Here is a 72089-nt window from a genome sequence, read left to right on the forward strand (position 1 = left end):
TCTGTACAATGAGGATAAAAATAACCACCTGGGGGTGTTAATGTGTGCATGAAAAGAACCTGTCACAGTGCTGGGCATAGGGCAGGAAATCAATGAATATTATCATTCTGTTCTGCCACCTTCCAACCTTTCCCTCCTTTCCACCTCACAGACTTTCTATTCTGCTCCTGTCATGAAGAGTTAACAAGAACATTAGTGCTAAGCCGTGCCACTGCTGGCCTTGAATGTTGTGAAAGAGCGTAGATGGATTGTTGCAAAACTTATTGCACTAAAAGAAAAACAATACAGGCATCTGTTTTTCTGGTGGAAGGATTAGTAGCAACAAACCCTCTGTGTAAAGGACAGGACTTGGTGATTTATTAAACCCAGAGGCAATTCAAAAAGTTGGTAAGTGTAAGGGTTTGTGGTGGAACAAGACTTGGTTTTGTCCCACATGTTTGCCATTCTAATCAGGCAAGTTACTTAACATTTTGCACTTAGGTTTCCACCTCTGTGGCATGCCTACTTGCATTCATTCATTCATTCATTCATTCACTCCTGAGTACCTCCGCAGTATGTGCAGGGTGCAGGAAACACAACCGCGATGCAGACATACAGTTAGCATGGTGTGTGGAAAGCACACTAATGTGTGGGGAGCTAGCCATGAAGCCTGAATAGGAGCCAGCCATTGCGTGAAGGGTTGAAGAAAGATTGTTCAAAATAGGGGGTGAAAGAAGGCCAACAGGCAGGTTTCAGGAGCTGAGCATGTTAGTGCTGCTGAGGCATAGAGCTGTAGGGGTGAGGAATGAGGGTTAAGCCCCAGGGGAGGGAGAGCTGGGTTGATTAGGAAGGGCCTTGAAAACCACATTAAGGAATTCAGAGTTTATCGTTAGGGTGACAATAGCACTTACCAAGCGATGCTTCCCAGTGGGACCCAGTCCAGTGGGGCCCACTGAGCATTTTCTCCCTGCCAGAAGATTCACAGGGCACATGAGTATCTATTAATATTCTTTGGTGAAGAATTCTGTTTAATATTTGTTTAACAGTTTTCCCAAACCTAATTGATATTTAAAAAATTAACCTCTTCTGAACTGAGGCCTCTGAGAATCTCCTTGGGGAAAATGATGAGTAAAGGGAAGCCATTTTATGGTTGTAACTTGGGGCCCAACATAACCTTATTTGCATTTTATAAAGAAATGATCATTTCTACCACAAATGATACACCAGGTACTCTTCAAAGCACTGAATTAACTTAATTTCATAACAAGCCCACGAGGTGGGTATTATTCTTTTATGCACTGTTGAAATGAGAAAACCAAGGCATAAAAGATTTCAGTAATTTCCTAAGGTTACGAAACTAGTTGTAAGTGGAGGATCTTGGCTATGAACTTGGCCAGTCTGGTCTTGGAGCTTATACTTAGATCAGTCTGACTGCAAGATGTATGGAACGATTCTCCCTCATGGCCCGCAGAAGGAACCAACCCTGCCAACACCTTGTTTTTGAACTTCTAGTCTCCAGACTGTAAAAAAAATTATTGTTTAATCCACCCAGTTCATGGTCCTTTGTTTCAGCTGTCCTTACACCCAGCAGTAGATACATGGGTGTTTATTTTATATTATAGTTTACGACTTCTAAATGTGTCACAAGTTACTTTTTATGTACCAAATGTTTACATAATAAAAATAAAAAGACAAAAGGAGTTATTATTTTCATTACTACCAAACCAAACATTAATAGCATGTTTCCGCTATTAATCTTTATGGCGAATTCAGGCAAAGCTTTTCTTGACATTTTTATTAAAACTATAAAAATCAACTTCCAACAGTCCCTTTGATTTTTATATGGTTCTTATTTCAACCTTAGTGTCACATCTTCTGAGCAAAGCGTCCTATATCTCCTGAAGGAGGGTGATTGCCACGCACACACCCGTCATGGTATGCTATCTTCTTGGATAGCATAGGAATCCTGGACATATGCAATCACATGGAAATTTTGAGCATGCATGCATGCCCCAAGTTAAGGGCCTTCCTCTGGCCCAGAAGCCATGCAGAGCTGGGGCTAGTATGCTTTGTTCACACAGCTGTACCCCTGCCTCCTAGAAACAGTGCCTGACACAACGTAGGTGCTCAAGAAATTGGAAAGTATAAATGAATAGCTCAATGTGAGTGTCCACTTCTCAGAAGTAACAATACCAACTACTGCTTTTCAGAAGACTTTATCAGCCTTCTCCCAACATCTATTCACTACTGACCTGTTTATTTCCCTCATTTGCTGATTCACTAGCTCTTCTCCCTAACCTGAGCACTTGTGTGTGTGTGTGTATATGTGTGTGTGTGTGTGTGTATTTTTCTTTTAAGAATATTTAGTTGTTTAATTTCCCATATTACTACTAATGGTAACATATTCTTTCTATATTGAGGAGAAGAGGTGTAAGTGCTTTAGAATCTTTTACTGATATTCAGATTAAATGTATCTTGACTAAGGAATGGATTCTAAAAGTGGAACTCCAAGAATACATGCAAAATAAATATCCATTTTTTTAAAAATAGGATTTATCTAGTACTTTAAAAACCAAATCAATATTTTAAGTATATTACATAATGAATGTTATGATTTGACATTGCCCGAATAATATTTTTTTCTTTTTTACTCAGGAGATAGAGCCTCTGATGTTAGTGAAGTGTCCCAGAGAGAGATATTGAACTATAATACTGGAATGCTGATTGTAACATTGATGAATTCAAACAACATTTGATAAGTGGCCAAGCATAGTCCTAGGTGAGGATGGAGAGAGGAATAAGATCTCTGCAGAAATTTGGTTCAGTGGGGGAGACAAAGTAAACAGATAATTGCAATGTAAAATGATTAAGTGCTATTAATCATTAAAAGAAAGAATAGTGCTCTATGCCATTCACATTTTTTACTGTGGTTTATTACATAGTCTTTTCTTTTTTGGATACTAGCCATCTAGATATAATATTTCTCTACTAACCAAAATATTTGATTAATCAAATTGTCTAATTCCCTGACCATACACAAGGAATGATTTATTTTACAAGTTATAATCATATCATTAAAAAAACCCACACCTCAATATCTATCACAGAGGAGAACTGTGCGGTTGTTCTTTTATACAGTTAATGGCTAATTTATGTTATTTTGCATAAGCATTTTATAATCCTTTTCGATTTCCAGGAATTTAGAGGCCCCTTCTGGTTTTAGAATGGAGAAAAGAGGGTTTATTTCCATTTGGCACTGGTTTTTGCTGTAGGTGGTGGCAAAACTGTACTAAAATAAAATGAGCAAAGGTCAGTGATAGATGCCCACAGTGTTTAGCTGGAAAATGCTGCCTAGTTAACAGGTATGGGTCAAAATGATATTAGCAAAAGGCAGTTATAGAATTAAAATGGCTCCAATTGTAATTTCTAATGAAGTAGTGGATATTTCTTTACTTGATCATAAAATGATCCCCACAATATTTGCTAGGTTCACATCTCTTTGGGTAAACATATCACTAGAAATTATTTTTAAATAATTAACATGTTACTAATCCCTTATCTGCAGGTGCCCTTTAAGAATACCTCGCACCCCTTCCTCTTCTCACATTACTTAGTAGCTTGAAAGGCAGTCCAGCCTTCTAAGTGACAGTGAACCTAAGCAGTGACTGTTTCCATTCACAACATGTGGCTTGAATCCCTCCTGTTTTTAACTCCCTGAGGCTATCAGCCACAAAGCCCTTCCTCAAATACACCATCACCGTCTCCATCTTTCTACCTGGTTTCTTTACCCTATCCGAGCTGGATGTGGGATGAGTTCCGTCTGCCAACTACAAGCTGACAGTCCAACACGCTGCCATGACAGCTGTTGGTAAGCTGTGTTCACCTCTCCCGATTCCTAGTTTGCAGCCTTAGCGATGGCGCCTGGAGCTTGAAAATGAGTTTGTAACTAAACTTTTCGCCAAGCGGTCAGGCAACGAGAGAGCAGCTCTGATGCTGCGGGAGTGGTGGTGGTGGGGGGCAGAGCACCCGAGCGCGATGCCCTCATCTCCGTCTCTCTTAGTCGGTCTCTGGGCTCACGGAAAAGGGGCGGAGAGGAGAGAGAAGAGAAAGGGGCGGAGGTCACCCTCTTCCTCCATCCCTCCCAGGCTGCGAGCGCCGCTAGGTGCTGAGGATCCCAGGAAACGAGCACCACCGGCAGGTTCCGCCCAGGGGGAGCGGACGGCGGGGCCAGCAGGGAGACTTAGCCCGAGCCCGAGCCCGAGCCGGGAGCGAGCGGGAGCGCAGTGCTGCGCCCGGGAACCCGTGGCGAAGGGCGGCGGGCGCGCGATGGCGCACGGAGCGGTGCGCTCTTCTGCTCCGCCGTGAGCCCTGCCGGCGACCGGGATGCAAGGTAACCACCCTCCAGCCCCTGGATTCCCAAGCGTTGGCATCCGGATGCTCAGCGCGACTGAGGTTTAGCCACCCCACGCCCGGGCGCCCAGGAGGGCACCTCAGCCTGCGCGTGGCAACAAGTTTGGACCAGATGCCCAAGGTGGGGAGACCCCTAGAGAGAAAGGTGCTCGGGCCGATCTGTCCCAATTCTCAGCTGCGGCTTGAGGACTAGGTAGACAAGATCTCAGAAGAGGGAAAAGGGCAAGAAAGAGGTCCCCTTCGCGCCTGTGTTTCCCTGCCCCCGGCACTGAGTCCGGCACCCCGGCCAGCGCGGGCCTTTGGTGCCCCTAGCCCCTCGGGGTGGGAGGAAACCCGGCCTTTGGCGCCTCCCGGGAATAGGAGGAAAACCGGCCCGCCGGTATTTGAGCAATTGCAAAAAGTTTCTGCAGTTAGGAGGTTTGGGAAGGATGTTGCAAACAGACACATGGGGGCGGCGGGGTGGTAATGTGAGAAAGGCGGGCGGTGAGTAAGATTTGAAGGAGGCGGCCGTCCGCGGGCAGCCTGGGCAGACCACTCGGGCGGGTCCCCGGGAAGGCTGGTTCCAGCATTCTCAGCCTCCGGGAAAGCTGCTCGCGAAAGGCCAATCGGACTACCCTGGGGCGGGGTGGGTCTGGTCGTGGGTGGGTATCGGGGGTCTGTGACTCAGGCCTCAAGTCAATGAGCAGAGAGCGACAATAAATCGCATTGGATGTTGCTACTCTTCAGCTGTAGCTTAATCAACATCATCTGGGCAGATGTGCTCATAGCACAACTCGCCTCCCTTCCTAGGATTTCTGCACAGGTGGTAGCTGGACCAGAAAGCCTTCCTAGAGACTCACTGCTCTGCCTTCCTTGGCTCGCTGATGCGTGTGGTGAGCTGTTATTTGATCTCAATCAAATAGTTTTAGAACATACTGAGGAAAGCCCCATGTAACACCAGTGACCTTGCTGCCTCCTCCCAAGGTTTGGAGAAGCTTGTTTTGTCTACCTGACAAACAGGTAGGTTATCTAAGGAATAATCTGCAGTTTGGGGACAAAGCCCATTTGGGCAAAAAAAGCAGAAACTTTAAAAGGTCATCTAGCTATTTGCATAGACTCTTAGGCCTTTTACCACTTGATTGGGTTTAAACCTCATCTTGTTAGTGACTTTGCAAACCCATAAAGAGGTTAATCAAGGGAGCTCACTTTCGGCAGCTTCTTTTCCTTGAAAATGAAAACATGGGACCCCAGACCTTCAGGATGACGCAACCTCGCTTATGATAGGTCAGATGCATCTGATTCCTACCCCAAGATTGGGGCCCTTCGGACTTAAATGTCGGAGGAGCAGTTCTGCAGGGCGATCATTCCTCTGTCTTTATGCTACAGATGCCGGGACTACAAGCCTGCACTCTTCTCAGAGGGAGATGACTTGAGCAGCCCGCGTTTATCTCCACAACAATGTCCATGAACAATTCCAAACAGCCAGTGTCTCCTGCAGCTGGGCTCCTTTCAAATACAACTTGCCAGACGGAAAACAGGCTTTCTGTCTTTTTTTCAATAATCTTCATGACGGTGGGGATCTTATCCAACAGCCTTGCCATTGCTATACTCATGAAGGCCTATCAGAGGTTTAGACAGAAGTCCAAGGCATCGTTTCTGCTCTTGGCTAGTGGCCTGGTGATCACAGACTTCTTCGGCCACCTCGTCAACGGAACGATAGCAGTGTTTGTTTATGCTTCTGATAAAGACTGGATCCGCTTTGACCAATCAAACATCCTGTGCAGTATTTTTGGTATCTCCATGGTATTTTCTGGCCTGTGCCCGCTTTTTCTGGGCAGTGTGATGGCCATTGAGCGATGTATCGGAGTCACCAAGCCAATATTTCATTCCACAAAAATCACATCCAAGCACGTGAAAGTGATGCTGAGCGGGGTGTGCTTGTTTGCCGTTTTCATAGCTTTGCTGCCCATCCTTGGGCATCGAGACTATCAAATTCAAGCATCGAGGACCTGGTGTTTCTACAAAACAGAACATATCCAAGACTGGGAAGATAGGTTTTACCTTCTCCTTTTTTCTTTTCTGGGGCTCTTAGCCCTTGGGGTTTCATTCTTGTGCAACGCCATCACAGGAGTTACACTTTTAAGAGTGAAATTTAAAAGTCAGCAGCACAGACAAGGCAGGTCTCATCATTTTGAAATGATCATCCAGCTGCTGGCCATCATGTGTGTCTCCTGCATCTGCTGGAGCCCGTTTCTGGTAAGAGCCGAAGCTGAACCTTTTGACAAGTTTTGCTCTCTTCTGTTTTTCCATGTTCAAAACAAGATTTGCTGCCTTTTGCAAAATTATTAGTCTTGGTGGGTAGCGCTATTCAGTCTTTTAAATGCTGGGGTTTGTGCCTACTTAAAACGTATGTCAGCACTCGGCGCTGGCTGTGAATGGAGCTGTTTATGAAACACGTGCTCAGTTCCCCACAAGTCCTGAGTTGAAAGCAATGTCTTGTTAAGTAATTCTAAGTGTATACTTGCAGGGCAGTATAAAGTCATTTGAACAGAAGTAACGCAGTTTTAATGTACTGAATATGATTAGTTTCTAAAATGTGAAAAAAATGACCAACTATAAAATACAATACTGGAGTGGACTCTAGTAAGTCTTGGTGGGAAATCACACAGAATTTTAATTTATAGAAAAGGCATATTAGCTACTGGGTTCTTCTAAACATGCAATGACCAGCTCTCAGCTTGCCAGTAGTGGTGATGAGTTGAGATAGTTGGATAGTTCAGGTGAACTATAAGCATAGATCAGGTGAAGAAATCACTAGTTCATAAAGCCAGTAGTGCAGGGAGAGATATGATTGGCAGGAGAGCTAGGGATTCCTCCCTTAGCATTCATTCTTTAAAAAAAAAAAAATTAGCCAAAAGCTGTGTTTAACAGCTTGATGTTTTTAGAAATGAAGGCTAAGATTAAGGAGTGGGCAACACATATAAGTCATTTATATTATTTTGCAAGTAGAAGAAAACATAAATATGTTTGATAAGTGCGACCTTAATGTCCTTCAACATTTTCTTTTACGAGAGGAAGAGTTACATGCCATGAAAGAAAAAAATCCACCTGTACGTAGCTACTGATGGCAGCAAAGATTGTTTACATTCGTTTTTCTGTACCAGCGGGGAAATAGGCTAGTATCCAGAGACAGTGATACAGGTGATATACAGGTAGAGGTGAGGCAAAGGATAAGACAAAGGTAGACATAACACAAAGGGCATGGTCATACCTTGCATGGTAGTATGAAGGTGTTTGTTACTCATGCAGTTTTCCTAAGGCTCCAGCAGGTCCATTGCCCAAGAACTGTTGCCAGTGTTGTTTAATAAACAATCCCTGATGCACAGAAAAGTTTGTGAGAGCTGCTGACACAGACAGATCCTGTGACACCTAACTTTGTTTTACAGAAGGATTTCAACTTTTTGAATATTTTTTATTTCTATTCACATTATTTTCTCATAATTTGAATTTAGCCTGTTGAATAGTATTTTTTTTTTATGATGTTCCTGAATCTGTCCTAGGAAACCAGCCAAGGTGAGGCTAAACTGGGTCTGTCAGTGGTAAGTCAAAATTTTGAGGCCTGCTTGTTGTCAATTTCGGAGGCCTTAAGGGAACCCAAGCAGGGATCTGATCTGTGCTCATGGTCATGGTATAGTTACTTGAATCTTAGCAGCAGAGAACAGTTCTGTCAACCCTTGGAATCACTGCAGTGTTCATTCCTGAAGAGCTTAATTTATGCTATTTGACCAAGGAAATTTCCTTAGAATAATGCTTTTTTCCCCTTAATTTTGAAATACAGTGTGCTTTTCAAAATAAAAAGTGAGTTTGAGTAGAACTGAAATTGATTTGGGGGTTGGAAAGGGAATACCAAGAAGGTGAGAAAAGAGGTAGTTAAAAATATTTAAAGACTTTTTTTTTTTTTTTAAAGTAAGGTCCTAATTCTGGAGAAAACCTTAAAAAGTGAAATAGTGAACTCAGAGAGAGACAGATAATATGGACACCTGAGGTAATCATTGATATTTTAGTTTTTATTTGTTCTGTGTCACCTTTAAAATTATGCTTAGTTCTGGCTCTGATTTTGATAAAGCGGAGTGATAGGTTAACTATTGTAAGACTATGGAAGGTAGCAAATTTCATTTTTGCCATGGATAGTTTGAATTTATGTTCTTCTCTCATGTCTTTTCCTGAATTCTTGGTTTCCTTCACTATTAACATGGATATTACTATTTAACTCGTATTTTGAATATATTTCCTAGTGGAAACAATTTTCATGAAACATTTTCTGAGGTCAACATTGTATTTAACTATGAATTATTGACACACCTGTGACACCAAGGTATCAATACTTCTAAAATGCTTTGTATTATGGAAGTTATTTCTGTGTTAGATGCCCAGTAGGTATACCACAGAAACTGCTTGGTGGATTGATATTGTATTTCAAGCATTCTTTGCATTCCTCGTTTCTCTTGTGCAGATTTGGGTCTTCCTGGCAAGCTCAGGCTAAAGGGCTTATACATTTAGTGGTTTTGGATATAAGTGCTTTGGGCATTAGGTTAAGGCCATTCAGGCAGCTCTAAATCGAACCCTAACAAAAACTCAGGCTTGGGAATGCCAAAATAACACCCAACATGAATATCTCTCAGTTGAAACATTTCTCTTTATTTTTTTCTTTAAATGCCTAGGAGGAGTTGCATAGCTGTTAATGACTGAGCCATCATTCCCCACCCTGTATTTTAAAAGCTTCTTAAGTTTTACAAATACCTCTGAAACCAGATTCCCATACATGTACTATAATGATACCTTCTAGGCCAGTGCTCTAATTTACAACACTGCCTTCTGTCTTAATGGATAAGTAGGAATTGTGGGATTTGTAATTTGAATGAATATCTCTACACACTCCTCCACCTCTGTTCACTGACACTTTCAAGCTGGAAACTGGACTGAAGGTACAGGTACACACACCAAGAGGAGCAATGTAGGTGATAGAATCCTTGTTTAATAGGACTTCTTGCATCAAAACATATCAATAGTGGCATGATTTTTAAAATGATTTAAATTTGTAACTGATGACAAAGGGGATACTTTATTAATTTTGATGACTGAGTTTAACCAATACAAAGGCAAGACGGTCATGATGTTTGTTTGAATTCTCTCTCTCTCTCTCTCTCTCTCTCTTGAAAAGGCTTTATTTTTCTTGATTAGTTTTAGGTTTACTGTAAAATAAGTGGAAAGAGTTCACATTTACCTTCTAACCCCCAGTCATCCTTATTATTAACATCTTGCATTGGTGACATACACTTGTTACCATTGATGAGTCAGTACTGAATACATTGTATTGATTTAAGTCTCTAGTTTACATTAGGGTTTTCTGTTAATATTTTACATTGTGTGGCTTTTGAAAAATATATTTTAACCTATTTCCACCATTATGTGCCCTAAAAATCCCCTGTGGTGTTTTTCTTTTTAATTTAATGTGTCACTTTTCCTAAGGGAAAAATATATGTGTGTGTTTTGTCAGGATTGAGATCAGTAGTACAATCATAATATTAGTTTAAAATATAAATTGTTAATGACTTTTTAATTTTTATAATATCTGGGTTTTATAATTTTAAACATGGTTAACACATATGAATTATCTTAATTATAATCCCAACTGAAAAATACAGGAAAGCACAATAAGCATTTATTAGCTGATAATTCCATTTAGTAATACGTTGATACAAAAATCTTTCAGAGTCAAATGGTAATGATAAAATTGTGTTGTGTGCATACTAGGTGAATCATTTTCCCTAATAAATAACTCTTGAAGACATTTTTCAATGTTTCTTAAGTGAGGGGAAAAAGACATTTACTACTGCTATCAAGTAACATTTCCTTAATATTCTTTGTTTCTGTTTTTATACAGGTAATGATTCTTTTAAAAGTTTTGTTTCTAGAATATATAACTCTAAAAGGAATTTATTATTATTGCTATGTTTATTTCACCAGTTTGGTAGAGCAATAAATACTTGTTGACTGGCTGACTGTAACCTAAGTAGTACGAATGTCAAGAGATTGCAAATGATTGACCAGAATGTGGATTCTGAGTTTTGTAGGTAGCAGTTAATAAAGCAAATACTGAAACCAAATGGTAGTTTTTCATCTGTTCCCTAAGTTAGCAACTATAGACTTCTGACACTATTAAACTTCTTTTACCTTCTTTTCTGGGATAAAGGGTCATTTTGAATTGGGTAAAGAGGTATAAAGTGTATGAAGAACCAAATGGTTTCTCTTGTAGGTGAGTTTACCTAAGAAATATGTTCTCCTGCATATGTAGAGTTTGAATATGATTTTTCCAAGAGTTTATGTTAGTATTTCTAGTCAATGTAGTCAAACATTTGGTCACTAAGATGTTTGTCAATACAAATCAAAGACTTGGGCGGTTAATTGAACTTTGACTGAATTACTAAAGGCATTGGCCACATAATGACCAGGTCTGAGAGGGGTAATGGCAAATGATGGAGCCAAGCAACGTCATAGCACATCTTGACTCAGAGTGAAGATTGTTTTCTTTGAAAGGCAGGCCCTCATTTTCGTATTTAAGAACTGTGTCATGGAAATCTGTGTAGTGTCTGTGCATTTGCCACTACATCAAAAGAGATGATGAATTGATGTACACATTTAAGTATAAAGCCAATGTGAAAATGTATACATATGCACATACATAACATGTACATGTACAAGTTATTTACCCAGTTAAAAAAATTAATTGACCAATCAACCCACCATTGGATCTAAATGTCCCCAAAGAAAGGACTGCTAATGGATTTCATTCTGAAGTTAAAAACAAAATGGATTCTTTCGTACTTTTATGTCAGAACTTGGAAAGTATGTCTTTTTGATTTATTCTTCGACTGCTGCTGATTTTAGAGGCAGTACTGTCATACCTTGTTTCAGTGGGTTTCCTTTGGAAGTGGCATGTGCTCCCATGCTTGGAATTTGGAAGCAGCCATGATGTTGTCTGGATAAAGGACTGATGATGCCATTTGGGTTCTATTCTAGAAAATTCTTAAACAACCTAGACCCTTAGAACTCAAAATACATATCAAGAAGAAAAAGTCTATTTTAGAACTATATTAGCATAGTTTACATGATGGGAATTCAGGCTGCTTTTGTGTTTGGGTGGGGCATGGAGTAAGTGGCATGAGGCCAATGACAGTCACTGGCAGAGGACTAGCTCTAGGCCATTTGGGAGCACATTCCTGTCCCTGAGCTTTGGTGTCCTCTTCCTTACTCCTCTCTTAAATGCCATCTGCTCTAGCTAGGCTATCTTAAAGTGTACCCTCTCTCTCCTCTCTTCCCTTCCTCTGCTTTATGTCTCTCATAGCACTTAGCAGTTTCTGATAACATAGGCTACCTTTCTTTGACTTCTGCCTATAGGGTTGGAAGCTCCTTGAGGGGAGGGACCTTGTTTATTGCTATATCCTCAGTTCCTGGACCAATGCTCGGCACATCCTTGGGGTCAGTGAGGATTTGTTACATGAATCTCGTGTAAAGGAGGGCTCACTCAGTCCTTGACAGTACTCATCTCCACTTGGGAGCCACTCGCCGATGAGGTCAGGACTTAGTTGGTCAGCCTCGGGGACACTTCTCCTACTTCCAGTTGGAATTCACACTGGAAAGGTCAGAGACGGGCAAATGGGTTCCGAGGTCCCCAGGAGTATTAGCTGGAAATGGAGTTCTGGAGAATCCTGAACATTCAACTGTTTGAATTTGGTGCTGGAATCTAGGAATTTTGCCAGCACCCAGAGGAATTTCATGGATTAACTATGATCATATTATTCTATCATGATAATACTAGAGGCCCGGTGCAGGGATTTGTGCACACTGAAAGGAAATTAATTAGAAGGATTATTTTAGAGACTGGGGAGGGACCGTGCAAGGGTGGCCAGCCTGGGAGGGACCACGGGAGGGCTCCAGAGTGTGTCCAGCCTGTCTCACCCAGTCCCGGTCAGCTGGATCCCAGCAGCAAGCTAACCTACCGGTTGGAGTGTCTGCCCCCTGATGGTCAGTGCACGTCATAGCGACCAGTCGAATGGTCAAATGGTTGGACACTTAGCATATTAGGCTTTTATATATATAGATTACAAGTATTTGTTTACATGTGAATTCCCTCTGTTAGTCTCGGTCCTTGGTGGCTAGGTTCTGCATTAGTGGTTTGTATTCTGGTTTCTACAAACAGTAGGCCATAAACCAATGTTTGTTGCTCTGACTGGTTTGGCTCAGTGGATAGAGCGTCGGCCTGCAGACTGAAGGGTCCCAGGTTCGATTCTGGGCAAGGGCATGTACCTTGGTTGCGGGCATATCCCCAGTAGGGAGTGTGCAGGAGGCAGCTGTTCGATGTTTCTCTCTCATCGAAGTTTCTACTTCTCTAACCCTCTCCCTTCCTCTCTGTAAAAAATCAATAAAATATATTTAAAATAAAACAAGAAAAAAAACACCCAACGTTTGTTGAATGAATAAACTAGGAATCCAGTATCGAATGAGAAGTATTAGACTAGGTTATATGACTTATTCTAAGTTATTTTTGTCCCATCATCTTTAGCACTGCTTTTCTCTGTACATGCACACATTTCTCCTCACAAATGTATTTATTTTTTTATTGGTGTTTTATCTTTGAGGGGATCCTGTCAGGAGACAAAAGGAGAAAATTCCTTTGAGTAAAGATCTACAAATACTGCTCGTTCATTGTCATAAATACAATCTCTATAGAAAGTGTTGATTGTTTTCTATAAAACAGGTTTGCTTACCTCAAGTCTCTACCAGCTGACTCAGTGAACCTATGGCTCATTTGGTATTGCTAATGGTAGGTTTTATATTCACAGAGGATTAATGCTCAGAAAACCCCAACAGGCCTATTGAGTGGACACTGTGGTGCCCCACCCAGACACCCTTTTGGGTGAGTCTTGCTCTTGGACAAAGTGCCCTCCACCAGGGGGAGCTGCCTTCCCCATGGGTGCGCTCTCTTCTCTTTGGTCACTCCGTGTGCAGTAACAGGTGGATATGGGGATACAGAGAACGTACCCCCTTGCCTCGTTTGGGACATTTCAGAGGGTCCTCTCCATGCTTCAGAGCTTGCTGGGGCCTTTTTTGCACCTGCATTGCAGTTTTGCTTCTCTCTCTGCCAAATCCTGCCCCCCTCACTGCTTCACACTCCCCAGAGAACTTTCTACATGAGATCTCTTTTTCAGAGTCTATTTCCTGCAGATTCTTGCTCAGGACAATCTCCCAGAAGTCCACTGTTCACACAGTATCTAAATATGAAGTATAGACTTTATTGCACATAGGTTTACAGTGTGACTTAATAAATTTATTGAGGTACGGATGGGCTTTTGGAATTAAACTCATTTGAGTATATTATTCCCCTTCATGGAGGTATATGGTGTAAGAGTGGCTTCAGCAAAGGCCAATCTATTAAAACAAGACAGTCCTAGGTTGAGAATTTACCCCAAAATCTGTTGCTCCTAATATGCATGGTGGTCTAGAATATTTTGGTATTTAAATTCATTTAATCTTGGAAAAGCATGACTTCCTGTTTTTACGGAGAAAGACTTACAAAAATGCCCAAAGAGGTTGTAGACATTGAGACAGCACTTACAAAACATTACTTGAATGATTCAAGTGTAAATAAAACAGAAACATGTGGATCAAGTTTATACCCTCCTGGATATAAAAATCTTGTCGCTAAATGAGTTTCAGGGTTTTTATTAGTCTCCCAAACATTTGAAGAACAATTCAAGATATTGATATGCCTAAAATTTATTTGCATTACTGGTTTTAACTTTATTTGCTTAGTCTTATCCTTACAGGAGGTATATAAAATGCATTCCATTTATGTTTGCTTTGCAAGGCATTTATAATCACACCCAATTTTACCTGGTATATCAGTGCCATTTATCTATATTTAGAGGGGACTTTTATCTAATAGGAGAAATGTGTCTGTTCTGTGTGCAAATATTACCTTTAAAAACTCGTGTAAATTTGTCATTCCGTCTGTCCTCTCTCCTGGGAATAAGGATGCTGCCACAGAGGAGTGGATACAGCTGTGGCTTTATGCGGAGAGGGAGGTGGCTCTTCTCACTTCTCCTGCTATTGAATCCCCAGATACAATTCAGACTGTAGTGTGGCTGTGGTGTGATGGTGAAGGAGGCAGAGACAGGTTATGTAAGACAATTTATTTTAGCTTTTAGTGCATGGTCTCAATTGAGCCTTCCCTTTAGAATACTACAGTAACTCAAGGGAAGACAAAGGACAGGGTCCCAGCCCCATCACCTCTTTGTTGTGACCTGGAGTCACTCTCAGGCAATTTTGTATATCTGTGAACTTATTATAAGGATAGTACTTTAAAGTAATAACCAAAATAATAATAATTTGACCTTCCTAAAATCTCATAACACAGCCATTGGCACATAGTAAATGCTCAACAAAATCTAAAAATCCTCAAAAAGTCTATTGTTATTGTTGCCACCCACCATCTCAATTAGAAATAGTTATCTGTGTTAGTTTAGATGTTTTCTATTTTTCTCCTCTATTAGGAAGGGTTGGTTGCAGTGGAAAGGAACAGAGGGAGCCCATAGCTTCAGAAAACTTTCTTGGACCTTTTCACTTGAAGTTACTTCACTATCTCACCAGAAGTGAAAATGTCATCCACTCATCTTTCACATGTTATTCAAACTTAAATATACTAATAATTTATGATTATAATAACTTATAAGGTATTTATTTATACATTATTGGAATCCACTTAAAATGAGCAAAAAAAAATGAGATTTATGTATAAGACACTACTCTTGGAGTCATATTTGCAGGGATTTAAATATAAGGTTCTTTCCTCAAAGAACTTATAATTTATTTGGAGTAAAAAACATACCCATTCTAAGAGTTAAGATATTAGCTCATGGAGAGGCAATATAATGTAGTAGTTAAGAGTCTGGGTTCTTCCAGCCAGTGTGGCTCAGTTGATTGAGCATCATCCCATGCCCCAGGAGGTCCAATTCCCTGTCAGGGCACATATCTGGGTTTCAGGCTTGATCCCCAGTAGGGGATATGCAGAAGGCAGCCAATCAACGTTTCTCTCTCATCAATGTTTCTGTCCCTCCCTCTCCCTTCCTCTCTCTGAAATCAGTAAAAACATTTTTTTTTTTTTTTTAAAAAAGAGTTTGGGTTCAAGTCCCATTTCTTCCACTTCCTGGCAACATGACTGTAACCATTCTGTGCCTCAGTCTCCTCATTTGTAAAATAGGTATAGTAATAGTACCTGCCTCACTGGGTTGTTGTGAGGACTAAATGAGTTAATATACGTAATTTGAATAGTACCTGACCTAGAAAGTACCATATGATTCAGTTATTATACTATTACTAGAGGCCCAGTGCATGGATTCGTGCACTGGTAGGGTCTCTTGGCCTGGCCTGCAGGGACTGGGTCAAAACCGGTTCTCCGACATCCCCTGAGGGGTCCCAGATTGTGAGAGGGCGGTTCTCAGGTGACACACCCTGGAATCGGGATCCCTCTTCTCTGGTTCTGGGTGCATCACCTGAGAACCGCTGCTGCCAAGTCACTGCAGCTCAGCAGCTCCTGTGTTTAGCGTCTACCCCCCTGGTGGTTGTTGCGTGTCATAGCTACCAGTCGAACGGTCAGACGGTTGCTTAGGCTTTTATATATATACTAGAGGCCCGGTGCACAAAAATTTGTGCACTCGGTGGGGAGGGGGGGTCCCTCAGCCCGGCCTGTGCCCTCTCGCAGTCTGGAACCCCTCGGGAGATAACGACCTGCTGTCTTAGGCCTGCTCCCAGGTGGCAAAGGGCAGGCCCAATCCCTATGTGCAGCCCCTGGTCGGGCTCAGAGCAGGGCCGATTGGGGAGTTGGGGTGCCACCCCCTGTCATGCACAGAGCAGGGAAGATCGGGAGCTTGTGATGCCACCCTCAGTCACACTCAGGGTAGGGCCGATTGGGGGGTTGGGGCACCATCCCCTGTCACACTCAAGTCAGGGTCGATGGGGAGGTTGAGGCGCCACCCCCTGTCACGCACAGAGCAGGGCCAATCAGGGGGTTGGGGCACTGCCCCCTGTCACTCACAGAGCAGGGCCCATCAGGGGGGTTGGGGCGCCGCCACTGTCACACTCAGGGCAGGGCCGATGGGGAGGTTGTGGCTCTACCCCGTCACACACAGAGCAGGGCCGATCAGGGGGTTGGGGAGCTCCCCCCTATCAGGCACAGAGCAGGGCTGATCAGGGGGTTGGGGCACCTCCGCCTGTCACGAACAGAGCAGGGTGGATAGGGAGGTTGTGGCCCCACCCCCTGTCACACACAGAGCCGCAGGGCGATCAGGGGGTTTGGGCGCTGCCCCTTGTCACGCTGATCCCGGTGCCAGGAGCCCTTGCGGCGGTGCTGGGAGGCATATTACCCTTTTACTACATAGGGTAGAGGCCTGGTGCATGGGTGGGTGCTGGCTGGTTTTCCCTGAAGGGTGTCCTGGATCAGGGTGGGGGTCCCCACTGGGGTGCCTGGCCAGCCTGGGTGAGGGGCTGAGGGCTGTTTGCAGCTGGTCACACATCCTTCAGGGTGGGGGTCCCCACTGGGGTGCCTGGCCAGCCTGGGTGAGGGGATGATGGCTGTTTGCAGCTGGTCACACATCCTTCAGGGTGGGGGTCCCCACTGGGGTGCCTGGCCAGTCTGGGTGAGGGGCTGAGGGCTGTTTTCAGGCTTGGGGTGACTGAAGCTCCCAACTGCTCCTTTTTTTGTTTTTTCTTTTTTATTCTGGGCCAGCTTTAGCTTTGAGGCTTGGCTCCAGCTCTTAGGCCTCTGCTGCTGAAAGTAGGTTTCTGGCCTTTGCTTACAATGTTGTGATCCTGCTGGCTGAAGCCCGGCGGACTAAAGCAGGTTTCTGGGTTTTGTTTAGCTTCTATATTTGTTACATAGTTGCTTAGAGTTGCAGCTCAGAGGCCTGCAGCAGCAGGCAGGGAACGTTGGAATCCTCCGTCACTAAAGCAAGCAAGCCTCATGTTAGTTTCAAGCTGCCTGGCTGCCAGCCGCCATCTTTTCTGGCAGTTAATTTGCATATTGCCCTGATTAGCCAATGGGAAGGGTAGCGGTCGTACACCAATTACCATGTTTCTCTTTTATTAGATAAGATATATATATATATATATATATATATATATATATATATAATTATTGTTGCTGTGACTATTAAATGTTGATGCTGCCAGCCAATAATTTTGTCAACAAGATAATCAAAAGCACTTTTAAATTAGTTATTAAATGAATAATGGGTGCTCTAGTAGGGAGCTTTCACATCCAATTTGGTGCTCCACAAGTAAGTATATGTTTATTTATTTGACAAATATTTATTGAGGACCTACCATGTGCTAGGCAGTGTTTTAGATACTAGAATAACCATCTCTGTGATTTAACTGTTCACAATACCTAGGGCTTTAAATAGCAGTACTTCTAGAAAATGAAAAGAGAGGACATGTGTAGGAAATTGAAATATGAAAATGTTCAATTATATTTTCTGTTAGAATAGCAGGTATTCTGTTGTGAATGTATATGGATGAGATTATTTTTGATTACTTATAAAAGGGAAAACATTCTATAGTACATCATTTAGAAGGAAAAATTACTGGAAATAAATTTGATCCTAAGTTAAATAATGTAAACTGTAAAAACCAAAAAGAAAAGAGATGTTTTATACATTTCCTAGAGATATAAAAATCAATGAATAAGAAACTCTTTAGTATTTGAGACAGGCTTGAACAAGATTAGAATACAGTAGGTTGTAATAAGTTAATATTAAAGACTAGGAGAATTTTCTAATAAAATGAAACATGAGCTTCATTAAATCATATCATGAAAAATTAATAATTCAAATTAGTATTTTATACAGCCGTTTGATAACTAAAGTGACTCTGGATTAGAAGAGAAATAAATGGTGAAATGGAACATTACAAAAATCACCAACTCTTTCTAAGAATTTAGGTTAGGAAAGTGTTAGAGAGGGCTGAATATAAGGAAGAAAATCATTGTGAACATTAATAATACTGTATCAATGAATAAAATTTAAAAATTATGTATGCTTTAATTTACTTGTTCATTTAATTTATTCTTTCAGCAGACCTTTGCTGACAAAAAGCTGGGTGTCTCTCCAGGTGAAATTAAATCAGAGAGACAGAAACCTGACCTGGGAAAATAATCCTGAGGCAAATTCTAACAATAATACTTTCTAGCTCCTTTATTTTACCCACCATCTTTGAACTCTTTGCTCCAACCACCAACTCTTACACATACCCTTCTTTTCTTTCTTTCCACTTTTAATATAGAATAAAAATAACTATTGTATTTTTCTGTCCTTGCCTGGGAGCAAGGCAGAGGGTTAATTGCTTTAGTGATAGTGGAGGAATCTTTGGGCCCAAAGGTACATCGATAAATCTTAAATAATAGTGTTGCTGTAGCAGCAGCAGCAACAGTAGTTATTGTTATTACCTTGATTAGATATTCCCTTATTTTGCTTCTTGCATTTATATTCATGGCGGCAGAAGACCAGAAAGCAAGGAAAATAAAAACCACATGAATGATAGTGAGACAATGCAGGAGAGGAGGGAGAAGCAGGGAGCAGGCTATGCAGGCAGCAGAAAGCTGGCCTACAGGTGGAAGCGGGGAGAGAGGCACTTGCATGTTTTCAGAAACCCATTGGAAAGATTAGCCATCCCTTTTTTCCCCATAGACCTATTCTCTTTATTGAGGAATATTAAATTCTGTGTATTATATTTCCTCAAACTACTTTTAACAACACAATGTTTTCTTTATAACATCTTATAGTAAAAATAAAATACAGTGAACTATAAATTAAAATTTAAAAAATCTTTCAAAGCACACTAGCAACAGATAACCACTATTAGCATTCTGGGTGCATCCTTTTCCTCATTCAAGAAGGAAAAATTATTAGTTTAATTTCTTTGATTACTAGAGTAGTTAAACTTTCTATTCTTTTATTACTGGGTATTATCTTCTTCTGTGAAAGTGTGGGAATATGTAATTGATTTTCAAGTACTGCCTGGGTAACAATGAACAGATAATATCCTATATAATAAAACCCTAATATGCAAATTGACTGAACAGCAGAACGACTGGTCATTATGATGCACACTGACCACTAGGGGGCAGATGCTCAACGCAGGAGCTGCCCCTTGGTGGTCAGTGTGCTCCCACAGGGGGAGTGCCGCTTAGGCAGAAGCCGGGCTCACAGCTGGAGAGCGCAGTGGCAGTGGCAGGAGCCTCTCCCGCCTCTGCTTCAGGCGGGCGGGCGGTAAGGAGTGAGGGGTCCTGGACTGCAAGAGCTCCAGACTTCACAGTGAGCCCGGCTTCTGGCTGAGCTGCATTCCCCCGAGGGGTCCTGGACTGCAAAAGAGCACAGGCTGGGATGAGGGGCACCCCCTTCCCCTCGCCGAGTGCATAAATTTTGTGCATCAAGTCTCTACTTCAAATATAAAAGCAATTGTTTCCCTAGGCTCAAGGTTAGCCTTTTCATTTAGTATTTTAATTTATAAAAGTAGTGAATTTAATCAATAATTTCTTTTGTGGTTACTGCTTTCTGTTTCATGTTAAGAGATACTTTTCTCAGGCTAAGGTGATACCAGTATTCATCTTTTTTATCTTATAGCACTTTTGCCCTTTCGTTTTTTGTGTTCATGGTGTTAATACATTTATAGTTTATTTTGGTTTAGTTTGCAAGTTAACAATATGAATTTTCTTTTGAATGGTTAACTAGTTGTCTCAAAATTACTTATTGAATGATCTTTCTGCAACTGTTTTAAATGTCTACCTTTATTATATCTGAAATTCTTAAATGTGTTTGGATCTTTCTGGACCTTGTATTACATCTTATTGAGCTATCTTTATGTACAACTGCCATCTTCTTCAGATTTTATTGAGACTTGTGGTCAGTGTATCAATTACAATGTAGAGTGTTCCCATTTGTTATCATTATCTAACTGCCCTATTATCAAAGTCATGCTTTGAATAATAATTCAGCAGTTTTTTCATAACAGTGTATAAAAAAGCATTGACTTGCCACCTTTATTTTATTTATTTTTATTGTGACAAAATTCACATTACAATTTTACTATTTTAACCACTTTAAAGGGTATGATTCAGTTTCAATTAGCATATTCACAATGTTGTGCAACCATCACCACTATCTTCTCCAGAATATTTTTATCTCCCCAGAAGAAAATCCCGTACCCATTAAACAGTCATTCTCCATTTCCCACTCTCTACTAACATTTTGTATAACATTTTGCATTTACAGAGCATTGTATAGTTTAATAATTTAATGATTTCTTATACTAACTTATAAATCTTACTGTTTTCAAATTAGTTAACTTCTTATCAGATTTTGTAAATATTTTATGGGATTTTGAAAAGAATCCACATTCTCTCTTTTTTTTAAAGTTACAAAGTTCAAACCATAGCTATTAAACCAAGAATATTTTATAGGGTCCCATTTCCTTATTTTTAACTATCGTGTCAAATAATGAGGACTTAGAATTTCATTCCATTTGTGTTTTCTCAGTTTATATATTTATTTCTAATAGGTTTCAATGGTTTTGGATTTCAATGTAATGTCATCAGAGGTAAAAAATTCATGTCTGTTCTATCTTTGTTGTGAATGTACTCCTTTTATAAATATCAGGTAACCTTCCCTCTCCACTTTAAAACATTTTGCCTTGAATTCTTCTTTATCTTACACTGAAGGTAAGTATTATTATTGCAATAATAGCATAGACTTTTTGAGTATTTTGCATTTTCTTGTGCATTTACTGTTATTGGTATTGCCTAAGAAAGTTCTAATGCCATTTCTTTTGTTGTTGTTAATCCTCACCCAAGGATATTTTCCCATTGATTTCTAGGGAGAGTGGGAGAGAGAGGGAAAGACAGGGAACGACATTAATATGAGAGAAACACATCGATTGGTTGTCTCCTGCATGAGCCCTGACCAGGGCCCCGGGCAGGGAGGAGCCTGCAACTAAGATATGACAGTAATCGAACCCTGACCCTTTGGTCTGAAGGTTGATGCTCTATCCACTGAGCCAAACTGGCTAGGGCTCTAATGCCATTCTTATTAATACAATACAGGATCATGATAATATTCAAACTGAATAAGTAGAGCTTTTCTTTGCCACTGTCATGCCCTCAATACCCCTGGGCTTGGTCCCAGATTTCTGATAGTAAAAAAAAATACCATCAGGAGTAAATGTCCTCTATTCTGTTGCCTGCTCTGGTAGCTGCGCATTAGTTCACTAGGGAAATATGAAGTTAAACCAGTAGGGAGTCAGAGAATTGAAGACCATGGCTATATTTTTAGTTTAGAAAGCAGGTCAGTTCTGCCTCAACCCAGGAAAATTCCAGTGCAGACACCAGCAGACCTCCCCACCTGTGATTGGACTGTCCCTTTCCCAGTTCTGTTCAGGGTTTTAGTTTGGAATTGCCCAAGGCTAGGAAGGAACTTCTGAGAACATTTCTCCGACCTAGCATTTCCTTTGGATCTGCTTCAGTTAGAAATGCGCTTTTGGGGAAAACTGGACTAGAACTGCATATAGGAAGAAAAATGAGAGAATGCCTTCTGACTCTGCATTTCCAAATTGCAGCACAGCAGTAGCAACAGGGATCTCTATCAGCATTCCTGTGCTCATTGCAGCGAACAGAGGATCAGTTCCTGATACAGTTTAACCTCTGCGTGCTTTGTTAATGGCATTTTGTGACTGACAATGCCAATATTTCGCTCATGTACTATTTCCGAACCAAAAAAACGACCTGATATACCAAAGAATTTTTAAAAAATTCGATAGTCTTTATAAACGTTGATGGTATCATGTGGTTTTAAAGCTGTTATATAGTGTGTGGTGATTCTTTTCTCCACTGAAAGTCTAAACACACAGTTAAGGCAGACTGTACCTTATTTCAAGGGAATATAGAGAATTGCTGTTTTCAATCAATAAAATATAGCAAGCAGTTCTAAATGCTTGGCATTTAGAGGAGATCTTTGCCTTTCTCCTTCATCTCTCTAAGCTCATAGCAGGCTGATCTGTGGATACAGATGCTGAAGCCAGCTTGCGAAAAGCTTTCCTGGATGGTGGGAAAGACAGCAGTTTGTCTAGGATTGATTTCCATTGTGTGCTGTTTACCTTCTCCCAATTGCCCACTTTAGGTTTGTGTGTCTAAGGCAAACAGTAGTAATATAAAAGCCAGTCTGCTTACTTAGACAGTTTTAGATTGATGTGGATTTCTACATTGTCTATTTAGCAAGCCATTTTATATTGGGTCGTAAAGATGAATGGATAACCTATTTTACCCATATTGCTGCCCTTGTCTCTAATAACCCCCTTAAGTATGAATTGACAGTAATATGTGACTGCAGCACTGATGCCATCTTTCTCTTGGACTTCTTGGTTTGTATTACACGGTTGCCTAACTCACGTTGAAATCCATTCAACTCACTCAGAGATTATTTATCTAGTAAGCAGCATTAAAGAGACAAAGAAGCTATGAATTAAGAATCGTGCTTCAGGGTGATTTCTGAATGATGCACTGTGTAATCAGGCACCCATCAAAGCCTAGAAACTGATGAGTCCTGAGCTATTTCTCTGTTACCTCCTGTCTCCACATGAACCCAACAATAAGGCCAAAACACTAAAAAAATATTTCAGCTTTAAGGATAAAGGTCAAAATATATATATATTCCTCACCCAAGGATATGTTTCTATTGATTTTTAGAGAGAGAGAGGAAGGGAGCAGGAGAGAAACATTGATGTGAGAAACATTGATCGGTTGCCACCTGTACATGCCTAACTGGGGATTGAATCACAACCCTTCTGTGTCTGGGAGTGACGCTTCAACCAACTGAGCCATACTGGCCAGGAATGGTCAGTATTTTGGAAGACCAGCTGGATTGGTGGGAAACAGTCAGGATCCTTCTTTGTGGTGGGTAGAGGGAGAAACTCAGTCGTAGACCTCCCTACTCAGTGACAGATCTACCCAGCCAGAAGTGGGAAGGGAAGGATGGATGTGCTATCATGACTCTAAGAACAGGTAAAAGTAGTTCCTTAAATAATGCTTTTATAATTAAAATTAGTAAAACAGAACACTCATATATGAATGCTTGTTAAGGTACCATGTATTTTTTTCTTCTAAAATTGCTAGAAGAAAGTCCATTGTTTCATAAGTATAATGCCAATATTGCATGGTTTAGCATGTAGTGTAGTCAAATGTATATGTGACTGGTGGCTAAAAATCATGACTCTAAGAAGAGTACGTTATTGCAGCACATCACACTGATCCAAATTTGACTTTATTAGTTCAGAAAATCTTGATTTGTTTTTATTTAATTTATAATAATTTTACTTAGGACACCTGCTTTGATTATTTTAGTGCACATTTTTATCTCTCTTGATATGGATAAATATATCTACTCTACATATGTAAATGGCTAATATACAAAATGTCCCCTTGGGAGTTCAATTGCTTGCTATTATGTCGCTGACCACCAGGGGGAAGCACAGAACTAAGGAAGGCCTCAGCCAGCAGCCAGAAGGCCCTGATTGGCCCTGATCGCTGGCCAGGCCTAGGGACCCTACTTTTACAGAATTTCATGCATTGGGCTTCTAGTTCTATATAATTATGACAGAGTAAAAGTCACATTCTTCTACTCTATTTCCTGCAGTGCCTGGTATACTACTTGGAAGGTTCAAGGAATATGCAGCTCATTTGTTAGAATCCTTTAATCATAAATGAAATTAGTAATTTAAACAACATTCTCATAGCTATGATATATAAATTGCATATGATATCACATAAGAATTTTATTTTTAAAACTAGAGGCCCAGTGCATGAAAATTCATGCACTGGAGGGGTGTCCCTCAGCCCAGCCTGCCCCCTCTCACAGTCTGGGAGCCCTCAGGGGTGGGAGGCGACCTGGCAATCAGGGGAAGGTAATGCCCCATCATACCTCTGCTGCTGCCACTGCTGGCAGCGCAAGCCTCAGCTGGTCCTGGTTACCTGTGCCTCGGGTGGCCCAGGATGGCTGGGCAGCCGACATCGAGGTTTGCCTGCACCTCGGGCTGGCCCTGGGCGGCTGGGGGGCTGAAGGGACTGGGGGACTCCAGAGGCAGGCCTTGCCACGCGCCTGACACCTCAGCATGGCTGAGGGGACTGGGCACTGCCATCTTGTGGCTGTGGGCACCACCATCTTTGTGATTGTGTGAGGGTCAATTAGCATATTCCATCTTTATTAGATAGGATGTTCTTTTTGAAAGAAAAGAGTAAAGTTTTTGAAATATTACTATAACACTATAATTGAGATGATCATTTTAAATGTGAAGTTCTTGCTTAAAATGTGATTTTAGAGTGTAAGAATCAATCAATTAGTTAAAATTCCCCATCGTCTCCCCCTTCCATTCTCTCTAAAAATCAATGGAAACAATATCCTCAGGTGAGGATTAACAACAAAAGAATTTGCTTCACTTCTTCCTTCCAGAACGTTGACAATGCACTTGGTCACCTACCTTTCTCTGTCCCCTACCTAACTGGGTCCCAATTAATCTGGGCAAAATAAAAAAAAAAAATCAAATTAAAAATAACATGGCAGCTTTGTTAGTTGGTTTTGAGTATTAAAACTAACCTAGATTTTGTGTAGAATTTTTTTTACTCTCTGAAACATGTTTTTTCTCTCCTCTTTGGTCATTAAAAGGTTAAAGCCCCATCTAGGGGAGAAAAGTCCTTGCTGAATGTTGTGCAGGATCAGCGAGGCTTTGATTAAAACCAGAGAGTGACACGAGGAACCAGTTTCAGAATTTTGATTACAACAAAACAAAGTTTTATCTTGAAAATGTGTTCATCTCTCACTGAACAGCTTGTTTATTTTAAACGTCTTGCAAAATCTGATAGTTTTGCCATCAAGACACTACTGTTTGCAGTCAGACCCAGGCATGTTGGCAGCTGGAAGATGCCATTGCCCTTGACTTTTTTAAAACATATATTTTGTTGATTTTTTTACAGAGAGGAGGGGAGAGGGGTATAGAGTTAGAAACATCGATGAGAGAGAAACATCGATCAGCTGCCTCCTGCACACTCCATACTGAGGATGTGCCTGCAACCCAGGTACATGCCCTTGACCGGAATCGAACCTGGGACCCTTCAGTCTGCAGGCCGATGCTCTATCCACTGAGCAAAACTGGTTAGGGCTGCCCTTGACTTTTAAAGAGAGCTGAAGATGTGACCTTAGTGAGAAGTCACTACAAAAAAATAATTAAATCCATAAATATAATATGTTCAGAAATGCTCATTCATTTATTCATTAAATGTTTTTCTCAGTGCCCTCTATGTATCAGATACTGTTCCAGGTGCTAAAACTATGGTGCTGGATGAGACAAGCAGCATACCCTCTTCCAAAGAGGTTACATTCTTCCAGGGGTGGGGCATGGAGGGGGGTTGCCAGGGGTTGGAGCTCTTTGGAGAGAGAGAGATAATAAACAACAGGATGTTTTCAAATAGTGGAAAGTCCTGTTACTGAGGTTGGATGGTCAAGGAAGGCCTCCTCATGAAGATAGCCCTGGATGACAAAAGGAGCCGGCTATGGGAAGATATGTGGGCAGGGTGGGGAGGCAGAGGGAACAACCAGCACAAAAACCAGTGCTGGGGCCCTGGCCAGGTAGCTCAGTGGTTTAGAGCATCATCCTGATATGCCAATGTTTTGGGTTTGATCTCCAGTTAGGGCACATATAAGAATCAAAAATGAATGCATTAATAAGTGAACAACAAATTGATCTCTCTCTCTCTCTCAAATAAATTTTTAAAGATCTTGTAGTGAGGGACAAAAGAAAGGCTGTTTACTAGAACAAGGGGATCTTAGGTGAAGGTGGTAGGACTTGAGGATAGAGAGGAAGGGAGGGAGGGTCAGATTGTCTAGAACTTTGTAGGCCTTGGTGAATTTGGGTTAAAATTTGATTGGAAACCATTCGAGGGTTTCTTAACAAGGGAAATATATGATCTGATGCATGGTTTAAGAAGAGCTCATTGGCTGCTGGACAGAAAATGGGTTACAATGGGGCAGAAATATAGCAGAAGGTTGTTCGCTTGAAGTTTCATTTGACACATGAGCAATGAATTAATTACTTTGCTAGAACTTATATTGGGAAGCAAGGCAAATAATAAATCATTGTTAAGTTAAGATTAGCTTGTGGGTAACAAGGAAAATACTTTCAAAATGATTCTCCTTTAGTTGTGAAATAAAATTCTACTTTGTGGCAAAAATTTTAAAGAGAACATATTTAGTTATACCTTATTCTCCTTGCTAGATAATCAGTATATATTTCTGCTGGTTTAGCAAAGGGCATTTTGATTATCATTCATTTAGTTAAGAATATGAAATTAGCCATTTGCATCTTGCTTTTGAGATGGAGTTATTTGGCTCCCTTTTAATCACCCACATGTGTGAAAACATACAAATTAGATAATTCCATGTTTTAGTTATAAATGATTTGTTTCTTGACCCTAGAGAAATGCACTAATAATTATTTACTACAAAAGAGAAATTTTCAGCCATTGCTGCACTTGTGATTATAGTATGAGGATGTACATGCACACACTCTTATAGGAGAGTGTATCTTACATGTCAGATGGGCTACGGGCGTGGAGTTTCCATGTCCCTTAGTTGGAGTTTATTTAGGCTTTGACTCTGGAATTAAAAAAAAATACCATTTGGCTTTAATGTCATAGTTCTCACTGTTTAAACAGCGTAAAACATGAACGCAGCATACCAATTTATTTTGCAGAACTTTTCTCTAGGACCTTGAAATATTCTAAAGTTTCCCCACAGAAGTGAATCTTCCTGGGCATAGCAAGAGAAATGGCCCCACCTAATGAGCCTCAGCAAATCTGACTAAGAAGAGGCTGTGCTTCTGAGTCAGGGTGCTTAACTATTCTCCAGTTTCTGTTATTGGAAAGAAAGGACCAGTGGTCATTTCATTTTAGGACCTTCGTAGGTGTGACTTGGAAAAGGAATTGAATTTCCCACTTCAGTTCTGCATTCACTTACCAAATATTTAACAGGCACTGGCTATATGCAAAGATATATCAATTTATGTTGTCTGTATCAATGGGCATCTTCACATCTTCATCAGTGTTGGCTCTACATCATATGACGATACTGAATTGCCTAAGCTTATACTTGAATCTCTACTTCTAATTAGGTGAGCTTCTAGAACCTATTGTAGGCGCAGAAACTTTTCAGCACCCGAGTTTGGACATACTGGCCACATGTACTTTGGAAAATTATTAAGGATCTTTGTGAGCTTCAATTTTAACTTTTTAAAGCTATGGATAATAATCCCGACTATATCACTGATTTAATCACATAACGTGAGTTTTCACATGATGCCTACTTGGTAAGCGTCCAGTGAGAGATGCTGTGTGATGGTTGTTATTACTATTCTAGCCATTACTCCATTTGGTACTGAGTTTCACTAAACGCAGTGGTAATTTGAAAAGCATTCATTCAGTGACTACCATGGACATTTGCACATGTGTTACATGGGCATATAAACATGACTAAAGTGGGATACTAACTTCAAAGGAATTTGTAGTTTATTTGAGGAGGCATGAGAAGAACTACTCTATTACAAAAGAACCCCTTGGGCAAGTGCGCACGGCCTTCGAAGGAACAGCTTTGCTGAGAAACTTCGTCTGTGTTTAGTCTATGCCAAACGACTAAGGGTAGAGAGTTCTTGACCAAAGTTTCCTTGAGTTCAGGTTCATTGTTGTCTCTGGTGGTCTTCGGGCTTAGTGAAGTACTGAGTTCTCTTCTAGAAATGCAATTCTTGTCTTTTGATTTACACATTGATTTATAAGCTTTCTTTTCTTTTCTTCCATGGGTGAAATTACCTCCTCTTTTCTTCACACCGATTTCTTTTCCATAAACTTGTAGCAAATGTCATAGGTGAGTACCACCTTTTTTCTTTTCATGGTGTGCTTCTTAATATAAATGTTTTTAATAAATTCAATTCTTCTCTAAGAAGTCAACCATAAACCATTTTAAATTTTGGGATTTGGGGCCTCTGCAATTTGAGATAAGGGTAGTTTTGATTCTTGTATCTTTTTCTATTTAACCCTTCTGGGAAAATCTGAAGGCTAGTTCAGCCCACCTTCTCTAGCAAATCTTTTACCTGAATGCAAAGCCTAATTTCTTGTGAATTACATATGTTTATCTCCTCTTGTTTATTATGGGAAAAGTCAGGTTCTTTTAAGGCCATTTTTGTGGTATTGTTTGCAAAACCTCTCAAGAATACAATGTCTTCTATATAACCACAGAAGAAGGGCTTGGTTTCCTGGTATTGCAAATAATACCACAAAACTTGATAGCTTGATGGAAAAAATTACAGAGAATTTATATAATGGAAAGAAGGAAGTTGGAATTAGAGCCACAGTTTTACAGTAGTATAAGGATGAAATTTTTCTGACAATTCTCTAAGGGAAGGACAACCATAAAGATGCCTTTGGTGGTCATTTTCAGACCTACTTGTTAGATTATTTAGACCTTTCTTAGTCATATGAGTAAATCATTAGTGTGGTTTGGTGATGATTTGTCTTCAGTTTAGGATCAATCATAATTACAGTATACAGAGGGTGTCTCAGTAGCCTAGTTATAAATGTGTTTATAAAGTGAAAGCAATTTGACCTCCTAAATGCACTTTATGTTAAATGTACTTATTAATCTGGTGGATTTTGTAAAAGTGCTTATTAAGTATATTGATATGCTTTAATTACTATCTTTTGATGACTCCCGGGGTCTGAGAATCAAGCTCCATGAGGAATTTTTAACCTTATCTATACTAATAAAAGGATGTCTTCTGGATGTCCTTTTGGACAAAGCCACGGTGGTGGGGACCAAGGCAGAGTCAGTTAGGGGCGATCAGGCCAGCAGGGGAGGGCAGTTAGGGGCAATAAGGCTGGCAGGCAGGTGAGTGGTTAGGAGCCAGCGGTCCCGTATTAAGAGAGAGATGTCTGACTGCCAGTTTAGGCCCAATCCCGGTAGTCGGACATCCCTTGAGGGGTCCGGATTGGAGCGGGTGCAGGCCAGGCTGAGGGACCCCCCTACCCCTGTGCATGAATTTCGTGCACTGGGCCTCTAGATATTTCATAATTTGAAAACAGGCAATGTCAGGGTCTGCAGCATTCACATTTGTGGAGCAACTGAGTTCATGCAGGGAGATGCAGTCTCAGCTACACTTGTTAACTCTGTCCCCTCAGTCTGGATAGGATGGGTAGCCTGCTGGTCAGGTGCAGGTCACGTGATAGTTCATTCCCTTTGCTTACTTGCCTATTCTCCAGCTTCATAGACACATTCTTCTCCCTTCTATGCCAGCTCTAGATTTTGCTCCCTGAAATCTTTTAAATAAGCCATCTTGCCTTGTTGATCTAAATGTATTTGTTCTATTCCCTTTGTCCTGACTATAGGAAAAATCTTGAGAGAGATTCTTCAGAGGAAGTGGGAGGCTAAAGTTTGTCCTTCCCAGCTAGTTCTGGGAGAGATTTATAATATTCACTTAACTTACTCAAATAATTAGTTAATTAATAAGGTGCAAGGCTTTTTTCACTGGGCACATGCCTGTGTGGCTGAACTATCTATTAATTGCCTATGCTGTTCTTATGGGTGCCAATATTCTAAATATGTTGACCGTCACAATTGATATGGTATATTTTTATTAGCAAAATAATATATGTTCATAATATAAACTTTGAAAAAATAGAGAACAGAAGTTAAAATTGTAAGCATCTTTAAAGGCGTTGTTTATTTCTTAAGTAAATTCTAAGTACTTTATAATTTCTATGCTCTTTTATTGGTATTTTTATTATAGTTTATAATAGTGTAGAGAAGCGTTTTTGGCTTTCTAAGTTGGTTATGTATTCAGCATCTGCTGAACTCTTTTATTGGTTTTATTTATGTATTGATTCTAATCACTTCCAGATAACAAAAGTTTATCTCTTTTCTTTAAATTCTTATATATCTCATTTTTTCCTTATAGCATTAACCAGGAATTTTGATACTATGTCAAGAAGTGGTAGCAATAAGGGGCACCCTTCTCTTTCAGATCTTAAAATGCATCTATGTTTTCTCCATTGAATGTAATGATTGTTGTATATAAATTTTACGGTTTCCAAATTTAAGTCCCTCATAAGTACTGCATTAGTTTTCGATTGCTATGTAACAAATCCCCACAGACTTAGCAGTGTGAGGCAGTGCCCACTTTATTATCTCCCAGTTCTGTGGGTCAGAAGTCTGGTGGTTCCAACTGTGTTCTCTGCTCCGGGAAGCTAATCACGGTAAGACATATATCTGAAATGGTGAAAATTACATGGGAGGCCAGTAGGCTGTTACCAAGTGAATGGTCGCATATATATTGAATAATAATAAAGCAAGATTAATTTTCAGTTTGCTATTTATATGACCTGAAGGAAAATGAGAAGTATAGCTACATAACTCCAGAGAAATAAGTTCAGAAAATTGAAAAACAATGTTAATGATCAAGAAGTTGTCTTATCTTTGTGACCAAACTGCCAGACTGACTCAAGTGTCTGCATGAAATGGAATTATTTTTAATTAATTGACTGGGTTACCTGTGAGGTAACCCAGAGTGTCTATTGATTTCATCTTGAACTGTACTCACATCATACTTTGGAGTTAATTATACTGATTATAATCCTGGCTCAGACCCTTCTGAGCTATGTGTTCTGCATCTCAACTTGTTCACCTATAAAGAAGATATAATAAAACTTAGCCCTAATGTTACTGAAAGCAACATTACAAACTTGGGTAGTAATAAACCAGCTCTACCTGTTGGAAATTTCCCTTTGGGAAAACATGTATTTCAGGGCGGAAGTTTTACTGAAACACCTTCTGCTACAGCCCATTTTTGCTACTGACACAGTGTCGCCACCAGTCAAAGCAATCTTTATACCACTGTTCCTAAAGCAGTGTGCCTCCAATACTACAACTGATTTCTAACTAGTTGCATTCTCTTTATTTCATAGATTAGATACTAATAATTACTTAAGTTGTCACATTTTAGATCAATATTTTTTTAGTAGGATGAAAATATCTTATGTGTCTATCATTGCCAGAGTTTAGAGCATAAGAAATATTTTGTTAGCCTAACTATGGGTTTGAGATAGGTAATCATGGCTAGAAAGAGCCAGAGTTTACAGTGTTTTCAAAAGCACAGTTCAAAGTAAAATGACTAAAACAACTATCATAACAAGGTAGGACATAAAAGCTAACATACATATATTTTCATAACATGTTTTCTTCTTCTAAGACCTAAAAATTTTGCCTACTGATTTTTTTTAAATTTTCATCATTGCCAAAGAACAGAAATGATGGAGTAAGGAAAACAATTAGAAGTTTGGGTTAAAAAATATAAAATAAGAATTAAACATCTTGAAGACCAGTCAAAAGTCAAAAGGATGAGAGGAAAGGGACTGTTGAGATGAAAATCATGCCATTCTTTATGGGGTAGATAGGAAGAAGGGAAAAAAGATGCTGAGCTTTGTCTTACTCTATCCCTTTACACCTATGAATTAATACTTAAAAAATACCTTTCCATTCCAGGACAGACAGCTGTCCTCCGCCCTTACATCCTTTTCACAACAATCCTTCTGAAGGTCACCTCAGTTGTGTGCTGCTCAACTCATCTGACTTACCTGTCAGTCACATCTGTTGTTATAGGCACATGCGGTTTGGAGAAATACATTTATTAGCATGTTTCAAATTTATACCAATGAAAATATACTAATAGAAATACTGGGTGAGAGAGTGATAGGATCAGCTAGAAAGAGCACTAGACATAGGCAAGCAGAAATAGAAACCTAAAGAGTTAAAAATGAAGTCTGCTGCTTGGCCAGTATGGCTCAGTGGTTGAACATTGATCTATGAACCAGGAGTTATGGTTCAATTACAGTCAGGGCACATGAGCAGGTTGTGGGCTCCATCCCCAGTTTGGGGCATACAGGAGATAGCCAATCAATGATTCTCTCATCATTGATGTTTCTATCTCTCTCCCTCTCCCTTCCTCTCTGAAATCAATAAATATGTACATATAAAATGTGTTCTACCAATGCCCAGGATGCCAATACACGAGTCCTTACTGCCCATATCTTGCTCTTGTCAAATCCTGACTCCACCATAATTTAGTTGGGTGACCTTGAGTTACTTAACTTCTCTGTGCCTTAGTGCCTTCATCATAAAATAGGGAAAATACTGCTTTCCTCAGAGTTGTTAACAGGATTGAATAGGAATATATTCAGAAGTTCAGGTTAAAAAAATATAAAATAAGAACTAAAGGACCTACCGAGTAACAACCAGTTCACAGATCAGCAGGAGGGCGGAGCAGTGAGCTACAAGCGGGTGGCAGAGAGCTATAGGAGGGGGCAGGGCAGCAAGCTGGGGGGTGGGCAGAGAGGCAGAGGGAGCTACAGGAGGGCGGAGCAGTGAGCTACAAGCGGGTGGCAGAGAGCTATAGGAGGGGGCAGGGCAGCAAGCTGGGGGGGGGCAGAGGGGCAGAGGGAGCTACAGGAGGGCAGGGCAGTGGGCGGAGAGCTACTGGTGAGCTACTGGCGCATAGATTCGTGCGCAGGGCTACTAGTCTTGTTAATAAATGTAGCCTAGCATCACAAGTCACATTACTGGGAGTGATGTAGTGAAAGATCATAGGCTTTGAAATCAGATAGACTTGGGTTTAAATTCTGCCTCTGCCACATACCAGCACTGTGACCTGGGCAAGTTAACATCTCTGTGATTTAGTTTTCTTATCTGCAGAATCGGAAAAATAGTAACCACAGTGGAAGGTTAGCCAAGATGAAGTTGGTTGATAAATACATATATAAAGTACTGACATGCCTTTTCCCTTCCCTTCCCCCTACCCTTCTTTGAAGACACAGTGGGGTAAAGAACTTCCATTGTTCCTACTATGCCTAAGCCACCCCAATGGACCACCCCTGAGGCTGGAGGTGTCAGATACTGACAGAGATACTCTACAGTCAGCAGTAGGTGGACCAAAGCTTCTCTAAAGTTAAATTAAGCTAATTGATTAGTCAGCGAGTTTAACAGTAGTTGAATCTAACAAATTGTTATGGAGAAGATTCAGGGAGGGCAGAAGTCCTTTAGCTAAGATAAAGAACTCTAAGACAGAGAAGTCTGGCTGTAGCCCCTTGAATATACTCCCTCCATATCCTGGCCCCCAATCCCTTCTGGGAGCTGACCAGGTGGGAATCTCTGCACCTGTCTCTCCTTTTCACCTTTCCCAGTTCTTCTCAATTTTGACCAGAGATTACAACCCTTCCCTAAGGACAGTAAAGCCTTCGGGGGAGATGTTTGACACACCACCTTAAAAGAATTAAAAATTTAAGACTCATTTTCATTGTGTAACTTTCCTTTAACCTTAGTAAATAAGCACTTTGGGGTAGACTAGAGATGAATGGTCTCAAAAAGTCCGAGGCATTCCTTAAGACATGGATTCACACAAGTTTTCTCTCCCATATGTCATAGGGTTGTTATGAGGATTAGTTGACCTAATAGAAAGAAGAACCTCCCTAGCATAGAGAAACACTCAGTTCCAGCATTTGTTGCTATTATTCGTGACCGAATGTCTCACTCTTAGGTAGTACAGCGTGGTGCTCTGGTTTAAAGGAGACTTACTGCCTTTCCCATGATTCAGGATCCCATACCTCCTTGAGTGTCTGGTTCTTGAGAATTGGTGCTAGCCTGTGAAAGAGTCGCCATTGTTCTCATTCAGTTATGACAAATCTACTTTCATTGGAACTCAGTACAATTGCTATTTGGTCTGTCGACCATATATTTTTTTTTAAATTTTATTGTTGAAAATATTCATATCTTTTGATTGTATTCACTTTATATTTTTTATTTTTTCCCTTAAATCACCACATGCAACATAACATATAAATTTTATTTATTTTTAATGTTTATTATTTTGGTATTCTGGGATAAATGACTATATTTTATTCCCTTGAAAAGTGTCATAGAAAGAAATTGCAATAGCATTTTGTAAGGATTAGCAGCAGAGAACCATGGACAGTTATTCCAAGGAGTTCTGGCATAAAGCTTCCCAATAAACAGACTCAAAAATAGTGCAGGTCTGGGAGAAGGGACTAGAATAGCAAATGAAAATACATGGACCCTATGCATGAACCTTCTCTAGAAAGATTAACTTTTTGGGTTTTTTGGTATTATACATCTTTTTCCCCTATGAATTGTTCAGTTTAATTTTTTATTTTATTTTACACATCATTTTCTCAGTTATCATGAAGGGGTGAAGAGGCATATAAAGGGTTACATGTGGGAATGTCCCATTTTAAAGGGAGCGGTTTTACACTGCATGTCCTGTTTTCTTGTTTTTTTGCAACTTTCAAAGTCTTTGGGTAGAGACAGGAATGTGTTGTTATATTGGTCATTGGTTAAGCCTCTACCAACAAATCCAGCCAGAAAAAGTTTATTTGCACAACTCTTTGTATTTTGGAACACTGAGGTATAGTTTGGGGTGGGCAACATTTCACAGCTGTTGAAAAATTATGGAGTAAGAATTACCATACCCCTTTGTGCTTTTATTCCTCCCTATTGTAATATTTCAGTCTTAACTCTGAATCACTCATCATGTGAAAAATACGTAGTTTTAGTGAGTATCCAATAAGTGGGAAATGACTGAACTATTATTACCATCTATGTTCAACAATGTAGACATGTATATACTTTAGGTATGAATAAAGCTCATAGTTGAAAAGATATATTCCATCAGACCCTCTGCATTTCAATTTGTTAACTGTTTTCTTCTCTAAGCCTATTATTCTGGAGTTGCAAAAGAGTATGTTTTTTTCTGAAGGTTCTTGTAGTCACTGTTGCAGAGATGAAATAATCTTTTGCAAAAATAAACACGATTAAGTTAAATCACCACCAATATGTTTAAGTCTGAGAGTCATGTGTTGAATTGAGGTGGATTTGGTGATTTGTATGATGTGCCTTTTCCAAAATTGCCATTGAAGTTAAAATAAAATGACATTTCTCATTTGCTAATACTCAGAGGTGCTGTGACAGTAGTTATCCAAATTAACATAAAGATTAAACTTCTCACATGAGATGTAATAGAATGGTCTTTTGCCAAAGCTTCCAGATGGACCTTTTTGATCATCCAGGAAGGCTGGGATGTAATCACATAATCACAATTAGTCCCTATCTCTGTGATTATTCAAGTGCCAAACCTAAAGAGCAGTCTGTGGATGATAATGTTATAAGGGGCTATAACTTGTAAATCAGTGAATTATACTTCAGTGTGCTCTTTCAGTCCCCAAATAACGGTCCCTGAATTAGTCTTCTATGATGGCAGAAAGGAGGAAAGGAATGGTCTGGCTCTTGGAATAAGATAACTACGTGTGAAAACACCTGCTTCACTGACTAGGTGAGACCATGCATAATTGTCATAGAAATTGTTTGTGTGAAAATAGATGTTGATAACCTAAATAATGGTTTTGGACCTAAACAAGTTGGACATTCCACCAGATATGGTTTTGATTATACATTCATTTAAATTTCCATAAAAAGAGTGCCAAGGAGAAATTCAGACAGCCTGCAGTGGAATCACCAGAAATTCAAAATTAGTCAAATCTGAATAACTGAAGTTTTGATGTACTACAAAAATTGCAAAAAAGTACACCTTTTAGTGACCACATAGGGATCATGTGCCAGTAAATAGCCTTGCCTGTTATATATTTTACATGCCTTTATTATTTACAACATCATAATTTTGCTTGTGCCAGTCTTGCTTCATAGGGCCTTTGTTCATTCAACAAATATCAACTTCCCTACTGTCTTCCCGTTGCTGGGGCTAGAGAGAAACAATCAGACAAAAATATGCTTTCAAGAGTATATTTTAGTGTGAGAGATCAAAATGAGAAATAGATAAAATAAGCAAAATATATCTTGTCAGATAGGATTTCTCTAAATATTCATCCCTGCATCACTACCATCTAGCATGGTATCTGGACACAGTAGACACTCAAAAACGACTCCCTGCTGTATTGGTTTACCTTTATGACTACGCAGAGGGACAGAAGCATAATTCTTGATTTACCATTGCTTTTCATTATGAGCAGGCACTGGGGTCCTCATACTGACTAAAAGATATACAGATGTAAGAGAAGGGATGACAGAATAACTTCCAGAATGAATCTTTAGTGAACATGAGCTCTGTTATCTATGAGTAAAGTAGCCTGGCAGATTCATTCATATTGCAACCTTAACCATTGACATATTGTACTATATGGCCTAAATGAATGTAGATTTTATTGCAAGTGTTATCTATTTCATTCTTTGCAATTGACAATGAACATAAACTTTTCTTTCTATACAATTCTTTGACCTCAGTATTTCTTCCTTATCTTTGTTTTGAGTGTCTTAGAGATATCATCAATTAATTGATTTTTTTCCCCATAGAATATTTGAGTATTTGGCCCTGTCCACTTCTCAGTTAGAGTTCTAATCATTAACAAAGATGAACAATTGTAACATGCTAAGATCCAAAGACAGATCTTTCAGAAAATTATACGTAATAATTCAATGTACCAGGTTGCTCTTGGGGACTAGAGGAAAGGCTGTGCCTGTGATGAGAATATGCACATGACTCTCTAGAATACAAGATCATGTATGCTGACTAGAGAAGAATGATTTCAAGGCTTGTGTGGTGACTATTGACAGAGCCCAGGAGAAATGGCAGGCTTTCCTCATTCTTACCCCAGTTCCCTCACTTCTTTCTGCCAGTCTTATCAGGGATTGAATTTTTCAGGCAATTCTGCGGCAACACACACACACACACACACACACACACACACACACACACACACAGACATTCATAAATATTTCACATTAGTTCTAATTCTTTAGTACAATAGTATATTTCAATAAATTACTTGGGGAAAAAGCACAAATTACAAACGAAATGCATAATCTATATAAAATATTAATAAATTAAGGACAAACCAAAGGAGAAAATAAAAATCCTGTCGTTCTACTATTTAGAGTTTACCAATGGAAACGCTGACATATACTTCAGTCTTTTTCCTATGCATGCACAAAATTACATATTTGTGGTGTTTGTTTTTTTTTTCAAAATTGGAATCACACAATCCATGCAGCTTGGTAACTTGCTTTTAAAAACTTTAATACTGAATCACAAACATTATTGCTTGCATATTTTTTTCATTATGTGAAATTACCATAATTTATCTTTTGTTGGATACATAGGTTGTCCCAAATTTTCAATGATATACTATTGTCAATAATGTACTAATGATCCTTCTTTTACATTAATACTCTACCCACATCGTTGATGGTGTCTAAAGGATTGGTGCTTCTCCCAGCCAGGCAGGCATCCCTAGAGCAACCTCTCTTCCAGGCTGGGCTGGGGGTGGAAGGAAGGAGAGAGAGTGAGAGTAAATGCCAGGGCACTCTGTCTGGTGTTCTGGAGAAGAGCTTGGACTTTGGCTTGTCTCAGCAGAGGACTCAATGTCTGCACAGGAGAGAGGAGAGTCAGAGAAATGCATGCCATGTAACTCAGCCATTTTATCCTTTTTTAAAAAAATCATTTTTGTTTATATTTTTTAAAAATATATTTTATTGATTTCAGAGAGGAAGGGGGAGAGAGAGATGAAACATCAATGATGAGAGAGAATCATTGATCGACTATCTACTGCAGGATCGGGAATCGAGCCTGCAACACGGGCATGTGCCCTGACCATGGAATCAAACTGTGGCCTCCTGGTTCATAGGTCAACGCTCAACCACTGAGCTATGCCGGCTGGCTGGGCATAACTCAGGCAATTTTAAATTTGCCAATCTCTCGACCAGGCCCAGCTGTTTCATGCAATTTACACTGACCATCTCTGTTCCCATACATGCAGAGCAGCATCTTGACTGGTCTCTGGGATACGCAGGAACATATCTAGTCAGTAATAGGAAATACATTCATTTAATACTTATGAGGCAAGAAAAATATTTATTCATTCATCTTTGAACACCCTCCCCCACCAAACTTAGTAAATAGATTATAAGTCCCATGAGGGCAGGCATGTATCTACTTGTCTGCCATTGTATCCTTAATGCCACGCACATTGGCTAGCACAGAGCAGATAATCAATACATATTTGATGAGTAAAGAAAAAATATTAGAGACATTATCTCAATCCAACTGCCAATTGGGTCTTGGCCCTGCTTTCTTCTAAAGGAGACTGGGCCCATATAGGTTTACTTCTTCAATCCTATTGGCTAACTTAGGGAGCAGTAGTCTGTACTTGACCCAGGTACTGGGGACTGCGCTTTTATTGTGTGTTGAAACTTGCTGAATTCAACTTGTGTTGAATCTCTAGGCCTGCTGTTTGATACAGTATTCTCCTGGGAAATGAACCCAGTGGGAAAGAACCATTTTCCTCCTGATATGCATGGTCTTTATAAATCCTTCACTAGTGGATACTATTGTATTAACATTTTAAGCTTCAAAATATTAGACTATTGTGATGGATGACCAGATTTCTCAGATGACTTCTAGAAGTAGCCTCAATTAATAAAATAATAGAATTTTATTCATTCCAACACTTATTGTGCACACCCCGGGTGTTAGCTTTGTTTTGGATATAAGAAATGAATATAGAAGAAGAGATGCTCATAGATACACATATAAGTGCATAATTATCCTGCAGTGTCATAAATGACCTAACACATAGCGGGGACTTTATTTATAACTGGGTAAGTACAGGGCGCTCTAGGAGCACAAAGGAGAAAGCTACTTGCTATTTCATCTCCGTGAAGCTAGGGGAGATTTCATGAAAGTGAGCTTAGTTTTCGATGGGGTTTGAAGGATGGACATGAGTTCATCAGGCAGAAAAGCGGGGGTAGCAGTTTAAAACAAAGAGAGTCACACAAGGAAAAACGCAGAAGGGCATGGTGCATCTGGGACAAGTGAAGCCTTCACAGAGGTTGGAGCATAGCGTATTTGCAGGGAGATTGACTGTAGAGGTGCACTTCAGATGCATAATCAGGGAGCCAGCTAAAGAGTAGCTTGTACTTTGTTGTGTAAATAATGAAGGTGTTGACAAGGAACATTTATCCTTCAACCATTAGTATCATCAGGCCCAATTAAGACATTTCCTTCTGATAGAGGTCCATTAAGAAGACCAAGAAGACTTCATTTTCTTCTCAGTTGAGTTTTAGACTTTGTTACATCCTCTCTTTATCCTGGAGGCGTAATGGTCTAAGCGCCCCTTAATTTTCCAGTTTCACCTTTTGTTCATTTATTTGTTTTTATAGACAAATTCTTTTCAACAATTGTTTGTCCTGCAGATGTTTAGTTAGAAGCCAAAGCTGGGCTCAGTGATTAGACCAGATCTAACATACAGTGGGGACTGATTATGGAATTTATTCCACAATATGGTCTCTTTTTCATCATAGGCAGTCAGAAAATGAACACATGAGACCAAAATCTACATCAAATCTGAATAGTAGTACAGAGGGGAACTCATTTCCTCAAAGCCCTTAGAAAATTCCATAGTATTTTTGGGGATGTTTTAGCCAAGTTAAGGTTATGAGAGATGTAGAAAAGGGAAAATGAAATAGAAGACATTGGTATCATTGTAGTTACCAAGAAGAAAATTCTAAAAGTAACATTTCAGAAAAATATGATAGGCCGGGTACAAGTTAATATCAGATACTCTAAATTTATTTTTAAAACTCCTATGTATAGTTTATCTATACTTTGGCTTAATTACATAAATACATTTTTTTTTCTCTGAAATATACAAATGTGTGTTGGCTTTGAACTTACTATTCTCAGAACCGCCAGTTACTAGTATCAGAGTTTGCCCTCTAGGGTCTTTCAATTTGTGTACATTTGACTTACCATGTAAGTTATCATTTTTGCAGTTCTGATGTCAATTTCTTTTTTTTTAAATTAAATCTTTATTGTTCAGATTATTACATTTGTTCCTCTTTTTTCCCCCCATAACTCTCCTCCTCCCAGTTCCCGCCCCCCCTCCGCCCTCACTCCCCACCCACTGTCCTCATCCATAGGTGCACGATTTTTGTCCAGTCTCTTCCCGCATCTCCCACACCCCTTTTCCCCCCAAGAATAGTCAGTCCATTCCCTTTCTATGTCCCTGATTCTATTATAATCACCAGTTCATTCTGTTCAACAGATTATTTATTCACTTGATTCTTAGATTCACTTGTTGATAGATGCATATTTGTTGTTCATAATTTGTATCTTTACCTTTTTCTTCCTCTTCCTCTTCTTAAAGGATACCTTTCAGCATTTCATATAATCCTGGTTTGGTGGTGATGAACTCCTTTAGCTTTTCCTTATCTGTGAAGCTCTTTATCTGACCTTCAATTCTGAATGATAGCTTTGCTGGATAAAGTAATCTTGGTTGTAGGTTCTTGGTATTCATCACTTTGAATATTTCTTGCCACTCCCTTCTGGCCTGCAAAGTTTCTGTTGAGAAATCAGCTGACAGTCGTATGGGTATTCCCTTGTAGGTAACTGAGTTTCTTTCTCTTGCTGCTTTTAAGATTCTCTCTTTGTCTTTTGCTCTTGGCATTTTAATTATGATGTGTCTTGGTGTGGTCCTCTTTGGATTCCTTTTGTTTGGGGTTCTCCGCGCTTCTTGGACCTGTAAGTCCATTTCTTTCACCAGGTGGGGGAAGTTTTCTGTCATTATTTCTTCAAATAGGTTTTCAATATCTTGCTCTCTCTCATCTTCTGGCACCCCTATAATTCTGATGTTGGTACGCTTGAAGCTGTCCCAGAGGCTCCTTACACTATCCTCGCATTTTTGGATTCTTTTTTCATTCCACCCCTCCGGTTGGGTGTTTTTTGCTTCCTCGCATTTCAAATCATTGACTTGATTCTTGCGCTCCTCTGGTCTGCTGTCGGGAGTCGTTATTTCAGTCCGTGTATGCTTAATTTCTAGTTGGTTCCCCATCATAACATCGAGGGTCTCATTAGTTTTCTTGTACATCTCATTAAGTTTATCGGAGGTTTCTAAACAGTTCTTGAGAGACCTTAAAAGTGTGGTTCTGAACTCTATATCTTCCATTGACAATTTTGTCCTGTTTCTTTGTCTCCGCATTTTGTTATGCTTTCTTGGTGCACCCCCTAGTGGTCTTTGTGCACAGTCTTGTAGTTAAGCCTTGATTGTTGTAGCTAATACCAGGGAGGGTTTGACCTCCAGGCCAAGTGGCTGTGAGAATCAGCTGTGTCTGCAGTGAGAGAACTTCTGTCCTCTAGGGAGGTGCTAATCTAGCCTTTGCCTGAGGCTATCCGGCAAATGCCTCTGTGCAGGGCTTGGGCGGGGCGGGTCGCACAGGATCAACAGGGTGGGCCGGAGAGAGCAGTTATGGCGGCTCTCAGTCCTGTCCCCAGGGGCTCTGCCTCTCAGAGTCCCAGCAACCGCTGCAAACCTCAGAGAGAAAGCTGCACTCGCTCTGACCGAAGCCAGACAGTCCCGCTTCTCCCGTTTGAGTCTGGGTCCCTAAAGACTCACCCGTATCTGGAGCTCAGAGTCTGTGACTCCCTCCCGATTGAAAACGCCAACCGCGCCCTCCGCCGCCAGCCCGTTCCGTGCACTCCGCACCTCAGAATTTGACTTCAGCACTGCGCCTCCTCTGAGTGTCTGTATGCATTTCTCTTTCCTCCTAGTTGTAGGACTTCCACTCAGGCAGCGTTCCTGTGGTTCTGGGTGATGTCCGTTCTGTCTTTTAGTTTCACTTTTGAAGTAGTTGTTCAAGGCAGCAAACTCCGGCGTTAACCTATGCCGCCATCTTGGTTCTCCCTGATGTCAATTTCAATTCAAAGGGTTCAGATGTATGCATCAATGTTTCTGCCATTGTTCATTTCTTTTTGTCAGTATTTTGTAAAATAACATCCCATTGTGGAAGGTGAAATGAATAGCCTGTAACATAGCTAGTTAAGTTAAAAAATAAAAACAAGAAAACTGTAGGACTGAGAAAATGTCTATCAACTGATTTCCCTTGTTTGTTTTGCAGCTGACGATGGCCAACATTGGAATAAATGGAAATCATTCGAAGGAGACCTGTGAAACAACACTTTTTGCTCTTCGAATGGCAACATGGAATCAAATTTTAGATCCGTGGGTGTATATTCTTCTGCGGAAGGCAGTCCTGAAGAATCTCTACAAGCTTGCCCGACGCTGCTGTGGCGTGCATGTCATCAGCTTACATATGTGGGAGCTTAGCTCCATTAAAAATTCCTTAAAGGTTGCTGCGATTTCTGAGTCACCGGTTGCAGAAAAAGTAAATCAGCAATCACCTAGTTTAATAGGACAGCAAGTCAGTGTAGGTATGGGACAAAATTAAGAAACGTTTTGGCAATATTTTAATTAATTGGATAACTTTTTAAAGCCTAACTGGAATATTCCGGCCTCAGCAAGTAGTTTGGGGGGCACTTAGGTCAGATTCAGCTTTTGAAATTTGTAAAATTAGCTGTTTAATTGCACATTTTCACTTTGTTTTGTCAACTGCAGATAAACACAATGAAATAATGCCATGGAAGTCAAATTGAAAACAATTTTGGGCTTACCTGGGTTATTTCCTGCTTTTGGAATGAGTGACTCTGTTGAGTCCTAAAGCATTCACTTGGCCTGTTTGCCTAAGAGCATCTTAAAACTACCTGCACCATGAAATGGCTATTTGGGGTCCCTGCTCCGTAGCTGTTCCTTATAGACTAGGCTTCATGAAATGAAGCCCTCTTGATTTTTGATCTGGCCTCATCCTGTGACCTCAGCCAATATAGGCATGGTCATGTCACATGGGAATCACCGTGGCTTATTATAATGACCTCTGTATACACCAGGTGTGGCTGTCAGGTTGCCTGGTCTTGCGAGCCTGTTTAGAATGTGTCTATCTTTGTCATATTTGACAAATGTGACTGCTAGCATTGGTTATTATGAAGGCGAGTGGTTTTCTTGGTAAGTTGTAGATTTGCCTGGTTTTCAAATAATCACCCTTTCCTCTGAAAATATTCCAGTGCAAATAAATAATTTTTAGAGAAACAAAGGCTCTGTCTTAGCACATATGGAGGCGATTTGCACTATTGCAGTTCCTGAGAAGCTCTGCCATGGATCATGCAAATGGAACTTCAACCCAGTGGTAGGTGCAAAGAAGCTTGGCAAAGGCACTCTATTCTGAGCTGTCATTTCTGTGTCAGAGAACAAGAGAAGCACAATCTATATATAAATATACAAAGACAATCTACAGGTAGTGTGTTTTTGCTTTCCACTTCTCTCTCTCTCTCTCTCTCTCTCTCTCTCTCTCTCTCTCTCTCTCTCTCACACACACACACACACACACACACACACACACCAAAGGACATCAGAAATTTCTGTTGAAAGCAGCTTCATTAAATCTGTAAGACAGAATCTTCTAAAGCTGGAGCTACCAGTGTTAAAGGGAGGATTGGCAATCAGCCAGGCATTTGGAGCTCATTACAATGGTTAACCAAGAGATCAAAGGGTAATAATCTTTCCCCAAATTTCTCATGAATACTTTAGACTTTTTCTTCACTTGTTTGTATAATTCAACCCATGGAGTTTTAGTAATCCTTCAAAAAGTCCTGGGTCCATCAGACATCAGAGCATAGGCAGGTAGTTCTGCTTTATCACAGAACTGTAAAAGAATTCATTGTCTTCATTAACTGGGGTATGTTTTAAAATTAATCTTTCCTGTGATACTGATTTCAGATTCTCCAGGAAATTTGTGCAGTTCAACTAGACTTAAATTACATTCACAGGTTTTTGCTTTTGATTGGTAATGTACATTGGAAGTTATTGTCTACTTTTGTGAATTTTGGAAAATTCTCATGAATAAGTTAAAATAAATTAAGCAAATAGTCTCACTGAAGACTTAAAGGCAAGCATTTTTTTTCCAGTGAATTTAAAGGGAAACGCATATATACACACTGACACATATATTCTCAATATAAGAATAGTAAATGATTAATCATACAAATTTAGTTTATTCTCATTTATAGAGCACACAGTAGATGCTCGATAAATACTTGCCTAATTAAATCACAAGAATTCTTGGTATGAAATAAGCATGGAATTGCAAAGATTTTGTACATTTTTAATTTAAATTGACAATGACATGTTTATTGTGAGATATATGTGCATATATTTGTGTATGTATGTATATATATCTCCAGTGTATATGCTTTAAAAAAGCCATTGCAATTTATGATTGCTGTTATATTATATAATGTTCTCTTGTGTTTCAAGAGGACTTAAAGCCCAGAAGACCTTTGAGATGGTTCAGAGATGATATCTATTTCTTACAGCTGCTTAAGAGCGTGGGTGTACTGTGAACCGAGGCACAGGGAACCAAAGCTCCATCCTTCTTCCTTATGCTGGGTAGGAGGCTGCAGCGACCTGGGAGAGGTGTGAGGGAGAAACTCATTCAGAGTTCCAGTCCTCTTTTTCTTGAGACTTCTTCTAATTGCATGGCATAATTGTTGTTCTATTGCTGTGATGCCACCCTGGCCACTGTGTAACTCTATGGAGAAGATTCTAGGACACGACCATATGTGGAAATGCATGAACATGCAAGGTTTGGGAAGTGACAGGAGACTCACTCTGTGCATATCCAGGAAGGATTACCTATATTATTTGAGCACAGGTTCAGGAAAACTAAAGTGTTTTATGATGATGCTAAATCCAAGAAATAGACACCAAAAATTGGAAATAAGTTTAGTAAAAGAAAATACGTTTACATTGTTTTAGGCTTCCACCCAAGGAAATGAAGTGAATACAACCATGTGCATATCTGACTTCAGAATTTTATTCCTGTTATTATGCATATTTCAGTGTAGTTAGTAATTTATTGTATTATGAATAATAGAGTGAAGCATTCACTAACTTTCATATAAATGTTCAAAGCAGAAGCATATTTGTTCAGATTACTAGACATAAATAGTACAAATAATGTTCAACCAGTTTACCAATTTTGTCTTTTCAAGCCCTGTTTTAAAATTCATAATTAGACCAGAGTAACTATATTTCCCTTGTCATTGAGTAAAGTAGTATCTAAGCAACTTATACTATTTGTCATCTTATTTCTGGGGAATTATATTATTATGGGCAAATGACTTGAAAGTGCCAAACTTTTCCTGAGGTTAATGAAGTCTAAAAAAATAAGACCAAAGAAAGAAAAAGAAAAAGAATCCAATAGAAAATGGGTTTTTATAATTATGTATACAGAGCCAGATAATGCTGACTCATAATTAGCCATAGATGCATCCCCAACACCAGACTTTTTACTGGTGGATTTAACTCAGTGATAGAAATATGCTTTTTGATTTTTTTTTCTAAAGGCAGAAACTTGTTTCTACTTATCTGTATTGCAAAAGTGGAAGATACTTTAAATTTCACACACACACACACACACACACACACACACACATCTATGTAACAAATGGTCTTGTTTGTCCATTTTCAGACTTTAAAAAAACATGCCTTAGTTGTGTGTCTAATCTTAGAACCCAAGTAAGAGCACTTGTTTAATACATAGAGTGAACTTTCTGTAAAACTTGCTCGCTACACTCACCTGTATTGTCATCATTGTTCCAAATTAATAAACTGCCTAAGGTCAAATACATAGAATGTAAATATACGTTTTCTTACTTCTTCATCTGGGTGTCAGGATATTTTACCATCTAGTAAATAATGTTGGACTTCAACTTGTTACTGACATAACTTAGATGAATGTCTTCTGTGAATAGATGTACTTTGTGCTCTTCAGACTTGTTGGATTGTGTAAGGGAGTAGCTACTGATATGCATATTTTGAGGCTTGCATTAGTGTGCCACTCATAATTTTCATGTGTTGACCAGTTTAAAACTTCAAACAAATTATTTTATAATAAACTTGGACTGGTATTTATCAAGAGTGGTTATTTTTTAGGAAAGTCATATAAAAGTTGGAACTCTTGAAACTAAACTCCCATTTTTATTTGCTATGCCAGTGATTTTCAACCATTTTCATCTCATGGCACACATAAACTAATTACTAAAATTCTGTGGCACACCAAAAACTATTTTTTTTGCCTATGTGACAAAAAATAGGAATAATTTTGATTCATTCACACTGGACAGCTATTGTGTTGGCACTTGTCACTTTTTTTTCCCTAAGAGGTCAGTGCCCCTGACTAAATAGTCAGGATCACATGTTTTCAGAATTCTTGTGGCACACTGGTTGAAAATCACTGTGCTATGAGATGGAAAGAAATTAAACTTGTTTTCCGTTATTATCTTTAGCTATCCATCTTCTGCCCACCCCTCTATGATATCACCTTTCTTTTTCCTATCTCACCTGACCTAGGTAGGTCATACTTATAATGGGAATCTGGTCATTTCCATAACACAGTGACCTATAAGTATCAGGATAGCTAAGATATATTTGTGATAACACCCCCGAAGTCTCAGCGCCATAAACCCGCACATGTTTGTATCTTACCTATGGGAACTCTGCTCATTGTAACCCCTCAGAGACCTCAGGAGACAAAGCAGCTGCCACAGTATAGGTAGCTGTTTGCCATGCTACAGGGGACAAGGCGGCGTGGTGCATCATGCCCTGGCTCATAGAGCTTCCACCTGGAGGGAATGCATATTGCTTTTGCTCACACTTCTCTAGCCAAAGCAAGTGACATGGCCCTACCCACGTCAAGGGGGACAGAGAAATGCAATATGACATGCCCAGGAGAAGAGCGGAAAATAATTGGTGGACAGCACTGATTTCTATGTTAGGTAAAAATTTTTTTCCATTCATGCCTTCCTAATATAGTTCAAACTGGAACCACATGTGTTTGTTTTTTTCAAATTTTTTTATTATTTAGGAGCATCACTGGATGAAAACCTTTAGGACTCATTGCTCTTAAGTATCTTTCAATCTATCTATATAAAAGCCCAAGTGACTGTTGCAACCGAAACAACTGAACGGACGACTGAACAGGCTGCGTGGGGCTACCAGGCCACCAGGGAGGTTAGTGAGGGATGACCAAACGACTGAGCAGTGGGCTGCGTGGGGCAACCAGGCTGGTGGGGGGGGGGAGGGGCAGTGAGGGGTGACCAAATGACTGAAAAGCAGGCTGCATGGGACAACCAGGCCGGCAGGGGGGACAGTTGGAGGTGACCAGGCCGGCTTGGGGGGTGCAGTTAGGGGCAATCAGGCAGGCAGGCAGGTGAGCAGTTAGGAGCCAGTGGTCCTGGATTGTGAAAGGGATGTCTGACTGCCAGTTTAGGCCTGATCCTAAGGGGTCCTGATGAGAGAGGGTGCAGGCTGGGCTGAGGGGACCCCCTGTGCACAAATTTCATGCACTGGACCTCTAGTCTATAAAGAAAAGGCAGAATGAATGCTACGTACATGCCTTCTATGCTGTTTGCAATTAATAGACATTTTAGATGATAAGAAACCACTATAAAATAAAGAGTGAACAACTTGGTTCTTAAAAATGAGAGAGAAGTGAAACATTCCTATATAATGACCATGCATTGCCTAGTTGCAGTATTGTCTGAAATTGTTACCTTTCTAATAAATAAAGATGTTTTAATATAGTTTTGTCTTTGCGCTTTCAGTTTCCTTGTGATAGAAATATGTGTACCTAGATATACCCCATGCTATTGAAGTCAAGTAAACTGTCAGAAAACTTGAGGACTTTAAGAGCACCAGAACAAGATTAAATTACTTTCCCTCTCTTATTCTCCAAGTGAGAACAGTCCCTTCATTTCGAACCCAATCATGACAGTATAGGAAGTAAATTAGAATCTTGGCTAAAATTAGATCTTACTAATCTGGAGCTGTAAGTTTATGTATCAAGTGTTCGGTTTAAAGTTTCCACAGAGAGTTACTGCAAAGAATTTCTGCATTGCTGTCTTCCTGCCATGCAAGAATAGCAACTAAATACGAAAAAGATATGACATGCAATTATGAGAATGTAGTCTGAAGATCTTGATGTTATCAAACAATCTCATACTTGCTAAAGTATATTATTTAGTTAATCTAGATAGTTTATGAAAGAATAGTGAAAATACCATTTGGCATACATCTTATTCTTAAAAAACTGAAGGCAGAATTATAGAAATCTAAAGGAAATATATTTTGGATTTGGAGTATATTTTACATTTCTACTTATAAAAGGATATACATTCAGTCTTTGTGTTTCATATTTAATTTAATTTGAATTAATTTCAGTATTTGATTGGTAAAATCCAAATTAACAAAATACCCCCAGTGTTACCCAAAAAATTCAATAAAACTTGAAAAAATACTCTGTTGTCATCATGTGAACTTTCCCACATTAAATGAGGCAATACTACACACTACTACACACCAATATAATTTTAGTTTAAAAACAATGAGATCACACTAGATGTGCTGTTGTGTTCTGCACGTTTTTAGTTCCTGTCAATTCATACAGAATATCCTTTTCAACAGCTGAATAGTATTACATACTTGAACAACTTTCTTTTAAGGAGAGTTGCTTTGGTTTCCAGTTACTTGCTACTTTCAAATAATGGTATTTGTTCCCAAAGAATGCCATTTCAAGATGAACAAGATGAACGTCATTACATCGTCTTTTCATGTATGTGTTTTGTGGAATTGGAGGGGGAGGGGGGGGTTAAGGTATGCTCATTTTCACTGTTGATATGTGCTGCTAAATTGTGCAATGTGCGCTCCCATTCTCTTCTAAGAGAAAACGCCCTATTCCTGACATCACCCACTGTGTATTTCAGTAAGCTTTTCATTGTCACTGATCTGATTGGAAAAAATAAATCATATTTACGTCATTTGTTGTTATGTTACTTGTATTTCACATTGCTAATGAAGTTGAGCTTCTTTTCATACTTTTGTTAGTCATTTGCCCTTCTTCTGCATATTTCCTGTTCCTGACCTTTATCCATTCTTAATATGTTCATTTTTTACTGACTTATGGGAATACTGGGCATATTAAGGATATTATCTCAGTCTTTTTGGGTTCCTGGACCCAATTCCAGTGTGTGTGTGTGTGTGTGTGTGTGTGTGTGTGTGTGTGTGTAGGGGAGAGGGGGTTACCCTATACCAATAAACAATTCTTGGACACCCTGCATCAGGATCCATAGGTTAAGTGTTCAGTCTTCCGGGACTGTTTCTTCTCCCTGGTCTCTCTGCTTTTCAGATGCCAGCTGCAAACCCACGCTCTTACTTGTACTTCTGACTAACTGGCTATAGATTGGAGGTTCCAATGATCCCCCAACTCAGAATGCCAATCGAAGGTCCAGGTTGTTATCTGTACTTCTGGCTATACATCTGAGGTTCCCACAACTCCCTCTTTATATTCAATTAATTTGCTGGAAAAACTTGCAGAACAAGATTGCTGGTTTATTGTAAAAGGATATAACTCAGTAACCACCAGATGGAGGAGATGCAAAAGGCAAGGTACATAGGAAGGGGTTGCAGAGCTTCTCTTCCCTTCTCTCTGGGCTCACCACTCCATGCACCTGCATGTGTCTATCAACCCCGAGGTTCTCTGAACCCCATCCTTTTGGGTTTTTATGGAGGTTTCATTACCTAGGCATGGCTGACTAAATTATAGATCACCAGTGATTGAACTCCATCTCTGGCTACTCTCCCCACCCTGGAGATGTGGGGGTGGGACTGAAAGCAAAAGATACTGTTATAACTCTCAACACTTATGAAAGCCCAAGGAATTTGGAACCTGTGAGTCAGGAATTTTGGAGGAAGACCAAATATGTATGAGAAATATATTTTGGTCATCTTAATAACCCAATATATATGACTGATGAATCACAACATTACATTTAGCTTGGGCTGCTATAGCAAAATACCATAGACTAGGTGGCTTACTAGTAAATAACAGAACTTTATTTCTTACATTTCTGGAGGCTAGGTCTATGATTAGGTACTTGGTGAAGGCCCTCTTCCTTGCCATCTTCTTGTTGTATTTTTATGTTGCAGGGAGTGAGAGAGAGTTGTTTCTTTTTATAAGGCACTGATCCCATCATGAAGACCCTGTCCTCATGACCTTATCTAACCCTAATCACCTCCCAAACGTCCCGTTTCCCAATACCATCACATTGTGGAGTATATGCACATCCTTATACCTTAAACATATACACTGGGGAGGGGGGGCACAATTTAGTCTAAAGTAGTTATTCACACTTAATTTTTTATATATGTTACAAATACTTTTCTTTCAGGGTACCATTTTCTTCGGCATTGAAGGGGTCTTTCACCATACAAGAATTTTTACTTGGGTGCAAAATTAATCTTTTATGAATTCATTGTTTCGTTTCTTGTTTAAAAACACTTTTTGCCGCTGGAATAAGCATTTCTGGAGGCCCCCACGGGCGGATGAGAGGGGGTAGAAAGCTTTATATGCATGGAATTACATCCCTCGGTTCTAAAGTCCCATTTCCCTTAAACCACTCCTAGAAGAGGTGCAGCAGGGGACTCAACAGAGCAAGAAGCAAAGCCAGTGTCCAGTTTCCATTCCATGGCGGAGCTGGGTCTGGTGTAGCCTCAGGCTAGTTATGGTCCATCAGTCCACCGTCTGTCGGGCCCACATAGCTGTAGGCCACGTACACAAATGCAGGGAAGCCAAGAGAGCACACCCCCTGCAACAAGAGTCCTAAGAGTCCCGCATGGACCACAAGGCAAGAGAGCAGACTCCTTTATTTAGGAGCTTAAGTATCCCAAATATTTCTGTGCTTTCAGTGGCCACGCCTACTCTGGCCCATGACCTGTTCCCAGGTGTGACTGAGAGGCAAGTTCCTTTCCTACATCACCCAGACTTCACTGGGCATGCTGCTAATACTTGCCCTTCCCTTTGCTCCTTTCCAGTTATTCATAACGAGTTTATCACATCGGTACCATCAGGACATGGCCTTTGAATTATGTTTCTAGTAAAGAAAGTACTGTGATGTAATGCTTTTTTTTCTTTTTTCCTATATGCTTTCTGTGACCAACAACAGTTTCCAGATGGTTAAGTGAATTAATTGGAAGGTGTATTAGTTTGCCAGGGCTGCTATAACAGAGTAGTACAGACTGAGTGGCTTAAACAACAGCGGTTTATTTCCTCACAATTCTGGAGGTTAGAAGTCTGAGGTCAGGGTGTCAGGAGGGTTGATCTTTTTCTGAGGCCGATCTCCTTGTCTAATAGCTGGCTGTCTTTTCCCTTTATCTTCACATGGTCTTTTGTCTGTATCCAATTTCCTCTTTAAACAAGGACACTAGTCATATTAGATTAAAGCCACTCTAGTGACCTCATTTAACCTCAGTTACCTCTTTAATAATCCTATCTCTAAATTCAATCACTTTCTGAGAAACTGGGGGTTATGACTTAAACATAAGCATTTTGGAAAGGCACAATTTAGCCCACAGGAAGAGTACAGACAGTGCCATTAAGGTAAAGTTGCAGTAGCTGGCCGAGACAAGGATTGAGCCTGTTCAGGTTTGTCATCCAGAGGTTCTTAAACATCAGCATGCAACACTTTTACGGAAGGCTTGCTAAGTCAGATTGTAGGGCCCCAACCCAGTGACTGATTCAGTAGGTTCTGGGTAGGCCCAGATAATTTACATTTCTATTGAGGCTCCAGAGGAAGGTCTCAAGCAATGCTGGTCTGAGGAACACACTTTGAGAAACACTGGCCTACTTAATTAGGCTGACCAGCCACAGATGGCATAATATGAAACATACAAAGAACCATAAAGCTTTTTGACAATACAGGATTGTATCACTATTAAAGTACTGGCAACTTAGTTTTTTCTAAATACTCCCTCACCCTCCTAACCCCCCCAAATCCCAAGAAAATTGGTCCTGAAAAATATAAAAGCCTTGCAGAAAGGGGATGAATGAACATGGGATGATACAGATTGACAGTGAAAATCATATACAAAAAGACAAAGCAGACATAAGTGAGGCCACAGTTTAACTGGTTGCAAATCTCTTACTAGTGTCAAAAGGATTTTTGTTGTCATGTGAGCAGGCAAAATTCCAATAGTAGTCTGAAAATATTACTTACATTTTGTAATTATAACCGAAAGACCCCTTTCCTTGGAAAAAAAGAAAAAGTGTAGGGAGCAGCTATAGGGTTAAACCTGGGACTGACCTGTTGGCAAAACCACAAACAAGTCCCAGCTTAGAGGGCACAGTCCTCTTAGCATAATTAGGCTTGACCTTATGAGGCTCTCTAGATCTTATCTGGGTAGCTAATGGGCTGAGGGAGATGGAGCAAGTGCTGCCAAAACAAGTGAAACTCACAAGAACACTGTAACTATGGTGACCACTACCTTGTTTACCTCTGACTATAAAATAAAGGCTCAGCTTGCCCCTGGATCTCTCTCTGTGGCCTCAGCCAGGCACAAGAAGATCCACCTAGACCCAGCTTATTCTCTTTGTCTGTCTTTTCTTCATCTTTCACTGTCCTCCCTCAGGCTTACAGAACCCTTGGCTGAGCTGGCTCAGCACAAAAAAGTATAAAGCTATTTGGATAAACTTTACATTTTCCTTCCTACACTTCCAATGTTTATAATTTTCATTGATGTCTTCATTTTCCACTTTTGTTTGAGTCCATTTGGTCTTAAAATAATTTTCTACTCTAATAAAATAAATCTTTAGTCAGTTGTTGGCTTTCTCGAGGGGTACTAAAACTTTCTCAGTTTCCAAAGAAAATATAATACTGATACTTTTGGGACTAGTGAATTACTAGTGTGGACTTTATTAAAAACAATTAGAATGAAAGTAGAGAATAAGTGGGCCAAAACTAAATAAAAATGCTTGAACACAAAATATCATTCTATGGACATTAAAAATAAAAGGTCTTTTATGCAAGTCCAAATAAATGGCATTTGTAAGGTAAGGGGAAAAAAACTACAGGAGCAAAGGCCCAGGCTGTGCTTTTTAAAAATACAATTCTACCCAGGAAAGTTCCTCTCCCTTTTAAGAGTCATATATCGTTGGTTACTGGGAGACTAACAAAAGCAAGCATAAACACAGGTAAGAAATGTTTTAAGTAGTCACTTTTAATACATCATTGTGAAATCTCAGTGCCAAATACACTAATTTATAAAACTTGAATTATTAGAAGAGCTGAAAACAGCAACAGGATATAGTCTCCTGAAGATTATGACAATTTGTCATCACTTTATGATTTTGGTTTTATAAGATTAAAGGTTTCCTCACAGCAAGTCTCAGAGGAAAATGCAAAACAGAGTTCAAAAATATACTAAGAATGAGAGGATCTAAAATTAGAAGCACTGCGTAGGGATCTGCTTTCCAAGTTATGGTTAGGCAGTTATTAAAATCGTCCGTTAGTGACGCTTTTAATGATGCCTCAAGAAATAATGGCATTTCCCAAGAGATTGAATTCTTCAGATTGATCTATGGCTCCTTAGCTTATTCTCTTTTGATTTGTGGTATGCACCTCCCAGCCATAACTAATTGTAATAATCAGAAACTTGTGATGATCAAGAACCCCATGTGCCGAGGCCTTGAGTGTAAAGGAGCTTGGATTTATGTGGTGGCTGTGGTTTTGTGCTATAAGAAAGTGGTAACAACTGGCTTTTGTCTCTAAAGATGTTAGCCTCTAAAGATGTTTCCCTAAACATGTTAGCCCATCCTCCAGGCCTGTGAAGATAAGATTGTTGGTGCTATACTTATTTAAGCCCACTGCAGTTTATGTTCATCTAAAATAGAAATATATTTTGGACCAGCTTGCCTTTATGTATCAGGAGAACTTATCATGGCTTGTGATTCAATCCAGAATTGAGACAGCAATTCACTCTGGCTTAATGAAGTAATATCAACCACTTAGCCTAGAGGCTGACATTGCTGTCACTCACCTGTATGTGTATTTAGAAGCTTTCCATAATCCTGATTTGTGGGGAGTAAGCATGATGGAGAAAGAATGATTTTACTATCTTTAGCTTCAGAAGAAAAATGTCTGCATATTTCAAGAATGGAAGATGATCTACCATTATATTACAACATTGCTCTTGGAATTCAACTCTCATAAGCATTACCAGTAATCATTTACAAGATTGTTACCATGCCCTGAAATTCAACATTTCAATTGTAATTCCGAGTAAATTTTGCAAGCAGGTAAGACAGTCATTGTTAAATTTGTAATGACCAATACCACCTGAGAAAAAGTCTGTGGTTCAACTTCCACTTACCTGACACATCCTATATAATAAAAGGCCAGTGACCATAACAGCATAACGACTGGAACAACTGATCGACCAGTCGCTGTGAGGTGCATTGACCACCTCCCGGTCCCTCCCCCAGCCTGCAGGCTTCGATTGCTGGATGGCCAACAGGGAACCATGGAAAAGTGGGGTGAGCGGTGGTGGGGTGGGTCTGGGGACTGGTGAGCGGGCAGAAGATGACCCTGATTGCAGGCTAACCCTACCCATGCATGATTTTGTGTGCTGGGCCTCTAGTCTATTTATGATGACTAAGAGATGGTAGATGGCTATTGAGTTCTAACATGTAAGCTTCTTAATTTTGCTGTTCTTTGCTCTTGCTGCTGCAGGCTAAGTATCACCATGTTTTACCTGATCTACAGCTGCTTGGCTGGTTTTATCCCCAATAATTTGTTCGCTGGAGTGTCACCACTTTGACCATTCATGTTGAATGTAAAGTTTTCTTCCTAAAAAAATAATTATGCCTATTTTACCTACTTGCTTTCCATTTATTGTCATTCGTCATTGCCTTCAAAATAAGGTCCAAACTACTTAGCATGATGAACAAAGTTCTTCATAGTCTTATCTGTAGTGGATCATTTCTGATGAGTCTGAGCAATTTATAAACCATACTCCCTGCTCTGAGGTTGCTGAGCCTCCTTCTATCACTACCAAGGTTGAGACTAACTGGACTTGACCATGAGTAGCCTTCTTTATCAAGTTGTGAAAATCCGATGCTCTTGCTTGAAATTTAAGATGAATAAGTTTACCAATGATCTAATTTTATCTTTATTTGATATTATTATTCCATTATATTAGTGTGTCATTCAAGGAGACAAGATCTATAGTTTGGTGAAGCTGTTAGATAAAAGCTTAGAGGAAGGATTAAAACACAACTGTCTGAAGCTCCAGGCTACAGGGCTGCCATGAAAAGTATTTAAATATGGTGGCAGAATTAAAGAGCCACATGAATTACCTAATTTTCAGGGCTGGACATTTGGAACCATTATAAGAATTTTATTTATCTAATGTTAATTAAAAGTGATTAAAGGATTTTATATTTAGTACTAGAGGCCCGGTGCACAAAATTTGTGCACTCGGGGGGGGGGGGTCCCTCAGCCCGGCCTGTGCCCTCTCACAGTCTGGGACTCCTCGGGAGCTAACGACCTGCTGGCTTAGGCCTGCTCCCGGGTGGCAGAGGGCAGGCCCAATCCCTAGGTGCAGCCCCTGGTCAGGCTCAGAGCAGGGCCGATTGGGGAGTTGGGGCACCGCCCCATCATGCACAGAGCAGGGCAGATTGGGAGGTTGCGATGCCACCCTCAGTCACGCTCAGGGTAGGGCCAATTGGGGGGTTGGGACACCGTCCCCTGTCACACTCAAGGCAGGGTCGATGGGGAGGTTGTGGCGCCACCCCCTGTCACGCACAGAGCAGGGCCAATCAGGGGGTTGGAGCACCGCCCTCTATCACCCAAAGAGCAGGGCCGATCAGGGGGTTGGGGCGCCGCCACTCTCACACTCAGGGCAGGGCCGACGGGGAGGTTATGGCTCTACCCCATCACACACAGAGCAGGACCCGTGGGGGGGGGGGTTGGGGAGCTCCCCCCTATCAGGCACAGAGCAGGGCTGCTCAGGGGGTTGGGGCCCTGCCCCCTGTCACACACAGAGCTGCAGGGCGATCAGGGGGTTTGGGCGCTGCCCCCTGTCATGCTGATCCCGGTGCCGGGAGGCATATTACCCTTTTACTATATAGGGTAGAGGCCTGGTGCATGGGTGGGGCCAGCTGGTTTGCCCTGAAGGGTGTCCTGGATCAGGGTGGGGGTCCCCACTGGGGTGCCTGGCCAGTCTGGGTGAGGGGCTGAGGGCTGTTTTCAGGCTGGGAGTGACTGAAGTTCCCAACCGCTTCTTTTTTTTTTTTCTTTTTTTTTTTTTTATTCTGGGCCAGCTTTACCTTGAGGCTTGGCTCCAGCTCTTAGGCCTCCGTGGCTGAAAGTAGGTTTCTGGCCTTTGCTTACAATGTTGCGAATCTGCTGACTGAAGTCCAGCAGTATTTGTTACAATGTTTCTTAAACTGCCCGCTCAGAGGCCTGCAGCCGCAGACGGGGAACGTTGGTTTCCTCCAACGATCCTCCCATCCTCCGTCACTGAGGCAAGCAAACCTCATGTTAGTTTCAAGCTGCCTGGCTGCTGGCCGCCATCTTGGCTGACAGTTAATTTGCATATCTCGCTGATTAGCCAATGAAAAGGGTAGCGGTCGTACACCAATCACCATGTTTCTCTTTTATTAGTGTAGATATCTATGCCAAAAACTACACATTATTTCCTCCCAGAAATATCTGCATTATAAATATGTTTAGTAAGTAAATATTCAGGGGGGATGTACTACACTTAACAAATATTTATTTTCAGTTGATAATTGGCTTTAAGAAATTTTATAAAAGCACTTGACATGATTAATTTTTATATACTTCTATGCCAGTTACAAGGGGCCAGCTGGGAAAAGGGGAATGTGTGTGTGTATAGGGTAGAAGGATGAAAAATACATTTATGAGTAGACTCTGATCCAGTCATTGTGCTTGATGCACATTTCTTTTTTGGGGGTTAGGGGATGGCAGTGGTAAGTAGTCTTAGTTTTATTTATCTAATTGCCTCAAATTTAATACACCTTCACTGGGGAAAATGTGGAGGGCAAAAAAAAAAATATAGAACTATACCCTTTCTCTGTATCTGTCCTTACTATGTAAAAATTTTAAATTAATATAATACAGTTCTTAATAATTAATTAATCAATTAGAAGGACAATTCACTTATAACACTATATTAGTTTCTGGTGCTCAAGATAGTGATTTAATACTTGTATACATTGCAAAATGATCACCACAGCATGTCTAGCTACAATTTGTCACCATACACAGTTACAAATTTTTTTTATTGTAATAAGAATTTTTAAGATTTACTCTCTTAGTAACTTTAAAATGTTACTTTTCAAATAACAGTGCCATGTTGCTAACTATAGTTAGCCGCTGTACATTATATCTCCATGACTTATTTATTTTATAACTGTAAGTGTAGACCTTTTGATTCCCTTCACAGATTTCATGCCCCTGCCTCCATCTCTAGCAACCACCAATCTGTTCTCTATATCTATGAGTTTGGTTTTTTATGTTTTTATTTGTTTTTTATTTTACAAATACATTTGTCTTTGTCTTATTTCACTTAGCATAATGTATTCAAGGTTCATCCATGTTGTCACAAATGGCAAGATTCCATTTTTTATGGCTGAGTAATATTCCATTATATTCCACATCTTCTTTATCCATTCAGTCATTGATAGGCCCTTAGGTTGTTTCCATATCTTGGCTATTGTAAATAATGCTGCAATGAACATCTGGGTGCATATATCTCTTTGAATTGGTGTTTTCAATTTGTTTGCATAAACACCTGAAGTGGAATTGCTGGATCATTTCGTAATTTATTTTTTTGTTTCTTCTTGAAGAAACGCTATACTGTTTTCCATAGCGACTGCACCAATTTACAATCCCACCAACAGTGCACAAGAGTTCCCTTTTCTTCACATCCTTACCATCACTTATTATTTTTCTTGTCTTTTTGATGATAGCCATTGTAACAGGTATGAAGTGATATTTCATTGTGGTTTTAATTTACATTTCCCTTATGATTATTGATGTTAAACATATTTTCTTATTCTTATTGGCCATCTGGAGGTCTTCTTTAGAAAAATGTCTATTCAGGTACTCTATTCATTTTTTAATTGGATTGTTTTTTTTGTAATTGAGTTGTATCAGTTCTTTATATATTTTGGGTATTAACCCCCTACTGGATATATGATTTCCAAATATTTTTATCCTATTCAGTAGGTTGCCTCTTCATCCTGTTGATAATTTCCTCTGCTTTGCAGGAGATTTTTAGTTTGATTTAATCCCATTTGTTTATTTTTACTTTTGTTGCCTTTGCTTTTGGAATCAGATCCAAAAAATCATTGGCAAGACTGATGCCAGGGAGCTTACTTAAGCCTATGCTTTCTTCTTGGAATTTTATGGTTTCAAATCTTATGTTCAAGACTTTAACCCATTTTGAGTTAATATTTGTGTATAGTGTAAGACAGTGGCCTGGTTTCATTAATTTGCATCTGGCTGTCCAGTTTTCCCAAAAACTTTTATTCAAGAGCCTTTTTTTCTATTGTATAGTCTTGCCTCCTTCCTATAGATTAATTAACCATGAATGTGTGGTTTTTTTCTGGTGATACACATTTTTTTTAATCCTCAAGAAACCCCATGAGACATGTATTATTATCACTATTTTACAATGAAACTGAAGTAAAGAAAAAGGCGTTGTGATAAAAGGTGTTTATTACATAATAACTGTAATATTAAATGTTAATATTATAGAGGATTATGTCAGCATCCCCCTTTTTGCTCCCCCTCACTCCACAGAGCCCTCTAACAACTGTTAGGAGAATGGCACTGATAACATGTTGGTTGGGCAGAGAAGATAAACATCTAAGACAGTCAATCTCTCCAGTGAGATCTAAGTTTAATTTTTATCATGGGGATGTTAAGTGACTTTACTCTGTGAATTCCCAAAGTGCAGCATACAAATGTGATGCTAGAGGCTTGCAAATTCCCAGTTTTTAAAATGATTGGTATCACTTTCATTCAGTGGGATAGTGAAGAAGGTTATGGAAAGAAAAAATTACAAAGAATGAAATAGTTCAGCACTTGGGGGCAGCCAGCAGAAGTTGTAGCTTCAGAAGTCACTCAGCTCTGGACATGAACGCTTCCTTATACAGTAGGAAGGGCTCTCGTGCCATGTTCATGTTTCATAAGTCAGAGTGATACTCTGGCTTAGGTATTTTGTGCCTTCAGGATTTCTATGTCCATATACTACTTCAAAACTGTACAGTATGAGAGACTATCCATTTATATTGCTGAAACAAAGTTTTCCTTGGTCAAAATCTGTAAGAGGATAAAAAACTGGTTAGCTTGTTTAATAATTTGAAAAATGGTTGAGCTGGAGCAAAACCTTTTTGCAAGGTATACTTACTAGAATTTCTTAACATTATTTAGGGAAGTACAGTTCTTGATAAGCAGAGCATAGTTGTTGTTTTTTTTATGTTTGTGACTTTTTCTGTGTACTATTCTCTTAGATACTAATTATATAAGAAAAAGACTAGAGCCAAGAGCCATAAAATAAACATCCCAAGAGTCACCAATACCACTACGTATCCTTGATCTTTGCGAGAATAAATCAAGATGGCATACTGCCTCCTGAACATTCATATTCATCAAAAAGAAGGATAATCAGGAAGGACTGAGTAAGTCACTTAGAGACTAGATTCAGTAAGGGTTAAATTGTTGCTTTATTTTCCAGTGTTAACTTGCTTGTTCCTCAAGTGAAATATATTTCTTGTGCCCACATTCCTAGGAAGTGCTCGATGTGGTTTCATCCTTGAATTTCTGAGACTAGGTGAGAAGATGTTAAATGGAAACTAGCTGAGAAGGAAAACTTCATCATTCTCTGGCATGGATTTTCTGGCATGGATTTTTTTTTTCCTTATTGCAAAGACAAAATTTAATTTTTAATCCTTAGTTTGATTTAAACACTGCTTTTAGTACATGCTGATACCAGCCTTGCAGAAAGGGCTCCGGAGAGATGTTCATAGCAGCACACACCTGTGGCTCTTCTTTGGTTCTGGAGGCTCCAGGGAAATCTGTATTGCTTCGTGATACACATTCTCTAGGTCTCTCTGTGTGAGTGCAGAACACTCCACATACCTGACGGCCTTCAAGTCACCGGCCGGCTTTCCAGCATACTCTGGAGTGGTAGGTTTCTGTTTGTTCTTGCAAATTTCTCAATAGCAGAGGGTTCATCTATGAGAGCAATTTGGGACCCAACAAGCAAGAAAAAGGTTTTTAGAGAGCGGTAAGTTATCCCAGACACCCATTTTTCTTTCACATTTTCACATGAGGAAGGAGAGACCACTGAAAAACAGACTAGAAAGACAACTGTTTGTGGATAACTCTGCGGTCATAATTTGTCATACTCCTCTTGCCCTGCAGTATCAAAAAGTGCAAGAGTATATGGCTCTCCACCAACCATAACTGTGACTGCATAGTTGTCAAAAACAGTGGGTACACACTCAGATGGAAATTTGTTTGTTATGTAGGGTCAGGAGACATGTTTTACCAACAGCGCCATCACCCACACAATGCCACTTCCTTGTCTGCATTGCCGAAACAGTTTTCTATCCTCTTTATTTCAAATCTGATGATGACCTCAGCTTCTCCACCGGGGTGCTGGCAGCACTGCCTCATTCTGACATGCATTTAAGAAATTCCTTCTGGCCCGCAGAGAACTTTTATCTTAGACCAAATTTGTGCTCTCTGTGATCATCTGTTATTCATCTCTAATTCTCATAATTTTCTCTTCCTACAGCAAAATAAGTAAACTTAAGCATTGATTCATAGTAAAAATAGTTAGGATTAACCCATGAAATCAGGTTTCTAGGATTAGTCATAACCCAGGATAACCCAGTGGAAAGACACAGTATATTAAATGTGTCCTTTACCAGTAAAATAGAAAACAGAACAAAGAAAATGGAGAAAGTAATTTGGGTATAGTGTGTTTCAGACTAACTGGTTGGTTTCTCTTGTATGCCTGTTTGATTAAAAAATTATTTTCTATGTAAATCCCTGGAAATTTTGCAGATGAAATTTTCCAGAATGTCAGACACGTGGACCGCTGAAATAAAATCTCCCTCTTGATTGTAATAACATAGTTATGGCGCCTTGTTCTTATTGTCAATTACTTGGAGAAGAGAATGGCTGATTTTAGCCTATTTAGACAACCTGAGATTTTGGAGGTAACAAAGTTCTACACTTTTTTCCAGAAATGGGTGCTGCTCTTTCTATCCTTTCCCCACCTCTCCACGAAGCTGAAGCAGAAAGAGAAAGAAGGAATGAATACAATGCCATCGTCACATTGATGGGTGAACCTATAGGACTGAGAGCTTCTAATACAGTGGTTCTCAACCTTCCTAATGCCGCGACAACAGTTCCTCATGTTGTGGTGACCCCAAACCATAAAATTATTTTCGTTGCTACTTCATAACAGTAATTTTGCTACTGTATGAATCGTAATGTAAATATTTGATATGCAGGATGTATTTAGGCGACCCCTGTGAAAGGGTCATTCGACCCCCACAGGGGTCGCGACCCACAGGTTGAGAACCGCTGTTCTAATAAGAAGTGGGTCACTCTTCCAGTGACTACTGAAGATGAAGAAAAGTTTACTCTACCCGTAGGAAATCTCAGTTAGCTAATAGAGTAGGCTTCCTTGTGACTTAACTCCAATGGCATTTCTTGCTGCAGCTGTGGTGCCTCTACCAACAACTTCACAGCTTACCTCACTCTGTTGTTGCTCAGTACAAAAGTCACAGAGAAGTGTTGAGGAAACAGGAATTTATTGTCTCACCACAGAAAATTTAAAAACACAACCTTAACCCAGGTTTTAAACAAAGATTTAAACTAGATTCATGTCTAGTTAGTGGAGTGCAGTCGTTTTTTATAGCAGGAATTTTGCAGTGGTGCTATTGATCGTATAAATTTGTAAGAGAGAACCTACAGGGGCAAAGAGCCTTGGCTAAAATTCAAGATAGTCCTCCATGGAATAAAGTTTCTGAGTTAAGATTTTTAGGATACTTCTGGAAATATGATTGTGCACCATATTGTGCCTATAATTTTACTCTTACCATGCATTCCATTAAGTATAAATAAAGTTAATTATCTGTAGAGATAGTAGGGCACAAAGTATCTAAAATAGATATTTACATAGATTGAAAAGAAGATTAAATAATATCAATAAACTAGTAGCCCTTTACTTTTTCTAGAAAGAAGTAGCATTGCTCTAAAAAGGAAGGAACTCTTACCATTTGCAACGTCATGGATGGAACTGGAGAGCATTATGCTAAGTGAAATAAGCCAGTCAATGAAGGAAAAATACCACATGATCTCACTCATTCATGGACAATAGAGACCATTATAAACTTTTGAACAATAATAGATACAGAGGCAGAGCTGCCTCAAACAGATTGTCAAACTGCAGCAGGAAGGCCGGGGAGGGTTGCGGGGCAGGAGGTAGGGGGGTAAGAGATCAACTAAAGGACTTGTATGCATGCATAGAAGCATAACCAATGGACATAAGACACTGGGGGATAGGGGAGGCTAGGGGACTGTCTAGGGCGGGGGGATAAAATGGACACATATGTAATACCCTTTGTAATACTTTAAGCAATAAAAAAAAAAAAAAGAAAGAAGTAGCATGGACAAAATTACTTACAAAAAAATGAATTCACAGTAATCAAATGTATCATTTAAAAGATATTCATAATTTTAGGGAAAAAATCAGATTCTTGTCAAAAACACTGCAAAAACCAGTGAAGTAAGGGTGCTGATGGAATAGCAAGTGAAGTGAAAACAAAAAATGGAGAAAAATTCCAGGTTTTGGAGATTCCTGAATTGAAGCTGTTCTGCCCTGAAACCAACTACAGCTGTTGGTCTGACCTATCAACCTGAACTGCATGAACAGTCAGGGAAGGGGACTGCCACAATGACCTTGGCCTGCTCATTACAGATGTCCACCCTCAGCTTTCCTCACTTCCTCCTAGTATAGAAGAAAAACAGAAATGCTTCATTGTTCTTTTGGTGTGTCTTTCCTTCTTTGATTCATTTTTTATTTTCCCTAAAATGCCTGTCTTTGATCTTGGTTCAATTTTCATGTAATGCCTGTTGCTAGAAGAAAAAGAAAAAGTGAGTTGTGTGCCTAACTATGTTATTTCTTCTACACTACAGCTTATTCCTCCTGAAAATAATATTCTAGCAGAAACCAGTTTGGCTCAGTGGATAGAGCGTTGGCCTTCGGACTGAAGGGTCCCGGGTTCGATTCCAGTCAAGGGCATGTACCTGGGTTGCAGGCACATCCCCAGTGGGGGAATGTACAGGAGGCAGCTGATCGATGTTTCTCTCTCATCGATGTTTCTAACTCTCTATCTCTCTCTCCCTTCCTCTCTGTAAAAAAATCAATAAAATATGTTTAAAAAAATATTCCAAGAAGATCTACTTTGTTCTTAATTTTCATTATTAGTTTGTAAAGCAATTGATTTTATTAAATGCTTTTAACAAACAGGATTTTTTTTTTTTTTTTAACGTTGTGACCTGGAACTGGTTAAATAAAACCCATTATGGAAGATCTTTTGCTAAAGATTTTAAATCATTAATCACACATCTCTTAAATGCTTCTGTAATGTATTTCTGGAATTAATGTGGTTGATATTTTAGAGATATTGCCTATACTTTTGATGTTTTAAAGAAGTTTTAAAAATACCAGGGTCTCATGAGGCCTACCCTTTCCAGAATAGTCAAGTACATTAATCACTAATAAAACGAACCCAATCTTTTTGATGTGTACCTCTTCAATATTCATTGACATCACAGTGTATTATGGAAGGCACTAGGTGGAGAATATTCTACTGAATGTTTTAGAAATCAATGTGGAAAATTTTAAAAGTGGAAATGAAGGCAGGGAAAAGTAGATCAGGAGAAAATCCATTTGCAATGTGCTTTTTATTTATAAATCATGAGTCTTGTGCCTTGATAAAATAAATAATAATGATTATTTAACAGATTAGGGAAGATATGTGATTCCATTTGGGATAAACTCAAGCTGCTTTGATGAGCATAAATGTTTATTAATCTTAAATTATGGTTTAGAATCCTGTGTCTCCAAAACTAGAACTGAAACCCATTCTGATGTGAATAAAATCAAGATGGAAATTTATCAGGCCAAGTATATGGAGTATTCTACAAATGAAACAGATTAAGCACTTCAATGTATCCGTTCTCCAGGACAGTCTGGGCCCTAGGCAAGAGTGATCAGGACACTCCCATCAGCACAGATTAAGGTGGGTAGGAGACATAGAAGCACAGCATGGAAGGAGAGCACTTCTTCCACTTGGATTCCTTATGTTAACCCAAGGGTTTTTGCCAAGTTTTTGATGTTTAAGACTGTAGTAAAAGGTAGAAATAAGGAAAGTATAAACCAAATAAGGAAAGTCTAGGGTTGTTTCCCATTTATTGAGGTGCTTATTATACTAAACTAGAGGCCCGGTACACAAAATTTGTGCACTGGAGGGGGGATCCCTCAGCCTTACCTGCACCCTCTTGCAGTCCGGGACCCCTCGGGGGATGTCCGCCTGCTGGCTCAGGCCCGCTCTCCCCAAGGAGTGGGCCTAAGTTAGTAGGTGGACATCCCACTCACAGTCTGGGACCCCTCGCTCCTTACTGCCCACCTGCTCACTGCCTCTTACTGGTCAGCTCGCTACTTCTTAGCACTGCTGTGGAGGCAGGAGAGGCTCCTGCCACTGTCGCTGTGCTCGCCAGCCGTGAGCCCAACTTCTGGTAGAGCGGCACTCTGGATGTGGGAGCACACTGACTGCCAGGGGGTAGCTCCTGTGTTAAGCATCTGCCCGCTGGTGGTCAGTGCGCATCATAGTGACCAGTGACATTCTGCTGTAAGGTCACTTAGGCTTTTATTATATAGAGTAGAGCAGAATGCACAAAGAGACCTGGGAAACAATGACAGTCTGATATTTTGATAACAGTCAAAGAGTGACTTGTCAAAGGCTGGTTAATTTCTGAAGCCAGCACTTAAGTCAATGAGTGAGAACTGTGCTTGACAATCTGAGATAGCATCTATGAAGCACAGTATTTGAGCTTTTGTGTATACAATAATATGGAGAAATAGGTATATCTAATGAACATAGAAATATGCTCTATATATTAAAGATTATTATGTAAAACAATCTTTATTACTATTTACATATTTTTCCACTTCCTTTTCTTTTTTCTTCTTTTGCCAAGCATGCGGTTCAATTTTAAGTTAATTACACAATGATGTGACTCCTCTAAAAAAGAAATAATTATTTTAGTAAAGATTTCATTTAACAAGTGGCCTCACCTTTACCAGAACTGTATATATTATTTCATTTAATCCATACAATATCACTGTGAGATAGGGATTCTTGATCAGTTTTATAAATCTGTTCAGATTATAAATCTGACACTGAGAGAAGTTTATAATCATGTCACTAGGATTGGTGCACAGTGGAGTCTGACTCTGAACCCCACATATTAAGTTAAAATGCCTGTTCATGTAACATGAAAGTACATGTACGCTATATGCACACACATATAGTACTGTTATATTTCTCCCTGAAATGCATATTCAGCTTAATCAATAAAATTTTATAATTGGATTCAAACTGCTTTAGTTCTTACATTCTGAATTGCTAACTGAAAATCTGTTTGAGGGGTGTATGGCCATACCACCCTGAACGCGCCCGATTTCGTCTGAAAATCTGTTGGAGGGAAAAATTGATGCTGTGAGACCTCAAAGAAGAATAATGAGAATCTCAATATATGTACTAGTAAAATCTAAAACAAAACAAAACAAAACGAGTGAAAATGGAGCTCATAGATAAAAAGAACAGATTCAAAGTTGTCAGAGTAGAAGATGGGGAGAAGGGGAAAGGATAATGGGATTGAAAAGGTACGAATTTCATATATAAAATAAATAAGTCACGAGGATGCTACATACAGCATGGAGACTATAGTTAACTAGAGGCTTGATGCATGAAATTCATGCACAGGTGGAGGAGGGGCCCTCAGCCCGGCCTGCACCCTCTTGCAATCCGGGACTGCTGGCTCCTAACCGCTCACCTGCCTGTCTGATTGCTCCAACCACTCTGCCTGCCTGTCTCATTGCCCCTAACCACTTGCCTGCCTGCCTGATCACCCTTAACCCTTCTGCCTGACTGATCACCCCTAATCACTTGCCTGCCTGCCTGATCGCCCCTAACTGCCACTGCCTCAGCCCCCACCATGGCTTCATCAGGACGGACATCTGGAATGACATCCAGAAGGTTGTTCAACTGTCCAGTCTAATTAGCATATTATGCTTTTATTATTATAGATAATACTGCATTGCATAGTTGAAGTTGCTAAGAGATTATATCTTAAAAGTTCTCATAAGAAAAAAATGCATAACTAAGTATGTTGATAAATGTTTACTAGACTTATTGTAGTTACCATTTCATAATATAAACAAATATCTAATCATTATGGTGTGTACCTGAAACTAAAATAATGTTGTATGTAAATTACACTTCAATAAAAAAAAGAATAATGAGAAAGCCACTGGTTCCATCGAGGATGATATCCCTTAGAACCCACTCTTTGCAGAAGCCCAATTATTGGCTATAAATAGATATTAAAGATATAAATACCTAACATTTAATGGGGACTAATTAACTCCAGTACTCTGGTTAATCTGTATAATATGGTTTCCAGCCAGTTTAGATCATTTTTCTCTCTTCATTACATATCTAGGTAAATTTGTTTAGTTTGCTATTTTTTAAATTTGCCCTCTAAAATAATTGTCATTACAATTTTGCTCAAGCACTTCCTTTTAACTAAAATCCCTCTTTACATTTCCATCTATTGAAATTCTACTTGTCTCAACTGGCACAACCATTGCTTTGAAGTTCCCACAATGCCCAATTAAGGCATAATTTCTTCATTCTTTGAATGCTTATGGTACTTTATCTTATCATTTTATGGCTTATGTATTGTATTTTTCACTCTGTTTATTCATATTCATTTTAAAATATCCTGGAGATAAAACTTCTTGCTTCATTTGTCTTTGCATTCTCCATAGGGCCTACCTTCCAGAGCTCAGTATATATTTACTGAATAAAGCAGGGTTCCTCAAACTACAGCCTGTGGGCCACATGCAAATACAAATATTGTATTTGTTCCCATTTTGTTTTTTTACTTCAAAATAAGATATGTGCAGTGTGCATAGGAATTTGCTCATAGTTTTTTTTTTAAACTATAGTCCGGCCCTCCAACAGTCTGAGGGACAGTGAACTGGCCCCCTGTTTAAAAAGTTTGAGGACCCCTGGAATAAAGGGTGATTGAGGAATAAAAATAAAAGCAATAGTCAGAGTAATTCCAAACCCAGTAGGGCAAAGAGTAGTTTTTACTAGAACCATTTGGGGACCCAGACAAGGTAAGTGCTTGTTCAGGGTCCCTTGGCGAGTGAGTCATGAAGTTAGTGATTATGAGATGTCAGGTCTTCTGACCACTTGTCCAGCATGCTTCCTCCACTAACCCACTTTCATGAGTCACATCAGCTCCAGAAAATCATCAACTATGCCAAATTTTTAGTGCTCTCCTACTATAATATGGTTAGGGATATTGCAGAAGATAACCCTTATTTTTTTAACTACACTTATATTTATCCCCAAATATTTTTATATTTTACTTTTCAATAACTTTCTTACTGAGATGAAAACACATAGGGTCAATTTCAGCATTTTAAATTTAGCAAAAAGTATTAATTTGTTTAGGTAATGAATTTTTTTAAGGGTAAATATGCATATCCATTATTTTTGTTGTGTGAAGAAATCTTTAATCTTGAAGATTTTGGATTAATTTATTCTATGGTTATAGTATGTCATCATAAAAGCAATGTGCAAAAATAATTATTCAAGTCTAATGTTATCTTGTGAGTACCTCCTTTCACTTTAGAGAAGAGCCATTTACCTAAGAGCTGTTGAAAAAGCATAGAACAAGTATGGAGTGGTCAAGTCTTGTAGTTTGCAACATGTGGGCTGCTCTCTGATTGCTGGGAAGGCAGTTCATTTGTGTAAAACATTTCATAAACATATTATGCATTCATACCATATCTGTAGGTTAAATAGATATGTTTCTCTATAAAAAGTTTTATTTCCAAATTTAGATGTGTGTTTAATAAAATGGTAACTCATTTAAAATTATTGGCTTCCAGTTGGAGAAAGATAAATATCACATGATCTCACTAATTTGTGGAATATAATGAACAACATAAACTGATGAACAAAAATAGATCCAGAGACAGATAAGCATTGAACAGTCAAACTGCAGAGGGAAGGCAGGGGAGGAGAGTGGTAAGAGATCAACCAAAAGATTTGTATGCATGCATATAAGTATAACCAATAGACACAGATGCTAGCGGGGTGAGGGCATGTGCTGGGGGGTGGGGTGGGAAGAGGTCAATGGGGGGAAAAGGAGACATATGTAATACTATATGTAATACTTTAAACAATAAAGAATTAAAAAATAAAATGATTGGCTTCTTTTTAAAAAATTATCTTTATGTTGAAAGTATTACAGATATTCCTTTTTCCCCCATTGATCCCTTCTAGCCCACATCTGCCTTCACCACACTATTGTCTGTACCCATGGATTATGCATATCTTAGATAATAAAGAGGTAATGTGAAAATTGACCCTCACTCCTCATGCCATCACAAGATGGCTGTGCCCACAGTGGAGGTGGAGTTCCCGTAACAAGCCGTAATGAGCTATCAGCAGGGACCTGAGGCTGCATGGTGCTGGGCCAAGGCGGGGGACCTGAGGCTGTGCCCCCTGCCCAGCAGGGCTTGATGGGGGACCTCAGGCTGTGACCCTGCCCGGGACCAGGCCAGAGGACCTGAGGGTGCACTGGGGACCTGAGGCTAGGCCCCCATGGATGGGCGGGGACTTGACTCTAGGTCCCATGGTGTGCCCCAGACTCTGACAGGAGGAAGATTTTCATATACATTTTACTAATTTTCTTTCATCTCTGAAACTTCTATTATAGAGAAAGGACAAATAGCATTATTAAAGTTTTGCCTCTAATTAATTCCCTTTTAATGTGTACAAATTTCATGCAACAAGCCACTAGTATGCATATAAATTCTGTGGTTAATTTCTTTCCACCTACCCCCACCTCCCTTTGAGATTTGTCAGTCTATTCCATGCTTCTATGTCTCTGAATCTATTTTGTTCATCAGTTTATTTTGTTCTTTAGATTCCACATATGAGTGAGGTCATGTGATACTTGTCTTCCTCTGACTGGCTTACTTTGCTTGGCATAATACACTCAAGGTCCCTCCATGCTGTCTCAAAGGGTAAGATATCCTTCTTTTTTACTGCTGTATAGTATTCCATGGTATAAGTGTACCACAGCTTTTTTTATTCACTCATCTACTGATGGGCACTTGGGGTGTTTTCGGATCTTAGCTGTTATTAATTGCACTGCTATGAACATAGGGGTGCATATATTCTTTCTTATTGGTGTTCTGCGTTTCTTAGGATACATTCCTAGAAGTGGAATCACGGGGTCATATGGCAGTTTTATACTTATTTTTTTGAGGAAACTCCATATTGTTCCATAATGGCTGCACCAGTCTGCATTCCCACCAGCAGTGTGTGAGGGTTCCCTTTTCTCCACATCCTCACCTGCACTTGTCATTTGTGGATTTGTTGATGATAGCCATTCTGACAGGTATGAGGTAATACCTCATTGTCATTTTAATTTGCATCTCTCTGATGACCAATAACTTTGAGCATTTTCTCATATGTCTCTTAGTCATGTATATGTCCACTTTGGAGAAGTGTCTATTTAGATCCTTTGACCATTTTTAAATTAGATTTTTTGTCTTCCTTTTGTTAAATTGTATGAGTTCCTTATATATTTTGGAAATTAACCCCTTATCAGATGTATCATTGGAAAATATGTTCTCTCATGCAATTTCTGTGAGTGATATTAATAATAGAGGAGGCTATGCATGTGTAGGAGCAGGGAGCATATGGGAAATCTCTGTACCTTCTTCTCAATTTTGGTGTAAACTTAATAGTGCTCTAAAAATACTATGAAAGTAATATCCAACCCAGAGACCCTTTTCAGATTTACAGATTGTTGAAATAGTGTATTATAACAAAAGGAAATCCCAGATCATATGTTACATTCAGTTGCCATGTTTCTTTATTTTCTTTACTCTGAAAAAGTGTTTATAGTTATTAAATTAAAATATAATTTGAATATAAAATATATGCTGTGTCTGAAGGGCTATATGAAAATTTTTTATAATTGTATATATGTATGTAATTATAATGCAAAACACAACATACCGTATTTCCTCACCCCAGAAAAAGCTTCCCTTTGTGCTTTTTTCTAGTTAATTCCCTTTCTGATTTATATCACCACAGGTTAATTTTGCCTATTCTTGGAAGTAACATAGGTGGAATTCATGGCTTCTTTCACTCAGCAAATATTTTTGAGATTAATTCATGTATAACAATTTTTTCCCTTTGAGCATTTATTTATGTTTTCTGGTTGATGGACATTTAGCCTGTTTTGGCTTATTATAATAACTAGAGGCCTGGTGCATAAAATTCATGCATGGTTAGGGTCCCTAGGCCTGACTGGCGATCAGGGCCGATCGGGGCCTTCCTTCATTCCGCGCTGTCCCTGGTGGTCAGCGCATGTCATAGCAAGCAATCAAACTCCCAGTCTCCCAGTTGAATTTGCATATTAGGCTTTTATATATATAGATAATAAGCCATGTTTTGGCTATGAATAAAGATAAGTCTTTTGTTGATATCCAAGCTTTCATTTTTCTTAGCTAAATAGGAGTGGAGTTGCATGGAATGTTAAGTATCTTTTTATGTGCTATTGACCATTTATCTGTCTTCTTTTGCGAAGTGTCTAATCAAATCTTTTGCCCATTTTCTAATTGTGGTGTTGTTGTTGTTGTTTTTTTTTTTGCTGTTTTATTGTTTTTGTAAGAGCTCTTCATGTAATCTATATATAAATATTGTCAGCTGTATGTATGGCAATTTTTTTTTTCAATCTGTGACTTGCCTATTTATTTTTTTAGTGGTGTCTTTGGATGAATAAAACTTTTACATTTTGTTGAAGTCCAAGATTTTTTTCTTCTTGCGTCCAGGAAATCTTTGCCTACTTAAAAGAAAATATGTATTTTTATATTTTATTCTAAGAGCTTTTGGCTAGGGGTTTTGTTAGGTTTATACATTTTATCAAATGATTTTTTTGAATATGGGATATGTAAGGGTCAAAGTTTGTTTATTCCTATATGAATATCCAGTTGTTCCAATATCATTTGTTAAAAACACTTTCCTGATCCCATTAAATCGTCTTGACACCTTAGTTGAAAACCAATTGAATGTGTATGTGTGGGTCTATCCCTAAGCTCTATTATTTTTTTTCTATTGGTTTATCCTTATGTCGACACTGCATTTTTGTTTTACAGTAGCTTTATGGTAAATCGCAAAGTGAATTTGAAAGCAGGCAGAAGTCCTTCAACTTTTTTCTTTTTTCAAGATTGTGTG

The 72089-nt window shown here is 39.5% G+C and overlaps 1 protein-coding gene and 1 pseudogene across 2 annotated transcripts; one reads left to right on the forward strand and one right to left on the reverse strand.

Moving 5' to 3' along the window:
* The first annotated feature begins 4062 nt into the window (after positions 1–4062).
* PTGFR (prostaglandin F receptor) lies at positions 4063–46705 on the forward strand. 2 transcript variants are annotated; one of them, XM_036351379.1, is made up of 3 exons: positions 4063–4369; positions 5755–6624; positions 42594–46705. In XM_036351379.1, exons 2-3 carry the CDS (start codon positions 5827–5829, stop codon positions 42921–42923), a joined length of 1128 nt encoding a protein of 375 aa, XP_036207272.1. In that variant the 5' UTR covers positions 4063–4369; positions 5755–5826; the 3' UTR covers positions 42924–46705. The 2 variants fall into 2 exon arrangements, with proteins under 2 accessions (XP_036207272.1, XP_036207273.1); XM_036351380.1 differs by lacking the exon at positions 4063–4369 and adding an exon at positions 4380–4510.
* Positions 46706–60473: 13768 nt separating this feature from the next.
* LOC118676803 lies at positions 60474–61046 on the reverse strand (annotated as a pseudogene).
* Positions 61047–72089: the final 11043 nt, after the last annotated feature.

This window comes from Myotis myotis, unplaced genomic scaffold, assembly GCF_014108235.1.
Source record: "Myotis myotis isolate mMyoMyo1 unplaced genomic scaffold, mMyoMyo1.p scaffold_m19_p_2, whole genome shotgun sequence".
In the NCBI taxonomy this organism is placed as follows: domain Eukaryota; kingdom Metazoa; phylum Chordata; class Mammalia; order Chiroptera; family Vespertilionidae; genus Myotis; species Myotis myotis.

Excerpts from the sequence above, each read along its gene's own strand:
- PTGFR (XM_036351379.1), top strand. The coding sequence starts at position 5,827 with ATGTCCATGAACAATTCCAAACAGCCAGTGTCTCCTGCAGCTGGGCTC. Across the intron at positions 6,625-42,593 it reads TCTGCTGGAGCCCGTTTCTG|CTGACGATGGCCAACATTGG; the intron begins GTAAGAGCCGAA and ends TTTGTTTTGCAG.